A 66,870-nucleotide genomic window follows, 5' to 3' on the forward strand; every position below is an offset into this window, starting at 1 on the left:
ATTTATACTACTTACATGTAATTTTGAATACATATATTTTATAAATATAAGAATAAAATATATACATCATGAACAAAAAAGTATATATATATATATATTTTTTTAATTCTTATATTATCATATACATGAAATATACAAATGTACAATAAAATATATTATAAATGTTGATATATTGATTAATTATATGTATTACACCTATATATATATAATTATTATATTTCATGTTATTTTCTTCAATTGTTTATTAGAAATACAAGAATCATAACAATTATAATAACTACAAAGGATACAAAAAAATACATAAAAAATTAACAAAACTACAATAGAAAAAATAACTGAAATACATAAAAACCTAAGAGCGAATTAACAAAATAAATAAATAAAATTCACATAAATATTTTTATTAATATAACAATAATTTTCTTGTTCCCCTTTTAATTTTTTTCTTGTTATTTTATTTTTTCTCAATATTTTTTTATATACATATATATATTTTTTTATTTATTACTTCATATATTACCTGATATATTATCTCATAATTAATATATTATATATCACAAACATGAAATCGTTCAATATTAATAAAAACATATTGTATTATATATATATATTTATTTAAAAATATATATTATTTTTTTTATAATAGATTTCTATAGGGAAAAAAAAAAGCATAAAAAACATAAAAAACATAAGATAAAAAAAATAAGCAAGAACAAAAAAAATAAAATAATATAAATAAATAATAATAATAATACTTTTTTCTTATTTCTTATTAAATTATCTACAACATGTACTACATATATTTTTTTTTTAATTTATTTTATTTAATTATTTTTTTTTTTTTTTTGTTATGGATAGATATGTCTCCAATACATATTTATATTTTTAAATAATTATATATTATCTAAATGATGTTTATTCTTATAACAAATGAATTATATATATATATATATATTACATATGTATTGTCATATTTATATTTGATATATCAATTATTCTTGATGGATATTTATTTTATTTATTATATTTTTTTTAAATACCATAAAAAAGAAAAAATTTAAATCTTAATAGTAGTATTATAAATACTAACAACAAAACTAATAGTGACGCTATTATAAATTCTAATAAATTTATTATAGAAGTAAATGTTTTTAATCTAAATAATATTAACTATTATTGTCATTAAAAATAATATATATTTTTTTTTTCTAGATTATCGAAAGATATATATAAAACCCTATATACAATATATCAACCAAACAAAAAATAAATAAAAATACAAATGATCAAATAAATTAGAAACAATTAATATTATATATATCAAAATGGCAAAACCGAACGAAACATATCATTATACCACAGGAATGTACAAAAAAAACAAATATCTAATATATTTCAAATGTTGCAGGTAGAGAAACAGATAGTTGGAAAGATCATATATTTATAAATTATAAAAATTATTTTTAGCTTATTGAAGTTGCTTCACAAATAATATATATGTATATATATAATGGTAATTGAACAAATATATAAAAAATATATTCATGCCACATGTAAGGAAAATGGAGGGAACTCGTGGTGGTTCGTCACAAAAAAAAACTGTATATAAAATTGCAGAACAGTTGCAAAAATTAGCACACCAAGAAGCAGAAAATAGATTGGGTACTGGTGGTCTTGATAAATTGAAAGGTAACGCAAAAAAAGGTAATTATACCCAAGGTGGTGTTGGAAATAATCTGTCTAACGATTTTTGTAACATTAACAAAAGTTATTCAAATGATAAACGTATTAATTCAAGCGGACCATGTGAAGGTAAAGGTGATCGGTTTAAAATAGGAACAGACTGGATAACTGGGAATGAAGTAAATGAAAACAAACCTGAATTATTTTTGCCTCCGAGAAGACAACATTTTTGTACATCAAATTTAGAAAATTTAGATGTTGATAGTAAGGGAGGTCCACTTCTAGGTGATAATGTTAGTAATTCATTATTAGGTGATGTTTTGCTTGCAGCAAACCACGAAGCAAAAAGGATAATAGAACTGTATCAACGGTATCAATCTAGAAGTGACGATCCAGATAAATGTCGTGCTGTACGTAACAGTTTTGCCGATTTAGGAGATATAATTAAAGGGACAGATTTATGGGTTGATAACACTGGTGAAAAGGAAACACAGAAAAAGATGGTAACAATATTTGGTAAAATTAAAGATAACCTTCCTAGTGGAAGCAACAATTATAACGACAATACTAATTATTTAGATTTACGTAAAGATTGGTGGGCAGCAAATCGATCACAAGTCTGGGATGCAATGAAATGTCACTTAGGAAATTTATTTGCATTATCTGATATAAAAAGAGAAAATGGTGGTGTCATTAATGCAACAGCATCAGCATATTGTGGATACAATAATGAAACACCCCTTGATGACTACATCCCCCAAAGGTTACGATGGTTAACGGAATGGAGCGAATGGTTTTGCAAGAAACAAAAAATGGATTATGAATCTCTGAGTGATAGGTGTGGAAAATGTAAGAGTAATGATCCCTCTAATGGAGAATGTATGAAAGACAGTGGTGATTGTAGGAAATGCACAAAAATGTGCAACGAATATAAAGATTTTGTTAAAGATTGGAAAAAACAGTGGGAGGAACAATCAAAAAAATACTCAGAATATATGACTAAAGTAAAAAATGGTGTTAATAGTAGTAGTGGTAATGGAAGTGAGAAACAACTTGAAAAGTTTTTCGAAAAACTTAAAAGTGAAGGAAAAGATAAATATAGTACTGCTGCAGGGTATATAACTGATATAGGTAATTTTGATTGCAAGGAACAAAAAGATTTTAGTGATAGTATGGCGGGTGGTAACACGTATGCGTTTCGTCTTCAACCACACGAGTATGATCAAGCATGTAAGTGTAAAGACAGATCTCCAGGAAATACACCGAATCCAGTACTTGAAGGGGAATTATCAACAAATCTAAACGAATGCTCGTTGAGTACAGATAAATCTGCGATTAATGAAAATAGTAGTAATGTTCAAAGTAGAACTGATCATCAAAGCACAAACACACCATGTGGTACTCATTATGTAAGTGGAGCAGGAGGAAGAATATCGAAAAGTGGAAAAGAAAAAATTGGAAATGGAAAATGGGAATGTAATAATCGTGACCCAAATAAAAGCCCCTGTGTTCCTCCACGCGTTCAAGAAATATGTTTAGGATATTTAGATAACGATCAACTTGGTGACAAAATTACAAACACCAGTAGAACTGATGACAAGGAAAAATTTAGTGAAGTTAATAATAAATTTTTAAAAGAAGTTTTAATAACAGCAAGGTTCGAAGGACAAGAACTATGGGATACCTTTGTCACAAGATATAGAGGCAAAAATATGCAAGAAAATAAAGAAAAAGCTTGCGATGCAATCAGACGAAGTTTTCATGATTTAGGAGATTTAATTAAAGGAACAAATATATGGACTGATGGAAATGCAAACACTGCTGAAAAGCAACTTTCCAATATTTTTGGAAAACTAAAAACATTATATGATGAAGCATATATAAATCCACCTAATAATAAAGAAAAGCACCTAAACTATAGTGATGATGGTGAATTTAGAAAAGGTTGGTGGGCAACGCACAAAAACAAAATATGGGAAGCATTCAATTGTAGCAGTAGGAACAACTGTGGTGCTGTACCAACTGATGATATTCCACAATTGTTACGATGGTTAGAAGAATGGTCGCAGGAGTTCTGTAAAGAAAGGAAAAAACAATTGGAAGATATGAAAATCAATTGTGAAGAATGCAAAAGTAAAATGGCTAATCAAAGCGATGGAACTATATGCAAAGAAAATAAATGCTCAGAATGTATAAATAAATGTACCAAGTATAAGGAGTGGAAAAATACATGGGGAGAACATTGGAAAAAATTAGAACTATATTTTAAGGAACAAAAGAAGGAAGATGATAGTGAACTTAATAAATATTTGAAAGATCAAGATGCAAATGACAAAGATATGAAGGATCTTGTTAAAAATGGTTTTGACAGTAATAATTGCACATATGACAAAACATTGAAAAGTGGTATGGCTGTTATGGACACACCACATGAATACTCTAATGAATGCGATTGCGAAGAAAAATTAAGATTACGAAAAATTGCGGATCAAAATAATTCTGCAGGTACCACATCAGAAAAATCAAAGATATGTGATGAAGGTAATGGTGGAACATGGGACGAGTGGGATTGTACAACACAAAGTAATATGTGCGTAAAAACAAATGACAAAACTACCATAGATGAGATTATTGATACTGTTATTGCAAATAATAACAATTTATATGATGGTATGAATAAAGAAGATATTTTGTTTTATTATTGGTTTGAAAAATGGTTAGAGGATATGGAACGATATATAGATAAATATATGAATTATTTAAAATTATCATGTGGCAATGATAAATTAAGAAACACAAATAAAGTTAATTTTTTGGCATGTTCGAACTGTAAAACTGAATGTGACTGTTATGACAAATTATATAATAGTTTAAAATCTGAATGGGAAAAACAAAAAAAAAATTTCCAAAATTATAAGAACGCATCAAACGATGCAGGAATAAGGGAACTTCCTCTTAATTATTATTTGTATGCACGATGTGAAAATAAATTAGAAGAAAACAAAAAATGTGGAGAAATGGAAAATTCCAAAAATATTATCGATACAATGATAGATGATAAAAATAAGGAGAAAGATAAATTATGCGATAAATGTAGAAATAAAAAAGGAGATTTATCAAAAAGAGATAAAATTGCAGATGTTTATTGTGATACTATTGGAAAGTTTAATGGAAGTTGTCCTAGAAAAAGAAAACGAGGAGATAAGAATTCCGAATGGAGTTGTAAAATTCCTGGTAGATTTGACATATGTGTTCCTGATAGAAGAAATCAATTATGTATAACAAATCTACTAAATGTAACTGGAAAATACGATGATAATAATGATTCATTAAAATCTAATATTTTGGATTCTGCAAAAATTGAAGCACAAAGATTATGGGATAAACATATAAATGAACAAGGAGTATTAGATGAGGATGCGTTCAAAAAAGATTTAAAACGAAGTTATAACGATTATAGAAATCTTGTATTGGGGAATGATACGGATGATGCTGGTAATTCACGTAAGGTACAAAGTAAATTAAATGATTATTTTACAAAGGGGGCTACAAAAGGTGAAAATAATAAAGATGTTCGTAAAGAATGGTGGGAAAATCATAAATATCATGTATGGGAAGCAATGAAATGTGGAATTGAAAACAAGGATAAAAAAAAGAAAGATGAGTTCTTCTTAGAAGTTGATGACGATCATCAGATTGAACGATGGATCAAAGAATGGGGAGATGATTTCTATGAAGAACGCAAAAAACAAATAATAAATTTTGGAACACAATGTAAGAATATTAGTAAGAATAATTGTACATCGCATGGATCGCCACGAACTGATGTACCATGTAAAGACAAATGCGATAAATACAAAAAATGGTTAGATGAAAAAAAAGAACAATGGAAGATTTTGTCTGAAAAATGGAAAAAAGTAAATAACAAAGAAGATTCAAATAATACTGAAAATTCTAATAGTAATATGTATGACGAACCTAACGATTATTTATTGTACGATTGTGCCAATAAAGGTTGTAATTTTTCAGATTTTTCTGAATTATTAAATATCAAAGGAACTAACAATAACAGAAATACAGATAGTCTTGAGAATAAAGAGTATGGACAATTTCAAAATTATTGTACATGTATCTATGGAATAGATATAACACCTAGTAGTGGTAGTAGTGGAGGTGGTGCAGGTAGTACGTCTACTACCACAACTATTGAACCGTGTGACACTAATATTTCCACATCGCATTGTAACCAAAAAACATTTAAGGATCATGATTGGACTGATATGTACATGGACGCATACGGCAGAACACAATATTTGAATGGTGTGCAAATCCCTCCTAGACGTAAACAATTATGTTTAGCTACACTTATGGCAAAACCAAGGAATCAAGATGATTTAATAATAAATTTATATCGATTAGCAAAACGTGAAGCCCAGTTGTTGCGCGAAAAATATAACAATAATGGAGTTCCTAACAGTGGTAATGATAGTAAAACGTGTCGTGCAATAAAACGAAGTTATGGAGATATACGTGATATTATTCTTAAAAACGATTATGTTGATGGATTTAGTAAATATTATGTCGACAAAAACATAACTGAAACCCTTAAAGACGAAAATGATGGGGTAGGGAACAGTGGTGGTACTGCACATAGTGAGGATGAAATAAAAAAGGAACGTAAAACCTTTTGGGAAATTAACAAAGAAAACATATGGAAATCCATGACACAATGTGATAACAACAATAATATATGTGGTACCTTCACACCTGAGGATAATGATGAATTTTTACGTTGGTTAGAAGAATGGTACGAAAGTTTTTGTGAAGAAAAAAAGGAACAATTAAAAAAATTGTATGATGCATGTAATCATAAGGACTGTAATACACATTGTGGTGGAAACACATGCGACAAATGTTTGAAACAATGCCCTAAATATGAAGAATGGTTATACAAAAAAAAAGATCAGTGGAAAGGATTATCAAAAAAATATAAAGAGCTAACAAAGCAAAACAGTAATAATGGTAATAATACATTATTTCAAACTGCTACAAAGGACAAAAGTAGTGCACAAGTATATTTAAATATTTTATGCAATAAGGAATGTTCGTGCGGACATAAGGACCAAAATGCTCCTTCAAATAATGCCTTAAAAATAGAAGATGTCATTAACAGAAACGATGAAGAATATAAAAATAATTATCGAACAAAATGTTTAGGATGTGAATTAAAAACAATTAGTAATATACTTACAAAAGCTAAAAACAAAATGATTAAACCTAATAATCCACAAGATAACCAAGGTGAAAAAGGCCAAAAATTAAAGCCAGCACCTAGTTCAGGTACGGAAGATATATGCGACAAGGTGAAGGAATGTATTGAGAATAATGAAACAAAAAAAAAAGGAGAAAGAAATTGCAATCCAAAATATCATCCAAACGAAAAATCTTATCCTGGATGGACATGTAATAGAACTAAATTTCAAGACCAACATGAAGGACCCTGTATGCCCCCAAGAAGACAAAAACTATGCATACATTATTTACAACATGAGATTAAGGGAAACACTGCAAACGAAGATAAATTAAAAGACCCATTTATAAAGTGTGCAGCACTGGAAACACATTTATCATGGGAAAAATACAAAACTGATAACAAAGATTCAGAGAAACAATTACAAAGTGGCACTATCCCTGAAGAATTTAAAAGAATCATGATCTATATTTTTGGAGATTATAGAGATTTGTGTCTAGGAAAAGATATAGGTAAACGTGAGGGTGGTGTGAAGGATGTAAAAGACAATATAGATGATGTTTTCAAAAATAGCCAACATGGTGGCACCCAAACTGATGCGCAAAAACGTGAAGAATGGTGGGATCAAAATGGTCCAAATATATGGGAAGGGATGTTATGTGCGTTATCTCAAGCAGGGGGCAACCAAAGTATAAAAACCAAACCCGAGTACCAATACGACAACGTGAAATTCAGTGACAATACCACTACTAATTTGTGCGACTTTTCCACTATTCCGCAATTTTTGCGGTGGATGGTCGAGTGGGGGGAGGACTTTTGTAGACATTATACCAAGGAGTATGGGGATTTGCAAACGAAGTGTAAGGACTGTGTAGGTAATGGAGAATGTGACAAATGTACTCAGTGCAAACAACACTGTCCAAAATATGAAAGATTTATTAATGAATGGAAAAAACATTATGAAAGCCAAAACAAGAAATTTAAGGAAGAAAAAGATAAAGCGAATTTATATGACAAGGATCCAGAAGCGAAAGGATCATCTGATGCTAGAGATTATTTGAAAAAAAAATTAAATAAAATGGGTCCAAAGAGTAGAAAATGTGACTATAACTGTATGGATAAACACTCGTCCACACAAAATTCATCTAGTGGTGACCCGTTACCTTCGACGATGGAGTATCCGCCAACAAATTATGAGAATAAATGTAATTGTGTGACACCACAAGTGAAACCGGGGACAAAAGTGGGACCAGCAACACGTGGTGGTCAAACACCGGGACAGGGATCACCAGGCGGTCAAAAAAACCCTCCTGGTGTACAGCCGCAAGCGCCACCACAACGATCGGGACGGGGGAAAAAACAAACAGAACCTGATTGTATTAACGGACTTGATAATAAGGATAAGGGCCTTTGTCGTGGAGCAGGAATTAATACTTATAATCCAGGACACGGAACAGCAATAACTACAATTTCTACAACCACTGTTAACACTGATACAGACGCTGTTCCTTCACCCCCACAAGGAGGAGGTACTGTTAGTACTGGTCCAGATAATAGTGGAGATCCTAATACTCCTAGTAATGGAGGTAATACTGCAGGTAGTTCTCCAAAAGGTAAAAGTGGAACCGACCCAAATTGGTGGGATAGTATAACTAACAATGTTGCTTCGTATTCACTTTTTGGAGGAATTTTAGGTACAAGCTTTAGTTTAGAACTCGGGAAAACAGTTAACGAAAAATTAATGCCTCATATTATAGATAAAAGTAAAGAATTCACACAAAAAATTGGAGAAACAATAAAAGCGATTGATATAAGTTCTGTTGTGAAAACCTCTATTGAAATTGTACAGAATATTAAAAAAACAGTAAAAGATCAAATAATACAACCAATATTTTTACCTCAATCCCCACCTAAAAGTATAGATACTACTCATGTTAATACAGCTGGTAAATCACAAGGCCAACCTCAACCTCCAGCACCTGCAGGACCAAAACCTCAAACCCCAGCAATACCCCCAGAAGAACTATTTAATATTGACATATTATCATCTTCTATCCCCGTTGGAATAAGTTTTGCATTAGGTTCAATCGCTCTATTATTTTACATGAAGGTAACAAATACATATATATGTAATTTGGGTGTGTTTGTATGTTCGTATATGTTTTATATATGTATATATATGTGTTACTTTTGGATATGTTATATATATATATATTACGTTTGAATATGTTTTATATATATTTAATATATTTATTTATATTGAAAAAAAAGAAAATAGGAATAAGGAATCATATTTCCTAAAAAAAAAAAAAAAAAAAAGAGAAAGATTTTTCACAAATTTAAAAATAAAAAGAAAAATTTTTTTAAATACAAAAAAAAATTAAAAAAAAAAAAATTCACATAAAAAAATGAGAAATTTTATTAAAAAAAAAAATTAAATAAAAATTTTATTAAATAAAGAATTAAAAAAAAAATTTTTATACAATGAGAACTAAATTTAAATAATAAAAAAAAAATTTATATACATATATGTTGCACCTACATATACGCACACCTATACATTCATATTCACATTTTTTAGAAAAAACCTATACTTCCACCTACCGATATATTTCATGTGCTTGATATACCCCAAAACGATTATGGAATACCTGATGAAACATCCACCAATAGATATGTACCATATGGTAAATATAAAGGCAAAACATATATATATGTCGAAGGAGATGAATCGGACCATTATAGTTATCTTCGTGATATATCATCTTCTGACCTAACTTCATCAGAAAGTGAATATGACGAACTGGATATAAATGATATATATACATATAAATCTCCAAAATATAAAACATTGATCGAAGTGGTACTAAAACCAAGCAAAAAAACATATGATGTACAGGATGATACCTCTAGGTATCAAAAGGATGATAGTTATAAACTTACAGATAATGAATGGAACCAAAAAAAACAGGATTTTATTGCACAATATTTACAACATATAGGACCTGAGGTACCATTAAATGATGATTTACCAAATGATAATATACCTAAGGATATTCATCCTAATATTTTAGACGTTAATATTGAAGAAAAGCCTTTTATTACTCAAATCCAAGATAGAGTTTTACATGATGATCACGAGGTTACTTATAATATTAATTGGAATATACCAAAGCAAAAGGAAGTAACTAGTAATTTTACGGATAATCCAAAATATGTTTCAAATAATATATATACTGGAATTGATTTAATTAATGATTCGTTAAATCGTAATCATAATGTTGATATTTATGATGAATTGCTCAAAAGAAAAGAAAATGAATTATACAAAACAAATAATGTAAAAAGTACAAGTACGTTATATGATTTTGGAAATATGAGTAATAACTATGCACATTAAATCAATTGAATTTACTTCACAAATGGCTATAAAGATATAGATATATATTAGAAAATTTTAGTAATAAAAACGAATTGTTAAATAAATTAAATTCAGAATTCAAAAACGATAACAATATTATTATTAATATCCTCAACATGACCATCAATATTTCCATATACATTATTATGGATTAACCAAGTGCTCCAATTGATGACACTCCATTTATTAATATATATACTCAAATAGTAATATATTAGATGAAAATGAAAATAATATATATTTTAATTTTTCAGATGATCCTACAAAAAAACCAAATAATATTATAGGCCTCTCAATTAAACCTAATTTAAGAGATACATATATTTCGGTGTGAAATATTTGGAATATATAACACATTATTTAGGATTTATTTTATAATTTTTTTTTTTTTTTTCTTGTAATCTTCATTACTTTATATATTACATCTTTTCAATAACATTTTATAAGGATATACCTACAATAATATGGTTTTAATTATAAAAATATATGAATTATAATTTATTGTACCCATTCCTTTTGGTTTTATAGGATACTCGAAATATCATGATATATATTATTTTTCTTTTTGTATTTGTTTAATAATATATATATATAATTATTTTAATAAATCATTCACATTTAAAACTTTTAACATTTTACTTTTAGTGTTTTTTTTTTGCATTAAATTAATATGTGTATAATATATACATATAACTTACAAATATTATATATATATTTTTTTTAACATATAATTAATATCACAAAAAAATTGTTACATATAAATATATATATATATATATATATATATATATATTTACATTTATAGATCATGAAATTACGAATTATAGTTTAAAATTGTTGCAATTGGTTTGATTAACAATAAATCTAATGATGCTTTTAATAAATAATTAAATATATTATATTTATTTATATTTTTTTCATCTTTATCTGAATTTTCAACATTAACCATAAGACTTTCAATTAATTTCTTTTGTGGAATGTCATCCAAATCTTCATATTTTTCTTCTGAATGGTTTACTCCTAAAATTGTGGTACAAAAAAATAAAAAATAAAATATATTCATATTAAATATATATATATATATATGTATATATAATATATAGCAACTATATTTTTTCATTTAGTACCGTTGAAACATTTTTCTTCAAGGTGTTTTCTCCCTTTTATTTTAATGATGTTGAAAAATGAAAAAATTACAAAAAAAAGAAATAGGATTTTCATATTTCACAAAAAAAAAAAAAAAAAAAAAGAAGCAAAAATAAAATTATTAATGTAATAACAACATTATTATAAATATATATATACATATATATTATATTTCATCCATTATTTATAAATGCACATATTTTATTTTTGCTCATAAAAATGTTAAAGTTTATTTCACATATCTTCTACTAAATTATTTTAAATACAATATATAAACATAATAATATATATATATCATTAATATAAAACATAGTCTTATGTTTTTTTTAAAAGAAAAATTGTTCAATTCGACAACTGTATAAAATAAAAATATGTAATTGGTTCTATATGGTTGCAACAAAAAAGGAATAACAAAAAATATAAAAAATAAAAAAATTTCTCCTCTTAAAATAGGATTATTTCATGTAATTATAGATTTTTTTTTTTTTTTTATTATTTTGACATGATAAATATATTAATTCTATAATAAAATATAGGTATATATGTTTTTTGTTTTTTATAATATATCTATATATATAGAATAATATAATAATTTATATATATATATATATATATATATATATATATATATATATTTTTATATATACAAAAAATTTTTAAGAACTATATTTTATTTAAAGGGCATGCAACAAAAAGAACAAGATAAATAAAACTAATATAACCATATTATTTATATACCCAATTGTAATATTATATATAGATATATAATTATTTAAAGAATAATTTTTATTTTTTTATTATAAGGCATAAAAAATATATTTTTTTTTTTGTATAATATAAAGAACTTTATTTAATATATATTTATATTTATATATATTATAATATTTTTTCATTGGTTTTAAAACAATAATATTATTTTATTTATATTTTATTATATATATTGAGATTACTTAATTTAAAATATGTTATACTTTAAAAAATAATGAAATAATATATTTTTAATTTTTTATGTTTTATATTATATATTATACATTAAACAAAATTTTTATATAAAAACTTTTTATTTGTTTTTTGCAACCCTTTCAAATTTTTTTATGTTGTTATTTATATATATAATAATATAATATATAAAATTATATTTATATAAATTATACTACCTCTAAAAAGCTGTACAAAATTATATAATAATTTAATTTTATACTATTTATATATTTTATAAGTATTTTTTTCTTTTTTTTTGGTTTTCTTCTTTTATTGATATGACTAAAAATATATCTTTTTTCAAATTTGTTATAGTTTAATATTATATTTCCCTTTAAAAATAATAATATAATATATATGTTGTATTTATTATATATAATGATTAAAATATTAACATAATAATATATAAAATACCTCACAAAACACATATAAATAAAAATTAAAAAATTTGAATATTTCTTATTTTATATAAAAATTAGGTAAAAATATTATATTGTATTTTATCATTATATATAAAAAAATATATTTTTTAAAAAGGTGAAAAAATTATATATTTTTTTTATTCATAATATATTTAATATATAATATTATTCTTATAATACATAATTAAACATATTTATAACATTACATAATATTATATATATTCAATTTTTATGAATATAAATTAAAAAATTATGTATGTAATTTTTTTATTATTATTAATTTAATACTAATATATATTTTTTATTATTTTTAAAAAGGCTTAAAAAAAAAATAATTTTTTTTTTTTTTTTTTTAAGTACACTATCAAAGTATTTTATATATATATATATATACATATTTTTATGTATATTATATTTTAAAAGGAAAAATAATAATTATTATATAAAATATATCTTATATATATATATATATATATTTAATATATAATTTTTTTTTTTTTCTTTTTCAAAAAATTAGAATATAAGCTTTTCTTACTTCCTTAATTCTTAAGGTTCCGTAGCTCAGTTGGTTAGAGCGTGCGGCTGTTAACCGCAAGGTCGTTGGTTCGATCCCAGCCGGTACCGATCTTTTTTTTCTTACTAATTTTTTTTTTTATACCACAAAAAAAAAAAATAAAAAAATAGAAATATATATAATATATATATAATAAATATATATATATATTTTTTTTTTAAATAAAAAATGTCAATTTTTATAAATAATTTAAAATTGTAGTCATTTTAAAGTTTTATATAATAAAATAAAATAAAATAATATTAATATATTCATTTATATATGTAATATAAAATATACATATATTTATTTATTTTTATACTTAAATAGTATCATCAACTTTATTATCATTTAAATTTATTATTTTATTTTTTATATTTATGTGTGTATAGTAAAAAAAAAAAAAAAAAAAAAAAAATTTTTTAAATTAAATATTTTATGGCCTGTTCATGCATATGAAATTATAATTACCGAATTGTTATATTTTGCATTAATATATTTTATATCAAAATGATTTTTTTTTTTTTTTGAGTCAGCCAAAATATTGACTGGTATATTTATGATTCCTTTATTTTTATATGGAGAAATTTGATTATTATCATTATATCCCCATCCATATACTTGATTATTTAAATTTAATAAACAGTGTGTATCACCACATGTAAAATCATTTATTTTATTATTTGGTAATTTAACAGTTGATAATGTTTGTTGATGTTTTCCTAAATGTCGACCACATTGGAAATATATATTATCACCAAAACAAAATAATTGTTTTCCAAATTTATCATTTGAAAAGATCATAGAGAAATTTGAACCAGCATTAATTTTATATATATCATTTATTATTTCGTTATCATTAATTTTCTTCATAATTTTTTGTGGACTACTTTGTATATGTCTATCATAAAAAGAATAATTTGTTGCATTTTTTGTTGCAGATGTATATCCAAGTTTTATTTGATCTTTCCATTTTGTTCCAGCTAATGAATTTTTATTTGTTCGACTCTCTCCTAACCCTAATTGGATCTTACTATCATCTCCAAAACTATATACATTATTTTTATCATCTAAACATAAAGTATGATTTAAACCACAAGATATATCAACAATTCGTGTTTTCTCCTTAAATTCTACTTTGTTCATATCAACATGGTTGTTTATAATATCATTGGGTGAATAAACAAAATGATCATAGGAATCTAGAGAATTATTTAAATAATTTATATTTACTTTATTTTGTGTGTGTGTGTGTGGGTGTGGGTGTGGGTGTGTGTCTGTGTCTGTATGTACCTTTCCATTTTTCTTTACATCCATATTAATATTATCATTATGAGAAGAAAACTCATCAAAAGTATTATCTATATCGTCATCATTATTATTTAATGATATATTATTTTTTATTCTTTTCACCTTTTCATTTTTATTAATTCCATATACACTTATGGAATATTCATTTTTGTTTTCTTCTTTTTCATTTTCTATCAATCTATTAAATTCATGATCTCTTATCATTGGTAAATAATCAGGAGAATAATAATCCCCATCATGTATATAACCTTTATCTTGATTATTTACTGAATTAAATGTACCATAGGTATTTATATTATTTGCGAATTCAAAATTATAATTTAAATTTAAATTATTTTTTAAAGAAGGTTCTTTTCCACATTGACCATAAAAATTATTACCTGAACAATAGACATTTCCTTTATTTGTAATAAATGCTAAATGATATTTATTTACACTCATTTTTATTATCTTTTCATTTTTAAAAAAGAAAAAGTTATATGTACCTTTATAAAAATTTTCAATTATAAATTCTTTATCTTTTAAACATTTCTTATAATTTCTTATAATTTTTAATTCTCCTTTTTTAGTCATAAGATATATATCCTTATTTGAAAATTGTATATCAATAATACATTCAGTGATATTTAGTTTAAATGGATCAATATAAATTAATTCTTTATTTTCTTCATCCATTCTTTTTTCATACGAACCCCAAATATAAATTTCATCATTTTCTGTTATACAGCTAGCTATACAATTACCAAAAGATATTTTTTTTACTTTAATTTTATTTCTTTCAAAAAAAGGACATTCTCCATCTTCATTTGTCTCTTTGATTAAACAACGCTTATCACCAAACAAGTATACCTTTTCATTCTTATTTTCACAAAAATGTATATTATTAAAATAATTCAAATAAGATATTTTTTTACTAGTACTATAATCATTCTTTTTTTTTTTAATACTCTTCTTATTGTTATTATTCTTAATAAAATAATAGCTTCCTAAAAATCCTAAAAAAATCTTGGACACACTGGAATATCTTATTTTGTTGTACATCATATTGTTATATGATTTGTATTTTGGGGCACTTTAAATTTTTACATAAAAATATTTACAAAATATTAATGTAAATAAATAAATATATATATATATATATATATAATAAATTAAAAAATTATAAAAATATATATATATATATATATATCAATTTGTATATATATATATATTGAATATATTTTTTTTTTTATATGTAGTATTATACCTATTATGTCAATACATATAAATATATACTTATATAATATATATAATATTTTATAGTGTATATTTATTAATACCTTTATACGCATACATATGCCTACATATATATATATATATATTTTTATATATGTAAAATACCTCATTTATTTTATTATACCATATATATAATAATAATATATTTATTATATTGTTGCTTTTCACGAGGGCTATAAATAATAAAATTTTATTATTATTCTCTTATTATATATAATATACAAAAAAAAAAAAAAAAATTATATTTTTCATAAATCTCTTTTTATAAATATATTCCCATTTTTTACTTATTATGACAAATAATTTTTAAATGAATAAAAAAAAAAAAAAAATTATGAATAATTATAATAGTAAAGTCATATATTTTTTTAATCATATGTTTCAATTATAAATATATATATATATAATATATATGTTATTTTAAATTTGTTCTTTTTATAAACATCATAAGAACAAATATGATATATTATATATATATATATATAAATATATAATTTATTAATATGATGAAATCGTAATATACATATATTCAATATTTGTTTATGATAAATATAAATATATATTTTATATTTGTATTTATAATATTGAGATCATTAAATATAACAAAATAGAAAATCTTCTCAATATTGCTTTACCATCATTTCCTCTTTTTTTTCTTTTTGAAATTATAATAATAAAAGTGCGTTGTAATATATAAAAAAATATATATATGTGTTTATTTATTTATATATAGTTAAAATTAATGTGATGTAATATACAACATAGATGTAAAAATGAGACAGTTCACTTGTGTTCATAATACAGTATAATATTATAAGATAAAATAATTGTAAAAAAAAAAATATATCAATTTTTTTTTTTTTTTTTTTTGGCTAGCTATATAATATAAATATAAATATAATATATATATGTATAACATTTTACGGTTCCGTTAAAAATGGAAAATATTTATAATGATATGGAAGAGTATGGCAAAATATGCCAACTATATCAAGAGAAAAAACAAAAGAAAGAAAAGAAAAAAAATAAAGACGATGATAATGAAGAAAATATTTTAGATGAAGACATCCTTTGGATGTATGAAACAAAAGAAGAAAAAGAAATAAAGGAACAAGAAGAATATTTACTTGGAAAAAAAATTGATATGCAAAAACTAATGCAAGATGATGAAGAAGAAAAAGATCAAGGAGGAATATTAAATAAAAACAACAACAATAATAATAATAATAAAAACAATATTGATAATTTAAATAAAATTCGAGAAGATCCATTAACATTAATTAAAAAAATTGAATTAAAAAAAAAAAAAATGATGGATGAACAAAAAAGATTATTAGAATTACAAGAATCAAGAGAAAATCAACAAACAAAATATGATATAAATAAAACAAACTCAAGACCAATAAAAAAAGTGAAAGATTGTGAAGAGGAATTAAGGAGGAAAATAAATAAACTTAAAGAAATGAATAGAGAAAGAGAAAGGAAGAAAAAAAAAAAATATAAAGACAGAAAGAAAAAAGAAAGAAGTGAAAAGAATTATTCAAATAGCGAAATGGATGATACTAGTAATGAGTCGTATACAAATAGTGATACATATGATAATACAGTAACTAGCACGAATATGGAAAGGGAAATAAAAAGAAGACGGAAGGATGAAAGGGAAAGAGATAGGGAAAGAGATAGGGAAAGAGATAGGGAAAGGGAAAGGGAAAGGGAAAGAGAAAGGGAAATGGAAAGGGAAAGACGGAGGTATGTGGAGAGGGAAAAAAGGAGAATTATGGAAAGAGAAAGAAGAAGAGCTATGGAAAGGCAAGAAGAAATGGAAAGAGATAGAGAGAGAGAGAGAGAGCGAGAACGAGAACGAGAAAGAGAAAGAAAAAGAAGAAAGGAACTAGAAAGAGAGAGAAGAAAAGAAAAAGAAAGGAGAAAATATCTTGATAAAGAAAGAACAAAAAGATATATAAGAAGTAGTAGTTCTAGTATATATAATGACCGAGAAAGAAAAAAATATGAAGATAGAAAAAGAAAAACAAAAAATCATATAAGAAGTATAAGTCAAAGTACATATAGTTATGATAAAAGAGAAAGAAAAAAATATACAGATAGAGATAAAAATAGAGATAAAGATAGAGATAAAAGAAGATATACAAAAAGTTCAAGTATCAGTTATGTTGAAAAAGAAAGAAAGAAAAAAAATGATAAAAAAAAAGAAAGCAAAAAAAGTTTATCCAATGACAGTTCACAAAGTTATAATAAAACTGTAAAGGATAAAAAGGAAAAGAAAAAAAAAGAAAGGGAACAATTTAAACAAAAGGAAAATTATGATAATTTAAATACTGCAAGTAATGAACATGTATCATATGAAAGTGATACATATGAAAATAATAAAAATGATAAAGAAGTAAACAGCCAAAGTGATAAAGAAGAAAACAGCCAAAGTGATAAAGAAATAAACAGCCAAAGTGAAAAAGAAGAAAACAGCCAAAGTGACAAAGAAGAAAACAGCCAAAGTGATAAAGAAGAAAACAGCCAAAGTGATAAAGAAGTAAACAGCCAAAGTGACAAAGAAGCAAACAGCCAAAGTGATAAAGAAGTAAACAGCCAAAGTGACAAAGAAGCAAACAGCCAAAGTGACAAAGAAATAAACAGCCAAAGTGATAATGATTAACAAAGTGATAATATTACCACATAAGGGGTTTAAAATATACTTATTAAATGAAAAAATAATAAAATGAAAGTTTATAATTAAATGGAAAACATAAAATATATTTTCCATATACCCAATTAAACAAAAAATAAAATATATATATATATAATAGTACAAAAAAAAAAAAAAAAAAAAAATTATTATTATTGTTTTTAATTTGATATATATGTTAGGATATCCTATTTTATTAAATCTTCATAATAAAAAAATAAAATAAATATTAAATGATTTAATCAGAAAGACTGTTAGAGTCTATAACAAAATAATCCCCTTCTTTTTTCAAATTTTTTGTTTGGAACTGTACAACAAAAAAAAAAAAAAAAAAAAAAAAAAAAAAAAAAAATTTACATAAATATATATAATATATATATAAAATATATATAATATATATATGATATTTTTTTCATTTGTAATTAAAAAAAACATATATTTATAGCTAATTATTATTTTTTATTTTTTTAATTTGCTTTAAAATGTTTTAAAATTCATATATGAATAAATTTACTTTTTCTTGTATTTTTTCATGCTCCACTAGTGGCAATGATTTTATATTTTCTTTATTTTCACTTATTTTTTTTTCATCTAAATCCTTTAAAAAAAAAAAATAATAAATAAATAAAAAGAAAAATAGAGATATATTTATATATTAACATATGTGTATGTATAATTATTTCAATGTATGCATTATTAATGTATATGTGTGTCTTTTAATTTGAATACATATATATATATAATATGTATGTGTTGTTTTTATTTTTATTTTTTTTCTCGTTTTACTATATTAATATTTCTTAATTTTAAATTATTGAAAAATTCATATAAATTGTTTTCTATATTTTGTAGCTGAAAAAAAAAGAAAATCATACATAATTAAAAAGAAAAATACAATAAAATGAAAATATTGTAATATTTTAATATTTTAATAAGACTAAATATTAATGTCTTTAAATATTTCAATATTTTCATTTTATTTTATTTTTTTGGGGTACCTGTTCTTCATTTAAGTCTAAACATAATTTTTTGGAATGAGTTATAATTTCTTTCCTCAATTCATTTTTATCTATATTATCAGGTGGTAACACATAAATATAAATATAAATATATCTATATATATATATATATATATATATATATATTGTATTTATGTATTTATTTTTTTTTATATATGGCTACCTTTAAAGTTTATTATATCATTTATTTTAACATTTAAGCGATTTTTATTTTTATGCCTCAAGTATATGATATATGGAGAAAGGTTATTGTTGTTTTTTAAAATGAAAGTTTTAATAGGACATATGAAAAATATAAGAAGAAAAAATCCTATATATTTTTTTAATTCCATAATTCATAATAAATATATATTTATTTCATCATTTTACTATACAACACGGTCTTATTAAATAAAATATGTGTTTTCTTTTTAAATAAATATATATTTTTTTTATACATTATTAATATATTATATATTAAATAATACTGGTGTATAAAAAAAAATATATCATATAAATATATTTACAACATTATTTTAAAAAATTTATAATATATTTAAAATAATCAATGTAATAAATTATATTTATAAAATTATAAAACTCTAGCTCCTTTGGATTATTATATTATATATATATGTAAATATTATTATATTCATTCATATTTACATAATAAATTTTTTTTTTTTAAAATAATAATATATTATAAATATATCAAATTATAATTAATTAAAATAACCTACTTGAAAAAATAAAAATAATTAAATAGAAAATTATATATAAATATAAAATATATACATATATAATATTATATATATATATAACATATTATATTTTTTATATTATTGCTTACTATCAAAATATAATATTTTATATATATATTTATAATTCAAAAAAAAAAAAAAAAATTTCTTACATTTTTTGTATCATTTCTTTCTCATATATATAATTCATTTTATTCTTATATTATATATTATTTGATCGTTTTTCATTTTATAATTAATACTTTTTTATTTTTTTATATTTTTATTTGTTTAGTTTTAAAATTATATTATTTCCAATTTATATCTGAACATATATATATTTATATATATTTCCTCATATGGTTATTTTAAAATTTATTTATTTTTTATTTTTTAATTATGTTTTATTATACAAGTGAATAATTTTATTATATTCTTTTCTTATACATGATATAATATATATATTATATATATTATATATATATTTAATATATTATGTAATGCTACATATTTTTTATAATTTAATATTTATAATAAAAAAAAAATCCTATTTGTCAAACTTTCAACATTTCTTGTTTTTTTGTAATTAAAAATATAAAAACATTATGAACATTAAATATTCATCTATTTGATAACTTAATGTTTCAATGTTATAATTAAAAAATGTATGTATTTATGAATTCATTTATATATATATATGATATTTTTGTGATTAGTTTTTAATTGATTATATGCAAAAAATAAATCTATATGTAAAAAACCAAATTAACCAGCTAACCCATATATATATATATATATATATATATATATATATATATATATATATTTATTTATTTATATATATTTATTCATTTATTTATAATTTCAAATATTACATAAATATATATTTTATTATCATGATTGAATTTTTTTTTTTTTATTATTTCATTTGATAAATATGAAAATGTTTTAATATGGATATGATACTACTGAAATACATTTTTGATTCACTGTGTATAACGTTCAGCAAGAAAGATGTAAAAGAAGACAGAAAATTAGAAAATACAGAATATGTTCTTTATCATATAACATTAGAAGAATTATATGAATGTCTTCATAAGAATAAACATATGCATATGGATATATATATGAAAAAAATAATATTAGAAAATATATTTTTTTGTAAAGACATACGTATATTTAAAAAAGAATATTATAATAATAATTCTTTATCATTTGATGAATATAATAATGATAGCAATGTAAGAATATATGATGATAATGATAAAAATGATATTATTAATAATAGTTGTGATTATTATGTATGTATAAATAATATATATATTTATAATAAACATAATCTTTTTTATTATCAAAGAATAAAAGAATCCAAAGAAAAAATCTTTCTTTTATTATATATTATATCTGGAAAGTATAATGGTTTAATTCAAAGTTCTTTGTCAAAATATGTAAATTTAGATCCACGAATTATATATTATCACTTACAAGAATTATTTCAATATTTATTGGTTAAAAAAATAAGTATTAATATAAATAATGTGGATTACCATATGGGTGACAACAATGTAGGTGGTGTAATGAACGAACATGAAAAGAAGGATTATAAATATGATAATATGGCAAGTAATAATAATAATACAAGTAATAATAATAATACAAGTAATAATTTCACAAGTAATAATATTAAAAGTAATAATAATATCACAAATGATATCCATTTATATAATAATAATAATAATAATAGTTTGTATCTTCAAAATGATCATCATAATATGAATCGAACAAATAATAATTCTATAAAGTTAAACCCGTCTTATATTTTATATTATAACATTTTTTTTATTTACAATTTATTACCTATATTTATAAAAAATTTGTTGTACTCACAAAATGTGATGTCTATTAATAAAATTATATTATTTCTTTTAAACAGATTTATTATCATTCCTCAAAAAATATTATCTTTAATATTTTTTAAATTACTTATTGTATATAATCCTTATTATTTTATACAAGTTAGAAAAGCATTACGTATTTTTAATTGTATATTGAATTCATTAATTAATAATAAAAAAGTAATTATGTGTAAAATTAAAATACACTCTACGTATGAAAATTGTTATTTAAGTTATGAGAATAAAAATAAAATAAATTATGATAACATAATAAATTTTTTGCTTATGTTTTATCATAATTATGATTATATTATACAGTTTATAAATAAATCTTGTTTTTTAATGTGTGAAGATTATTCCACAGGTTTTCTATTTAGAAGTGGAAATATGAATACTTCGAAATTAATCAATAAATTGGATACATTAAATAGATATAATACAAATGAAATAATTGAAAGTGTAAGTAAAAAGAAAAAAAGTATTACTGTTACTTCTGATTTTGAAGATGTTCCAGATGATATTTTAAAAGGAAATTATGATGAGGATGAAAAAAATAGCAAAAATTATGATATACATATAAATGATAATATACATATAAATGATAATATACATATAAATGATAATATACATATAAATGATAATATACATATAAATGATAATATACATATAAATGATAATATACATATAAATGATAATATACATATAAATGATAATAACAACCAAAAAAAATATTACAATAATAATTGTGGTGATGGTGAGAACATATTGTTGAACAAACAAAATTGTAATGTAAAAATTAAAGAATTTAAAAACTTTATGGATATAAATATAAACCAAAATAATAGCAATTCAGATTATTATTCTAGTTCATTAAATGAAAATGAAGATTATATCGAATCAGATGTTTCTTTTATTGATGTGGATAATAATGTGAATGCATATGTGGCTTCACCACTTCATAAGGGTAAAGAAAAAAATAATAATAAAACAGATACGTTGTGTTGTTCGTCATCGTCATTGGATTATATCAATGAGGAAAAATATAATGATAATAATAATAATAATAATAAAATTAAAAATAATGATGGTCATGATGATGATGATGATGATTATTACAACCATTCTTCTCATTTTTACACTAATAAATACATTTCTTTAAATAATATTTGCATGTTTGATAAAATGAAATATTTAATCATCAGCAAAGGAATCAACGGAATAACTACCAAAGAAGTTGCAGATTCCTTATTCCTTACTGTGAAAAAAACAAACATTTGTCTTAACAGATTAGTAAAAAATAAAGTTATAATTAAAGTACCAGAAAGAAAAAATAAAAATTTCATGTACAGATTTTTTGATATTAAAATATATGAATATATACAAAAAACAAAACAACTCCTTCCCTTAACCCGTGAAAATAATGGGAACCCTCCTGATAATAAAAAAAAAGAAAACAAAAGTAAAATTAATATAATACATAGTGATACAATAATTAATAATATAAAAAATAATAAATATAACAATGATGATTATTTTTTTGTAAATGAAAATGAAAAAATAATACAGTCAAAAGATTATACACATATTAATATGCCAAATAATAATAAAGAATATATATTATTAAATCGTTCAAGTAATATATCAAATAATGACAATTTATATAAAAATGAATTATGTGATATACAAAATAATGAAGATAATAAAAATAATTTTAATACTATACATTTTAAAAAATTAAATGAATCTCTTAATGTTTTAAGTTTTATTCATACTGTAAATAAAATTGACATGGATATATTAAATTATGTGATACCTAAAGAAAAACATTTTAGTGATTCGTATGATAATTATTATGATTTCTTTCAATCATATGTAGATCATTTTAAAAATTTCGAAGATAAATATGATTTATATACATGTAGTTTTCATCTCTTTTATTATTTAAAGTTTTTATTAAAAAGAAATACAAAAGAAAAAATTATAAAGAACAAAAAAAAAAATAATATGAACAATTTTAATAATAATAATAATAATAATACATATTATATACAACATGTTGAACATTGTGATGAAAATATCAACTTTATAAAATATTTAATGGAAGATACCAAAAAATTAAAAAGTAATTTATTTATTAAACGATTGTTTTTGTTTTGTCATTTCTTAATTTGTTCAAAAATTGTAACATTTAGATTTATTCAAGATTTATTTCTTAAGATTGAAAATAATGGAAGAATGATTGATCGTAAATCTGTTCAAAGACTTTATGATTATTCTTTAAAAATAAATGAATCTTTTAAAAAATATAAAATACCTTCAACCAAAGTTGTAAAATATATTTTTTACGATTCATATGTATTAAATGAACAGGAAGCAAATAAATTTTATATGAAATATCATCAAGAGTATATTCAATTTATATATAAATATTATACAAACAATAAAAATAATAAGGACCATATGGAATATTATGATATATCATCTATACAAAATGAAAATATTAAAAAGGAAGACACAAATATGCAAATGTCAAACAAAAATGTAATAAATGATAATAATCTTGAAACACAAATTGTTAAGAATCAAAATATTACCTTTACAAATAATATATATGATCATAATAAATATAAAGAATATAAAACAATAGATAATTCATCACATAATAATAATAATATAATGAATGAGAATAACATGAACAATACAGGTAATATGGATATCCCTAATAATAAGAGAAAAAATATGGATATAATGAATGAACCGTTAAATTATAAAAGGAATAAAGTATTACAAATGGGTGATGATAAAAAAGAAAATGAAATAATATCATCAGGACATATAAATAATAATATTATCAATAATAATAATAATAATAATACTTATAGTTTTAATCAGAGTGGCTGTGGTTTGTCTAATAATTCAGAACACTGCAATGTGTTATATATCGATATTCTAAACGAATCAGCATTTAATGTTAAAGAAAAGAATATAAATAATAATAAATATACAAAAGATAATAAAAATATTTTTCAAAATTTTAAAACAACACAAGAATTATCATATAGTATTAATTATTTTAACGGATTTATGTTTTCAAAAATGGCAAGATATAAATATTTCCATAAATGTTTAATAAGATTATTAAAAGAAAAAATGAAAAAAGAAAAAAAAAAAAATCAAACATGTAAAAAGAAGAATAATAATAATATACAGATTAACAAAATATATAATAAATATATGAATTATATATCTTATAATGCTCTCTCAATTAAATATATTGTAAAAAATCTTTATCTTGATGATTATCTAAAAATTATAAGTATAGGTTGTAAATTGAATTATATTGAAAATTATCTATTGAATAATAATAATAATAATAAAAAAAAAAAAAAAAAAAAACTCAAGCAGTTACCTAAACCCCTTTTTGAATTTTTAACTTCTTATTCTTTATTTAGTTGTGATAAAAAGGATATGATTAATAATTTTTTATCAACAAGAAAAAATAATTATCATAATATAAATGAATTAAATGTAAATAAATTAAATGTAAATACATTAAATATACATGATAATGTCTTATCTAATCATAATAATGAAAAGAAAAAAAAAAATGAATTATCTGAATATGATATGAATGTTATAAAAAATAATGAACAAATATGTATTTTTGTTTTTATTTATAGTAAACTTAAATTTTTACATAATATGAATTTAATAAATATCAAACATAAAAAGAAAAATATATCTTATCATTCGAATAGTGATATTGCATTTAATACAAAAAATGATGATTTAAATATTTCATTTATAGATTTGAAGAAAAATAATTTAAATATTTATATCAAAAAAAATGTAACCATTAATATTTTTTCACCTATAAAAATTAAATATGCATATTACAACATGATGACATATAACAACTTTGAGCAATACTACTACGATTTATATGTAAGAAAAAAAAAATAAAAATAAAAATAAAAATAAATAAATATATATATATGATACATTTGTGTGGGTTTATATTTATACATACATATATACATATATACATATATATATATATCAAATTAATATTCATTTTCATTTTCATTTTTATTTCCATTTTCATTTATTTTTATATTTTATGTGAATAATTTTGTAGCTGTGCGTTGAAAAGTTTAAAAAGTTTCTTAACGATGTGTGCATGAAATACTCAACAGGAGGAAAACCCAAAATACAAGATATCATTAATATTTGTAAATTTAAAAATAAAAGTTTTAAATTTCTTATTTTACATAATACATACACAAAACAATTATATTTAACTCGAAAGTTTAGACAACTATTTATTAATTTAGTAAGAAAGAAAAAATTGAAAAAAGAAATATCTAAAGTAAAACTTATCAAAATTATAAAATCATGTAAAGAATATAATACATTTAAAGATTCTTATAATTTATCAAAAATTAATTTAAGAAAATATGTATCCATATTTCATAATCTTTATAATAATACAGATCAAGAAACACAACAAAAAGAAAAATATTATCAAGAAGAATGTGATAAAGAAAAATATTATAATGATAAAAAATTTGAATATAATACATTCATATCATCCACTTTAATAAATAGAGATATATCTTTCTTATGCCCTTTTTGTAATGATATCTTTTTTTTAAAAAATGATTTATTAAGTCATATTACAAATATTCATAATATAAATAAAAATTTTTCAGATATCATAAATTTTTTTTCAAAGTCAAATCAATTAATACATAAAAAATTAAGTCATTTTCTAAAATATAAAAATAGGCTTAATAATTATTCAAATAATCTTTTACACTATTATAATATAAATGAAGAATATAAAAAAAAAAAAATTCATATATATGACAATCAAATAAAAGATAATGAAACAAATATAGTAATCCCATTAACACATCAACATTCTAATAATGACAATCATATGTTTGAAAATAAACATAATTTATCAAAAAATGAAATCATTCATAAATACTCAAATGTAGATATTTATAATAATGACAATGAAATAAATAAGATGAAGAAAAAAAAAACAAAAAAAAAAACAAAAAAAAATAAACATTTATATATGTATAATCTAATAAAAGATGATCAAAAGAAAAAATGTACTCAAAATATTAACAACTTTAATAAACCTATTTTGAATAAACATTTAAATTATTTTTTAGAAAGAATTAAAATTAAATATACATTAAGGATAGTATATATATATTTTGTAACAATCATGGTTCAATTAATCATGTCACAAAAAAAATTAAAAAGAAAGAAAAAAATAAATAAAAAGAAAAAGGTAAAACACGTAAGACACGTAAAACACGTAAAACACGTAAAACACGTAAGACACATTAAAAATATAAAACATTATCACAATTTGAATAATCCATGTAACGTTTCAAAAAAAAATCAAATTATTAAAAATAATAATAAAATAAAGTTCAAGGTGAAAAAAAAAAGATATTGTGAAAATCATGAAAAAAAAATAATATCACATAATACACTTCAACCTTATAATAAGATGAATAATTGTGTATCATTAAAAAGATGTGTCAAAAATAATAAAAACACTTTTATAGAATACAAATTAAAAAACTTTCAATTAATGCATTTTTTAAAAAACAAAACGAATTCTATACCATATAAAAAAAGTATATGGAATGTAGTAAATCAAATGTTGGTTGGAAAATTTAAATATAATATATGTATGTTTATTCAAAAAAATTTATTTCATTATTTTAAAACAAATTTGGTTCCCTATTTTTTTTTATTATCAAATGAACATTTATCAAGATGTATAATAAATTACTTCTGCACAAATATTTATAATTGTAGTTATAGTAATATAAATTATTATTATTCTAAATATATAAAGAATATATTTCATTTTAAATTTATAACACTTGTAAATGTAATAAAATTGTTAATAATTAATTATGGAGAAGTATTTATATTATATAAAGAAATAATAAAGTCCTTATTTTATTACAAAATTAAAGATATCTTAAATGTTATAAAATATATACAGAAGAGAAATTATATAGTTGATACATCTTATGTTTTGTCTAATTATATAACTACACAACTTATTTATGATAATATTTTTTCAAACTTTTTATATAAATCATTATTTTATAAAAAAAAATTATCTCTCTTTATTAAAAAAAGTTATTTTGACAATATAATTGATATTATGTATTTGTATGGTGTATCACAGGCACATGATTTGTTCAAAACAAATCACCATCATAATGAAAATAATAATATTTATAATAATGAAAATAATAATATTTATAATAATGTTTATAATAGTTGTGATAACCATTATGATGATGATGATGAAAAAAAAAAAGGAAAAAGGAAAAATATTTGTTATCATATAAACGATATGATAAAATGTATAAATAATTCATACATTGAAGAAGAACTAAAGGAAGAAAACAATAAGGATATATACCACACTAGTATGAATAATTATGATAATTATAACAATTATGATAATAATTTATTAGATGAACATGTAAATAACTTAGATGAAGATTATTATACACATTCGAATATGATATGTGAAAAACATTATTTTTATAAAAAATTAAATATATTTCATGTAAATTATTATATTAAAAATTTTTTGAATGGAAATATTATTTTATACGCATGTAATAATTATATTATTTCGGATGATGAAAAAAAAGAAAATATTCAAAATGATGATATAAGTATTTATCAACATGAACAAATAAATAATAATCAAAGGATGTATTCTCATTCTATTAATGATGAAGAACTTTTTAATAATAGTAATGATAAATCTTCAAGTTATAATTCTTCAAGTATTCAAGATTCTGATATTTTTGATCAACTCTCAGATGATTATGAAATTATTAAATTATTAGAACATGACAATAATGAAAAAAATAAAAAATTACAAGGAGGTATAAGTCAACATATTAATTATTTAACAAAACATGTAAGTGAATATTTTCCAAATTATTATATTGTAAATCATTTCAAAAAAAGCCAACTAGCCAAAAAACTTTCTCACATTTTTTCATCAAATAATAATATATTAAATCAGAACAACCAATATCATATATCACATAATAATAATAATATGTTTAATTTTGATTATTACTATGATGGTAAATATTTAAATAATCCTTTATTCAGATATTTTAAAAAGTATTGTTTATATATCTATCAAAATAGCAATTGTGATAATACAGATATATATAAATCCAGTGACACATCCAAACGGTTCAATAATTCACACATATTATCACTTCAAATTAATAATAATAATAATAATAATATATATAATATATATAATAAGAAAAAAAATAATAATTCTGTTAATTTTACAAAAATTTTTAAAAAATATTTAGATTCTATTAATATAAAAGATATAAATAATATATACAATAAAAATGATATATTATTATATAATATAAGCAAAAAAACATTTATTGATTTTGATATCTATCCACAAAATTTACACTTATATAATATTGCTTATATATCCAATATACATAAAAACCTGACACATTTATTGAATATACAAATTGGTAATATGAAAAATAATGTCTTTTGGCTAGAAAAAAAAAAAAATATAATAAATAATAAAAAAAAAAATAAAAATAATAATAATAAAATAAATAATAAAAGAACAAATAATAAAAGAACAAATAAATATACCAGAACAACAAATATTCATTTTTCTATTGTTCAACAAGATAATAATGTAATGAATGAAAATAATATATTACACCATCAACATGATAACATATTAAATAAAAATATTACCAATTCATGTGAATCATCAGAAGATAAAAAGAAAAAAAAGAATATTAAAAATATACAGGACAAAAACTTCATAATTGATAAAAAAAATTGTAATAATAAAAACAAATTTGTAAGAAAGGTTCATGTGAGGGAAAAAAAATATACAAATAATCATCATATATATAAAGATTCATATATTTTTGTTACTCACATTTTATATATGGTCTTTTATTTAAATAACATTCTGAATGATTATGATGAATATGGTAATTATAAAAATGTGTCAACAGAAGAAGGAACAGAAGGAATCATCCAAATAAAAAATAATAAAAGTGATAGAAATGATAAAACCTTATCACAGAGAATAAATGAAATGTATAATAATCAAAAAAATATAAATTCTATAAATAAATTTTATAAAGATGATGAAATAAGGCAAAATAATAATTCTTCTAATTATAATAACAATGAGAAATGGAGACATTCAAATGATAATTATAATATAGTATATAATATACAAAAAGATAATGATGATATATTATCACATGGACAAAAATGTGATCATAATATACTTTATATTAACAACAATTCAGTTGTATATAACCATATTGTAAATAAAATGATATTCATTTATTTATGTGTTAAGAAAAAAAAAAAAGAAGGAATGTTTATTGATAGTTTAAAAGAAATGTATTTAAAAAAATTTATGGTAATTATTAATAAATGTTATAATAAAAACAATTATGTATCTGTAAAAAGAGAATATGATTTTATACTTTTCTTATTAAGTAAATTAAATGTGATAAAAATAATGTCATTTATGAATACACACAAAATATTTCTAGCAAAATATCATAATTATAATTCATATAAAAGAAAAAATATTTTTTATCAACATAATTATAAGTATCCTTTTTTAAATATGATAAGTGTATATTTAAAAAATTACAAATTCAATTTTCAGGAATATACAGATAAAACAACAAATAAATTCAAAAGGTTTATAACGAAAAATAAAATGATAAATTATTTAAATATAATACCAAGAGATATTCATAATAATATACACAATAATATAGATGATAATAATAATAATAATAATAATAATAATTATAACAATTTGGAATCGTTAATTTTTCAGGACAAATCTAATAAAAAATATCTACAACAAAAAATTAAGTATCATACTAATGATATCAATTATGCAGATTATTTATTTATAAATTTTATAAATAATAATACGCTATATAAGCCAAAATTCATACCTAAATTAATTCATTTGTTTAATATACAATGTTATATTATAATACATGATTTTCTTTTCAGTTATTTTTTACAATGTGGTAATCATATATGTAAAAAAAGCAAAGAAAAAGAAAAAGAAATAGAAAAAGAAATAGAAAATGAAAAAGAAATAGAAAATGAAAAAGAAATAGAAAAAGAAATAGAAAAAGAAATACATACACATACATATACATATACACATACATATACATATACACATACATATACACATGCACAAAATTTGGATGATATATCAAGTTGCCAATACAACCTCTTTGAAAACCCAATAGCAAAAAAATTATTATATATGATACAATTTAAAACATACCCACAGGTTATTAAATATATCAAGAAGATTATTAATAGAGCTTGCAAACATCTAGAATATTCTATTTATTTATATTACAAAAATTATGAACAATCCATACATACAACAAAATATATAAACAAAGAAACAAAAAAAAAAACTATATATATATATTATTTTAAAGATAATTATATAAATGCGAATACATTTAATTATATAAATGGCAGTATAAATGTGAAATTTATTTTTTTTTATATTCTCAAAATATTTTTCTACTTAAAAAATAATCCCTACAGTACTATATTTGACGTAAGTATAAAATAAAAATATATATATATATATATGGTAAATATATTCATACATACATATATACATATATATATATATATATTTATTTATTTATTTTTCCATCATTGCAGATTTATAAAAGTGTTGAACTTATAAATTTTTGTGATCTGAACCTTCTATTAAAATCCATGTGTCAAGATAAATTTATCAAGTTCTCTTTAATGTATGTATCTAGAAACAGTCAAATGTACAAGTTGAAGAAAAATTATAAAATCATAAATATTTTTAACAACATTATATCAAATAAGAAAATAAAAGAAAGAGAGAAAAAAGAAGAGTCTTACAACTTTTTTGATACTACAAGTTTTGAAGATGAAACAGACAATTATTCAACAGATCATTGTATACAAAATGATACTTATTTGATCAATATTAATAATAATGATAAAAATGATGATAAAAGTAATGATAAAAGTAATGATAAAAGTAATGATAAAAGTAATGAGGATGGTCTTATATTAAATAATAAATGTACATATAACAAAAAGGAGAAAACAAATTATAAATATAAAAAGTTTATAAAAAAAATGTTGTATAAAAAAATAAAATTATATTATGTTCAAGATGAAAATGTTATTTTTAATAAATTTGAAGGAACCTTCTGGAATTAACACATAAAAGATTATATATATATATATATATATATATATATGTATATTTTAAAAATGTCCACTTTTTATTTTATATGTTTTATTTGTGCATTACTTGTCCTTTGATTTGTTTATTCATCATATTTTTAATTTATATCAATACATATATATATTACATATATATATATGTTTTCATTTATATTTAAAGTTTATTTGTTTCATCGTTATATATCATGGTTCAAATTAAATATATATATTTTTTAATTTTTTTATTTCCATTTGTTTTTCATAATAATCCTATAACTTAATAAAAAAACATCATAAAAAGCAAACAATCAAGGGGAAAAATATATATATATATATATATATATATATATATATATATATATATATTTATATATATAATATATATATATTTTTATTTCTGTAAAATTTTGTACATATCAAAAAAAATAGGTTTAAAATTACAATTCTCAAAAATCATATACAATACATATATATATTTAAAAAAAAAAAAAAAAAATATTATAAGAAAAAATTCAAAACAACATTTTTTAAGGTCCAAAAAAAAATTTTTTTTTTTTTTGTTTTATATTTTGTACTTTAATAATCACAATAAAAAAATTATATATACATAAATATTTATAATATATATATAATATATATATATATGCATATATATATATTTTTTTTTTTTTTTTTTTTTTTTTTTCATTATTCCTTCATTTTGATTAACAAAATAAAAAAAAAAAAAAAAAAAAAAAAAAGATACGTTTTGAAATATATTATATTTATGTGCTTTATTTTTATATTAATTATGTAAATTTTTTGTAAAATGCAAAAATATAAATAGATATATAAATATATATAGAAATAGAAAAAAAAAAAATAAAAATATTGAAAGAAAAAATGAGATAAAAATGAATATAACCGAAAATAACCTTCTCGAGCTATTATCATTAAAAAATTATGATTATTATTTAAAATATTATAACTATGAAAATGTTGAAAGAAAACACATGTCATTTAATAACAACGGTAATATATGTTATTGTAACGCTTCTTTACAATTAATATTATCTATTAAACCTTTGTGTATTTATTTATTGAAGAAATGGAACAAAAAATCTTTTAATACAAAATCTAAATATCAAGGTGATATATTAAAATCTGTATGTGATTTAATAGAAGAAGTATATGGTCAAAATAACTCACAAAATAATAACAATAATAACAATAATAATAATAATAACAATAATAATAATAATAATAATAATAATAATAATAATAATAAAAATAATAATAAAAATAAAAATAAGGGTTATATAATATGTACAAATAAACATATAAATTTATTAAAAAAAATAAAAAAATATAATGATAATATTATAATTAATGCTCAAAATGATGCACATGAATTTTTATTGATGTTATTAAATTTTATCAATGTAGAATGTAATAGATATTTAAATATACCAGATAATTTCGATATAAAATTAAATGATAAAGATAATAAACAAAATGCTGGAGATAAGTATTGGATTAAATATTTATTTAAAGATAATAGTATTATAACAGATTTATTAGGATTTCAAAATATTTCAAGTATTACATGTATTAATTGTGGACATACTAGATATAGTTTTGAATTTTGTATTGACCTAGGATTAGAGTTTCAAGAAGAAAATATGAAAAGTACAAATCTTATTGATCTATTAAAAAATAATATAATACAAGAAGAACATCTTTGTTATTTAGATTGTGAAAATTGTAAATTAAAAAAAACAAGTCGAGTGAAAAAAGGAATATATAGATTGCCAAATCTATATATGATTATATATATCAAAAGATTTAAATGGATATATGATCAACGTACTAATTATTATAATAATAAAATGAAAAAAATTGATACTACTCTTTTATTACCATTAGATGGAATTATTGATTTTACATCATTCTCATATATGTCAACTCATAAAACTTTAAATAATTCTAAATATATTATAGAAAGTATTATATGCCATACAGGGAATTGTTATAATGGTCATTATACTTGTATTGTCAAATATAGCGATGGATTCTATAAATGTAATGATGAAAAAATCAGAAAAATAAATAATCCATACAGCCCAGAAAATGTTAATGACATATATTTGTTGTTACTTAGGAGATTACCCTAAAAATAAAAATGAAATATATCAAAATGGTAATATATATATGTAAATAGTAATATATATATGTAAATATTAATATATATATGTAAATGTTAATATATATTTTTATATACCGCTTATTTTTAATATTCAGCTAGCCAATATATCCAATCTGTTAATGTTACAATACCATAAAAAATACATACATATATATATAAACATATATATATAAACATATATATGTATGTATTATTTTTGTACTAATTAAGTTTTATTTGAACCCCAATTTGTAAATAAATTAATAAATATATATATATATATATATATATTATTTTTATTTTATTTTATTTTTTATTTTTTTTTTTTTTGTCTACGTCCTATTTGTATGTATGTGTATATTTCCCCTTTTTAATTATACTTTATTTTAAGAAAAAATAAAGAAGATCACATATATTATTTATTATTATAAAAACCGTTGTAAACAAAACATTACGTTATTATATCACAAAAATAATATTGTACTATTATTTATTTCGATGTCTAAATAAAGTTATTAAAAAAATTAAATAAATGAATGAATAAATAAATGAATAAATAAATAAATATTAACGTAGTATAATATATATATATATTACACTGTGTTATTTAAAATATCTTCTTTTATCCTCTTATGTATTAACATATAATAAAAAATTGAAATATATGAAAAAAATTAAAAACATATAAAAAAAAATAAATACATAAATAACATAAAAATGAATAAATTCTTCAATATATATATATATATATATATATATATATATATGTGTAAGAATAGGTATGTACAAGATATAAATATAAAATGGTTTTTCAAAAAATAATATAACATATAAAATGCACATTTCGATGTGTATTTAAAAAAAATTACCAAAAAAGGAAAAGAAAAAAATAATTAAAAATTAAAATTAAAATATTAAATAATAATATACACTACAAATATTTATATAAATATATTCAATATGACTATACATTTGTGCCTAATATTCCTTCATTCATTTCTACAACATAAACGAAAAATATATTTATATATTTATATATATATATATATATATATATATATATATATATATATTTTCCTTTTGAATGATTATTTTGCCTTCTTTTTTGATATATCATTTTTTTTTAAATTTCTTTTACTACGTTTAAGACCTTCATTTTTTGTTAATGAATTATTTCTTAGAGTTCTTTTACTACTTTCAGATGTACCCATTTTAAATATATAATCATTATTATTAAAAATTTTTTTCTTCTTCTTTTTTTGTATATACTCATGCATATTATTCATATCTGATTCATTTGAACTATATGGTTTTATATTACTTTTAAAGTCGTTTATAATACTATACATACGATCAAATTTTTCAATTAATTTAAAATATGCGTCCTTATCATTTTTTTTAATTTTATTTAAAAATACATCATTTCCATTTTCAAAGAAATCGGTATAAATATTATCGTTTGGAATAAAATTATTATTTTTTAAAAATGTATACATATTTTCTATTATATTATTATTATTGTCATTGTCATTGTTAATATTATAATAATTAAAAGTATTATCATCATTATATATATTATCCATATTATCCATATTTTCAATATTTTCAATATTTTCAATATTATATATATTATTATTCATATGAATATTTTGATTATATATTTCTTTTTCCTTTTCTTTTTCTTCATCTTCATTATTATGAATATTCATATAATCATAATCTTCAATAACCTGATAATTATATATAGTGTCATACATATTTATTTCTTCGTTCAATTTTTCTTTTATATCATCTAATATAGAAACTTCACTACTTTTCATATTATTACAAGAATTGTTCAACTCGCTATTAGAACAACCCATAGTATTAGGAGTCATCGTTGTAGCTACAGTTGCTGTAGTTATTGTAGTAACAGTCGTAGCACTTGTTGTAGTCATCTCATTGTTGTCAGTATTATTACTTTCCATATTATGGAAATTACTATTATTTATATTATTATCATTTATATTACATAAATTATATATACCATCACTATCTTTTTCTTTATCTACTTCCACTATTTCATTATTATCATTCATATTATATGTATCTTTTAAACTATCTGAACTGAATTTTTGATCATTTAAATTATCCACATCACAACCAACATTATTATCATCATCAATATTATTATTTACATTGCTTTGTATTTGTTCATTACTATTATCATCCAACTTTTTTTCATCATTTACATCTTTACTATCAATATGATCTTTATCTAATGTATTGGTACTTGACGTTTTTATAACTTCCTTATGATTCAATAAATCCAATATTCGTTCTTCATTCTTTTCTTTTATATGCTCACCGTTTTGTATATCATTTATAACTTCACTATATTTTACTTCATAAGATTTACTTAATTTCAATAATAAATTAAATACATTTTCTTTTAATAACTTTTTTTTATACAAAAAATTATTTATCATACCCTCAACATTGGAATTATCCATATTCATCTCTCCATTATTCAACTTACTAAATATATGGTTAAAAAAATTTATTGTCAAATTGTCATATGCACTTAAAAAACTTAAAATATTCTTTTCAAAATTAGTACTACTCCTTAAATGTTCTTGCTTACTATTTATATCAGTCAACTTTCCATATAATGAACTATTACTTTCACTCAAAAATAAGGGAACCTTATTCAAATTTACATAACCATTATAATAATCCTGAGCAGTCAAGTTCTTTTCATTATATTCTCCAAATTTTTGTAAAATACACTCATATTTAAACAAAATATTTATGTTATTACTATAAATTATATTAAAATAGTGATTCACAAACTTTATATAAGAACTCTTACTGCAACACACTCGCATGAAAAAATTTAAATAATTTATCAATTTGCTTTTCTTAATGTTCAAGTAATCACTCTGACTCATACCTTTCTTATCTAAGGGGGAAAAAAGGGAAATAATAAAATAATGAATTGAACTAAGGATAAAGGACACACATATATATGTATATGTATATGCATTGGTTCATGTAATTAGGCATATGTTCATAAAATTATAAATCACTATTCATAATATTATGCACATGTTCATAAAATTATAAATCGCTGTTCATAATATTATGAACATCTTCATGTAATTATAAATCGCTGTTCATAATATTATGAACATCTTCATGTAATTATGTACACGTTCATATAATTATAATAATTGTTCATAATATTATGTACACGTTCATATAATTATAATAATTGTTCATAATATTATGTACACGTTCATATAATTATAATAATTGTTCATAATATTATGTACACGTTCATATAATTATATTCACTGTTCATAATATTATGCACATGTTCATAAAATTATAATCACTGTTCATAATATTATGTACATGTTCATAAAATTATAATCACTGTTCATAATATTATGAACATCTTCATATAATTATGTACAAGCTCATAAAATTATATTCACTGTTCATAATATTATGTACATGTTCATAAAATTATAATCACTGTTCATAATATTATGAACATCTTCATATAATTATAATCACTGTTCATAATATTATGAACATCTTCATGTAATTATGTACACGTTCATAATATTATGAACATCTTCATGTAATTATGTACACATTCATAATATTATGAACATTTTCATATAATTATGTACAAGCTCATAAAATTATATTCACTGTTCATAATATTATGCACTTGTTCATAAAATTATAAATCGCTGTTCATAATATTATGAACATCTTCATATAATTATGTACACGCTCATAAAATTATAATCACTGTTCATAATATTATGCCCACGTTAATGTAATTGTGTATGCGTTCATAAAATTATAATCACTGTTCATAATATTATGCACACGTTAATGTAATTGTGTATGCGTTCATAAAATTATAATGAATGTTCATAATATTATGTACATGCTCATGTAATTATGTAAATTCTCATAATATTATGTACATTCTCGTGTAATCATCTACATGTTCATATAATTATAATAATGATGGAATAACATTATTAATCACTTCTCATAATATTATAAGAATCCGTGTTATAATTACACAAATTTCACAACAGATACAAGTCATATGCAGAGACCCATAACACTTTATTTTTTATAACAACAGAATGTAAAATATTTTATATACATACCTCCTGATAAGAAATTTTTGTTTTTTTTGAGAATATTTTCCTTAGAAAAGGAGCTTCCATACCAATAGTTTAAGCTATCGAGCATTTGCAAGGTATCTAAATTACTATCACCATTAGTACTATTATTATTACTACTGACAACATTATTGCAGTTGATATTACTACTAGTGCTGCTATTAATATCTCCTTCATAGCAGTTGTCTAACTTAAAAGAGCCTTTATCGTTTGCATTTTTTTCTTTATCAGAGTTGTATACTTTATTATCTGTTATATTCATACGATCATCATTTGGTGTATTGCTAAGACTAAAATCTGAGCATACCTTTCCTTTTAAATTGAGATTATTTAAATAATTATTATTGTTCTCTTCTGTTTTATACATTTTGAGACTCGAAAAAAAATATAAAAAAAAAAGAAAATTAACCCATGTACTTATGTAGATAGCAAGAATAAAAATAATTCACATATATATATATATATATATATATATATTATATGTGAATATTTCCCGCTAAAAAAAAAATTAATTTTTTATAAATTAAAGAAACAACAAAATATACAAATAGATACATGAAAAAAGAGAAAAAAAAAAAAAAAAAAAAAAAAAAAATTAATAACAATATATATATATATATATATATATATATATATATATATATTGAGAAGACAATGAGAAAGTGTGTTAAAATACAAAATTTTATATTTTTGTTATATTATATATATAACATATATTCCATTCAAAAAATATATATATATATATATATATATGTTACAATATAACAAAAAAAAAATATATATATTGCATATATAAATTTATTTGTTTGTTTATTTTATAAAACAAAAATATAAAATTATGTAAAAAAACATCAAAACTACATTATATTGTAACAAAAAAAAAAAAAAAAAAATAAAATAAAATAAAATGTTATAATCTCTTAAGAGAAATATAAATTTCTATTATGTAAAATATTAATTGTCCACGTTAAAAATAAAGAAATATATATATATATATATATATATATAATATAATATATTTGTTTATTTATAGATATACACAGTAGGGATATATAAATAAATACATAACAAAAAAAAAAAAAAATAAAATAAAATAAAATAATATAATAATTAAATATTCATTTTTACAATGACACAGAAAATAATTTTTATTATTAAGTATCATATATCTACATTTTTATGTCAAGTTCAAAATGACAAAAAAAAAATAAAATAAAAAAAATATACATATATATATTCATATTAACATGAAAGGAAAGATATTACAACTTCACATATAATGTAAAGATAAAAATAATATAAACACATACATATGTATTTTTTTTTTTATGATAATTGAAAATTTAGCATTTCTATTTCTCTCATAAAGCATCCTATTACTTATAGTACTATTTTATATTGTATATATAAATTTACGGCACATTATATATACATATATATATATATATATATATATATATATTTCAAAATACAGGACAAAAATAATAAAGAAAAAGAAATTATATATATATATTTATTTATATATATTACATTTTTATACTAAAAAATTAATAACACATTTATGTAGTTTCATTGTCAAAGATTTATGTAACATTATCTATGTATATTTTAAAATAAAAAAAAAAAAAAACTACTATTTTTTAAAATAAGCAAAATGTTAACTTTATATATTCGTATAAACAATAAAAATAAAAATATATATAAGTCTTAATGTGATATATATATAATATATATATACATATATAAATATATGACTAAAAGAATTCAATGTGTAAACATTATAAAAATATGTCTTTTTACTATCTTTTAAAAATATATGTTTATAAAAAGAAATATTTATATGAAATATGTAAAAGTCTATAGAAACATTGTAAATATATATATATATTGCATGTATAGCATACAACTTATGTTCCTATGACCATAAATATTTTTAAGAATATATATAATAAATAAATAAATAAATAATATATATGTATACATATATAAACATAAAATTTATATATTGAAAATTTATATAAAATGATTATATACACTACATTATGAATATAAAAAATATAAATATGTATATATATATATATATATATATATATATATATATATATATATGTATGTATGTATGGAGGTAAAAATGTTTTATATTTATTCTTTTATTTTTATTTTCTATTACGGAAAATATATATATATATATAACTTGTTTTCATAATAATATTATTGAAATAAACAAAAATATAGATATTAAAATGAAAATTTATATATCACTTTATACATTTATAATATATATATATATAATGTGTAAATGTCATGAAACACATTATATATATATATATATTTTAATATGTTAAACATTTCTTTATTTCTATTCATAAAAAGATGTAAAGTTTTATATATTTTTTTCTTTTTTCTTTATTCTATTTTCTCTTTTTTTTTTAAATCTTCACAGGCATATATATATATACATATATATATATATATATTTGTTTTAATAAAACTTAAGGATGTATTATAAATGTTATATATTTATAATATAATATATAAAACAAAAATATTAAATATAAAAATAATAATTTATATATAATTAAATATAACATATAAAATATAAAACGCATCTAGCTTTATCTTTTATTTTGTATATATATATATACATTTCTTATTATAAGATTATATGATCATATAATAGAATATACATATATATATATATATTAACACATTAAGAAAAAAACACAATAAATATATAAACATATAAACGTATTATATATATAATATATATATATATTAAGCAATAGTGTATATATAATATAACACATAAAATATTTATATATATATATATTATTATATTAGATAATAAATTTTACATTCTTTCTATTATAAACCAGAATATTTTCAAAAAAAAAAAAAAAAAAAAAACATTTATATATTATAAAATGATAAATATTTATAAATAAAAAGATTTTTCTTTATTGTGTGTTATCAAATTTAAATTTTATATCTTGTCCTTTATTCTTGACTATTTTTACTCTTTGTAAAAAATATATATTCAGTTATTTAAAGAAAATTAAATTAAAAAAAAATAAAATAATAAAAATAAAAGCAACCTTCAAAATTTTTTTATACATATATATGAAAATATATATTGTGTATATAATATATATCTTTTTTTTTTTTTTTTTTTTTTTTTTCTTGGATGAATAATATAATTTCTACAGCATATATATATATACATATACATATATATAAATATTATATATATATATATATATATATAATATAGTTCAATTTATATATGAACATAAATAAAATAATCGACAATTATATAAATTTATATACATATTGAATATATATATATATATATTATATATATATATGTATATAATATAAGTCATATTATATTCTTTTCTTAGGTGTAAAGAAAAAGTTTTATATATTTTTAGAATGAAGAAGATACACAGTTTTATAAAAACAATAAAATTAACACATTTGTAATATATATATATATAATATATACTATATAAGTTTTTAAATTAAAAAATATATAAATTGATTCTTTTCTATCATTTATTTTTTTTTATTTCTAAAAAAAATCAATTCATCATAACATCCTTCATCATAAATATATATATATATATATATATATATATATATAATATATGTGCATTATGAATATTTATATAATATATAGTCTTACATAATATATATATATAAACGTTAAAATTAAATAATAATAATAAATTACATATTATATATAATATATATATATATTTTATTTTTTTCGGTCGAATTATATATATATTTACTATAAATGAAAAAAAAAAAAAATAAAATAAACACATATTTATAAGAATAATATGTAAACATATATAATAATATATATATTTTTATATTTTTGTGATCTTTAAAAATTTATTATCAAGAACAGAGCTTTTTCTACGATATATTTTTTTATTTATATAAAAAATAAAATAAATATATAAAAAATAATATATTATATATGTATATATATTTATAATAAATATACTTTTTTTTTTTATATATTCACATTTATTATTATATAATTCTCATAAGACAATAATTTTATTTTACAAATATAAAATATAAGTTATCAAAGTACAAAAAAAGTTATTCGTAATCTTAAATAACAAGCTCACAACATTGCTACTGTCAAAAAATATATTTTTTTTTGGTGTATATATATATATATATATATATATTTATTTATTTATATTTGTTTACTTGCTTTATTTTGTATAACATATATATAATTATAATCTTATTATGACTTTCTAAAAATAAAGGAAAAAAGGAATATTTTTATTTTATAAACTGTAATATATATATGAAATTATTTAATTTATAACAAATAAGGTTATATATATATATATATATATATATATATATACATATATTTTTTTTTTTTTTTTCATTCCCCTTATGTCATTGAATAAGGAAAAAAAAGAATAATGTAGTAAAATACATGGTAGATAAATATATACCTTTATAAAACAAAAAATAAAATAAAAAAAATATATTATATATATATAATATATACACAAAAGTTTTTATTTTAATTACGTTTTTAAAAATGTTGAAATAAAAATTATAAGATATTATAAAATCAACATATAAATAAAACTGTACATATATATATATATAATATATATATAATATAACATTTATAAAATAATTAGGGAAAGAAAAAAAAAAAATACACATTATTACAAAAAAAAATTCGTTGTATAATTTAAAAGTTATAAAAATGTAATATAACATTATATAAGATCTATAAAATTTCATCTTAAAAAAAAAAAAAATGAATTGTTATTAATTTATTAAATTTGATATATATATATATATATGTGTTTTATTTTTTTTATTTTCCTTCCTCATTATCACTGCCATCATTATCACTACCATTATCACTACCATCATCACTACCATCATCACTACCATTACCACTACCATCATTATCACTACCATCATCATCACTACCATCATCATCACTACCATCATCATCACTACCATCATCATCACTACCATCATTATCACTACCATTATTACTACCATTATCACTACCATCATCACTACCATCATCACTACCATTATCACTACCATTATTATCACTACCATTATAACTACCATCATTATCACTACCATTATCACTACCATTATCACTACCATTATCACTACCATTATCACTACCATCATTATCATCATTAACTTCCTTTTTATCGTCTTGTATTTTTTTTTTCATATCTTCCATTTTTTTCTTCCACTCCAGAGCCTTTTCTAATATCTTCATATTCTAAAAAATTAAAAATTAAAAATTAAAAATTAAAAATACATATATATATTTATATGTTTACATGTTTTACTTTTTGTTTATTTTTATAATATATATATATATATATATATGTATGTATGTATGTATGTATATATTTTACCTGTGATTGATTTCCGTCATCTGGAAAAACATATGTTATATACTCTTCAATTATTTCATCATCATTATCATTATTTTTAATAATTTTTCTTTTTTTGACTTTTTTTGGTAATCGTTTTAAAGTCTTGTCTATAATTTCTTTGTCTCCATAATCCTTTTCTATATCACACAAAAAATTTAACAAGATGCATCTCTCATTGATTAATTCATTTTTTTTACAAAATTCAATTCCGTCTTCCAAAATTTTCCTGCACATTTCTATGTCGTCCATGTAAATGTATGTGAATTCCGCATAGCTCTTATAAACCTACGTTCAAAAAAATAAAACATAATAAAATAAACATACACATATAAACATATATATATATATATATATATATATTGATCTATATTTACCTTATAATGTTGTGTTATGTTTAAAAGTCTGTCATACAACTTTCTTGCATTGTCATATTCCTGCAAATTAATTTCCATATCAATATAATTCTTCCATACCTTTAAAAAAAAAAAAAAAAAAAAAAAAAAAAAAAAAAAAAAAAAAAAACATATATATATATATATATAATATATATATAATATATATATTTATTTATTTTTAGGTATAAAACCTTTCTATATAATATGTAAGATGATAAATATTTAAAAACAAATTGTCTTATCCATCTTTCATTTTACCAGTTCGGGCAATTTCATATCATCAAGGTTTATAGCTATTTCTGCAATTTGTCGTGCCCTTTCAACCTCATCAAGGGAGAGCTCAAAATTAATCATAGAAATCCACGCCTAAAAAATTAAAATAAAATAAGAACATGTGAACAGACATATATATATATATATATACATATATATATATACACACACACATATACATATATATATATATATGTATATACACACACATATACATATATATGTATCACCTTCGAGTTGAAGGGGAAGGACTCCACATACTTCGCATAAACATTTCGACACTCACGAATATTTCCAAGTTTTAATTCGAACTCACAAAATTTTTCAAAAATTTTTTCGTTGGGCATTTTTTGTAAGGCACTACTATATATGGACCTTGCGTTATCCACATTTAATTGACGTAATTCAAAAGTTGCATATAGAATAAATATTTTTTTAAAAGTAAATTGATGAGTTGATAATATTTTAATAATATTTTTATAAACATCACGTGCTCTTTGAATATTTTCAGCATATAATTCTTCAAAAATAGAATAATTAATCCATAAATATATATATCGTTTCCAGAATTTTTTGGAACTTATCATAGGTATAATACTTATAGCACGTTCATAAAGATCTCTAATTCTTATTATAGATTTATCTTTATTTATATTATTTATATTATTTATATTAGATTCTTCTAATTTTATATAATTAAACCAAATATCATAATCATTTACATTTTTTTTTAATTCATCTTCATAAAAAATACGTTCCTTAATTAATAACGTTTCATCTAATTCATCCTTATTTGCATACTTCTTTTGGAATTGCAAAAAATTCTTATATAATAATTCACTTTTATTTTTTGGTAATATTTTTAAAGCTTCAATATAAATTTTTTTACATCGTTCATATTCATTTTGCTCTTGTTCAAAATTACAAAAATGTAAATAAAAATTCTCATCTAAAAAAGATGAAGGTAATAATTCTATACATTTCTCATATGCTGCTCTAGCTCTTGTTATATTTTTATATTTCTTTTCAAACTTAATAAATTTATAAAAGCATTCTAATTTAGGAATACTCACAATTAATCTTTCAAAAATCTCTCTGCATTTATTTATCTCATTACATCGTTCTTCAAAATATATATAACATAAAAAAGAACTTTCATCTATTTTACATGTAATCCATCTCTCATATATATTTCTAGCATTTACATAATTATTTAATATCTCTTCAAGATGAGCATATTTCTTCCAAAAGATATTTTCTAAAGGTAATAATAAAACAACCCTTTCTAATAAATTTCGAGCGCTATTTATATTCTTATTAACTAATTCAACTTCTATATATTTTAACCATAAATTTTTATTAGTATAATCAATATTTAAAGCCCTTTCAAAAATTGAACGACATCTTTCAATATCTTTCTGTTTTAATTCCCATAAAGCATATTTTATGTACGTACTTATCATATATCTTCTTTTACGTATCTTATCTTCATATTCTTTTCTCTTATTTATTTTATATTCATTCAATTCTTCTTCATCTATAAAATTATAATTTACTTTATGTTCGATTTCTTCAAGTTCTAACGCTTCATTGATAAGTTGCTCTGCCGTAATCTGCACCTCTGCAGCGTTCTTATTCTTAACCTAAAAAAAATAAAAAATAAAAATAAAAATATATACATATATAAAAATATACATATATAAAAATATACATATATAAAAATATACATATATATATTATCTTTTTATTTTTAGTTGGTTATTTTACCTGTAACTTTTTACTATTAAAATTCATCTTATCCTTTTCTTATTTTTAATTTTTTTTATATTTTTTTTTTTTTTTTTTATTATTTTCCCCTCTCTATAGCTATTTACATATTTGATATATCTCATAAAAGAACAAAAAAAAAAAAAAAAATAAATAAATAAATATATATATATATATATATATATATATATATATTTAAAGAAAGCAAATAATTTATTTTTTACTTTTTAGTAATATAAAAAATAAAATACTCTTAAAATTAAAATATTATATATATATAATATTATATAGAACAATCCATAAAATTTTTTGAAAAAAAATGAGCAAATTATTTATTTATTAATATATATATATATATATTTTTTTTTTTTTTTTTTTTTTCTTTTGGGTATATATCTTCAGAAAAAAATATAAGAACACCTATATAAATATATATAACATAGGACATATATTTTTACATATATATATTAAAATTTTTACATCCATTTAAATATATTTATTATATTCAATATTTTATTTTATTATTTTCGTAATAATAATATAATTATATTCTCCATAAAATATTTTTTATATATGTTTCACATAATAAAAAAATATAAATATCATATTATATATATATAAATATATATATATTATATTATTTATATTTCATCCTTCTAATAATTTATAATTATTTACATTCTCCATTTACATTTATTTTGTTAAAGGATAAAGAAAAATTTTATTTTAATTTCAAGTTTATTTTTTTCTATTTTTAAATATATTTTTGTATTTTTACAAAAATTAAAAAATAAACAATAAAACAATAAAACAATAAAATAATAAAACAATAAAATAATAAAACAATAAAACAATAAAATAATAAAACAATAAAATAATAAAATAATAAAACAATAGAAACAAATAGGGTTAAAATATAAAAATGATTTAAAAAAAAAAAGATATATATATATAATATATAAACAAAACAATAAATAAACAAAAAATTAAATAACATATAAAAAAATAGTATTATTATATATATATATATATATAATAATACACATTTGGATATATCCAATCTCTTATAATATAAATAGGGAACAACAAAATAATATACATTATATGTATATATAAATGAACAATATAGATGTATAAATTAAAAAAATTAACAAAAAAAAAAAAAAAAAAAAGAGATGACAAATGGATTTTAAAAAAGAAATATATATACATATATATGTGTATATATGTCATTTTTTTGGGTGGGGATTTATAAATTCTCCTACTTGTTTAAAAATATATAAACATAAAAAAAAAAAAAAAAAAAATACATACATATATATATATATATATATATATATATTTTATATGTGTGTGCCCTCTGAATTTTCAAAAAAAAATTATATCAATTGGATGACACTGTTTTCTTTTTAGCAAACTTAACGATAATATATATTATTTATTTATTTATTTATTTTATTTTATTTTATTTTATTTTTTTTTTGGAGGGAGCAAAGCGGATTGAACTTTTATTTATTATAATCATATAATATTAATAAAAATTTTAATATAAATATTATTTATAATTAATATATTATATATATATATATAATGTGTGTGTATCCTTTCTAATGTATCCCACTACCATATTCATGCCCCCTTCTATATCTACATAAGATATAAAAAAATAAAAATATATATATATAAATATATTTCCTACATATTCTTTTAAATTATATTTTAATATATATATAATATATATTTATGAGCACCAAGTTTATATATTCACCTTTAATTCTTAAAAATTCTAAACATTTAAAAATACTTCTTCATGCTCCTCTCCCCTCTACTACTCAATCCTGCAATGAGAAATGCATACACGCACACATATATATATATATATATATATATATATTAATATATATGTTTATATATTTATTTATATATTTATTTATATATGTCCCTATTAAACATTTTTTTTTAAAAACAATTTTATTTTTGTCATACCATAAATTCTTTTTTTGTAATTTCCTCATGTTCATACACTTCCCTTGATGAAGAAGATGCACTATCAAACGATTCAACTTTTATTAAGCCCCCCTGCATATTACTTTTTGTTTCTTTTTGTTTTTCTGATTTTATTGGTGACATTATAATATTATCATTATTTATGGATATCTTATCTTTGCATTCTGTATAAAGAAAATCATTGAAATTATAAAATGTTAAATTATTATGAAGAATATTATATAATTTATTATTCATTTCTTTACGTACATGTTTTTTATTAATAAAAACAGGAGATGGTTCTTTTGAAAATAATTTTGCTTTTTCATAAGATACATAACGGGTGTTATTAATTCCTTGATTTATTTGTGTACTAGATAAATTATTATATATTAAAGAAGAATTGTCTTGTGATATATTATTATTATTATTAATATTATTAATTTTTTTTTTGACATAAAGTCCTTCTTTTATTAATTCATAACTATTATTATATACAATATTTGAATCCTTTTGTTCTGTTATTATATTTTTTTTCATATTATCAAAATTAATTCTAGGTACTTTATCAACTTTATAACTATTTCTTTTTGTTTGAACAATTCGAATATTAGGTTTAATATTAGAAGTGCCAATATTTGTATTGACATGTCCATTCCCCTTATTATTATTACATGTTATATTATTTAAACTACCACAACTACTATTACTATTACTATTAATTTTATTGTTACTATTAATTTTATTGTTACTATTAGTTTTATTATTTTTGTTTGTAATACCTTGTGTATCTTTATTTTTTAAAGTATAACTTGATACACTTTTCATATTTACAGATATACTATCATTACTACTAGTACTACTATTTGTGTCTTTATTTTTTTTTCCCATTTTGATAGTATTACTACCTGTGACTTTATTTGAAGAATATAAATTGTCATATTTATTATTTGCATAATAATTATACCCTGTGTTACAATCGACATAAATATCACTACCAGAATTATTTTTATTATTATTTTTATTATTGCTATTTTTTGGAACAGAATCTTTTTCACATAATGTATTACTATCTGGGATACCTTTCATTATAGATTCTATAGAAGCCAATATGGTGCTTACACTTGTTGAAGAATTATAAGAAGATTCAGTGCAACTCTGTACTTTACATATATTTTCAGTTGATTGACTTATTCCTTCCATGCTACTATAATAATAAGAATTAACATCTTTTTTAATTTTTGATACATTATTATTAAAATTAACTTTATCAGTTTTCTTTATCTTTGACATTATATCTTTCTTTTCATCTTTATCTCCAATTTTTTCTTTTAATTTATCTTTTAATTTTTCGGTATTATTTAAAATAAACATATTTCTTAATTTTTGGGTATTAATATTAGAAATGTCATAAACACTATTTACATTTTCACGTATATTATTTTTTAAAACAAAAAGAAAAGTTATTAAAGCCGCATTCATTTTATTTCCAAAACAACTATCCAAATTATTATGACCACCCTCATCAATAAACATAAAATATGTATTAACCTTCGTTTTAGTTATCATTTCTTCTGTACCATGATATGATAATAATTTATCTTTCTTTCCATGAATAAAAAGTATAGGACATTTTATTAAATGAACTTTATCGATATTACAGAATAAATCATAGGGCAATGTAAATTTTAATCTTAATTTCACACGATGTATAGATGATAAAGGACATTGTAATACTAAACCTAATAAATCTTTTTTTGTAGCTATATGTACAGATGCAGCAGAACCCAAACTTCTACCATAAGCTATTACACATTCTTTAGATACATTCAATTCATTTATTAAATAATTATATGCTGCTTCTACGTCGTTATATAAATGGGTTTCTGTTGGATACCCTGTACTCTGACCATAACCACTATAATCATAAGCAAACATATTCAATCCTAATCTTTTTAATTTACTTTCAAACTGTGGTACTATATCACCTATATCTTCCGCATTTCCATGACTAAATAATATTGTTAATTGAGCATTGTTATTTATAAATATACCACATATAGTACTACCATGTTTGGTTTTTATAAAATGTAAATTCTTCCTATTCTTTGAATAACTGGGTGCATGCGGTCTGAAGATTAGTTGGTTCAAAGCATTCCCCATGATATATGCATAATAAATTAATAAATATATAAATAAATAAATAAATAAATAAATATATATATATATTTTAACCTTTATTATTTATTTGTTATAAAAAGGTTATAAATTTATAGATATATGGCCATATAAACAAATCAAAACTAATCTTATATATATAAACCTTAGGTCTATTAATTTAAAAAAATATTCTTATAAATAAAATATAAAAATATACATATATATATATATATATATATATATTTATATTGTCTAGATATTATTTTTATAACAATGTGTTAACATGTATTTGTATTTCTTTAAAAGATTTATCTATTTTTATAGATATATACACACAAAAAAAATAATAATAATATAATAAAATGATAAATAATAAAAAAAAAAATATATATATATATACATATAAACAAGTTTGTTTATATTCATATACTTTTATATGTTTAAAAATTATTCAAAGGGGTTACACAAAAAAATATACTATTCACACATAAACAAATATATATATTATTTTATTTTACTTTTTTAGGAATAAATATTTACAAATACATATTCATATGTGTTTATATATAAATAAATAAATAAATATATATATATATATATATATAAAGATAAAGAAGAAAAATTATTCACAATTATTCATATATATATATTAATATATACTAACGGAACATACAAAACAAATTATTTTTTTATATATCGTTATGAGAATATAAACATATTAGCTTAAATTAAAAAATGAAATACAAAACAAAAAAAAAAATATATAAATTAAAAAAAATATAAACATAAATAAATAAATAAATAAATATATATATATATGTAATATATACCTATATTTTTTATTTTATTTTTATATTATCTTGACAATGCCACCTTTTTAAATATATCTTTGTATATTCATATTTTTTTAAATACATACATATAAATATATAATATATATATATATAATATATAATTATATATGTTTTATTTACTAAATAAACATCATTTGGATGTATTATTTAGATCATATTTTTATGTGTGCACTTTTTTTTTTTTTTTTTATAAATTATTCTTTCATATATATATATATATATATATATATATATATATATATATATATTTATATATATGTGAAATAAAATAAATAATATAATATATATATCATATATATATTTTTAAACATATAACATTGGACATATAAACAAGAAAAAATAATCTTTTGCAATTTATAAAATAATTTTAAAAAGATTTACATAAGAAAGGTTTTTTGCCTATTCAAGATTTATTATACACACATCTTAATATATATATATATAAATATATATATGTAAACACTTTATTTTTTATTTTCTTATAACTCCATATGTATATTATAAAACATATTCATATTCATATATATATATATATATGTGTATACAACTCTACTAAAACCTAAGGCTATATCTTTTAATTATATATATATATATATATATTTATTTATATCTTATAAAAGAAAAAATTCGATAAAATACTGTATGTATGTTTTATAATTATCTATAAAAAGGTACAAGAATACTGAGAGACGAATAAATAAAAAAATGTATACATGTATCATATATAATTAAATGTAGAAGTAAAAACTTGTGAAAAAAAAAAAATAAAAATATTTAAATAATATATAAATATATATATATATTATATACTTCTTTGTAATATTTACAAATATGTATTATATAATAATACGTTTATTTATTTATCTATTTATTTATTTATTTCATTTTTCTCATTCTTTATAAAAAAAATAAACAGTAACACCACCGAACATATATATATATTAAAAATTAAGTATAAAATATTATTACATTATATAAAAAATATATATTTGTATGTAAAGTTTTTATCTATAAAAGTTGCATTGTTCTTTGAACATATCGACCCAAGAAAAAAACAAAAAATAAAATATAAAAATATAAAAATAAAAATAAGAACAAGGAGGAAAAATAATAAAAAAATTAAATAAATAAATATAACAAATAATTATTTCTTCAAACTTTTAGATTGTTTTATAATGAAATGGGTTCATATAAAACTCAACCATATATTATAAAAATGTATAATTAAAAGAAAACTGTATAAATTTTTTTACAATAGATTATGATGACATTTTTTTTTTTTTTTTTTTTTTTTATAAATACTCAATACACTATATATATAGATTAATAATAATATATTATATATAAATATATTATATATATATATATATATATACCCAAAGAAGTATTTATTATAAAAATATTATATATATATAATTTTTTACCTTAATATTTATAAAAATTTGTTCTTGAAACAATAATTATATATACATAATATTATATATATAATAAAGAAACCTAACAGCCATTTTTTATGTATAATATATATATTATATAAGCCCAAATATCTTTTTTTTTTTTTTTTTTTTTTTTTAATATATATATATATATATATAAATCTATATATAAGTTTAATATTAATATAAAATTTAAAAAAAAAGAAATATTAAATTATTAAAGTTCAATGAATTTTTTAAGGGCTAGAAAAAATAAAACCACTTTTTTTTTTTTTTTAATCACCACATTTTTTTTTTGCATGTTTTTTAAAAAAAGGGCATAATTCTAAAAAGAAAGAAAAAAAAAAAAGGTTATTCTCTCATATAATATTATATATATATATATGAACCTCGAAATTTTTTAAAAATATTTATAAATAAAAACAATTATATATATATTATATATTATAATAGAAAAAAAGGAGTCTTTTTTAAAATATTTTTTTTTTGGTTTTTTTTTTTTTTTTTTATCTTTTAAAATTATTTTTATATATAATAGTATATATATATATATTATGTTAAAAGGTCACATATTCATATGTAAATTATATACCTAAGGTTAAATCTGAAATGGTCGATGTGAAAAAAAAAAAAAAAAAGAAATTAAACCTACCAATTATTTTATTAATATAATGTATATAAAATTGTAACTATATATTATATATTTATTTATTTATTATACGTAAAATCATGTTCAAATGTTAAAAAAAAAAAAAAAATTTATTACATACATATAAAAATTAAGAGTGTGAAAATTTAATATATATATATATTTTATTTAGTATGTAAAAAGATTATGTTAAATATATATACCTATATAATATAATTATATATATGTATATATATTTATAATATATAATTCATTTAGATATATTTTCAAATGTCAATATAAAAATAATATCATGCTTATGATCTTTAAATAATTTACTCCTTTTCCATTTTTGAAATATTATTAAAGAAAAAATTATAATTATTTAAAAAAGAGTACATTTTTTTTTTTTTTTTTTTCTCTTTAAATATGGTTTATAATTATAAAATGTGTTTTATTTGTGTTAATAATAAAAAATTAAAAAAATATTCTTCATATTTTTACTACTTTATCTTCCTTTTTGTTCTATAAAAATAGCATTATAATATAACATAAAAAGGTTCAAAATATTTTTTATATAATAATAAATATATACAATTTTCTTGTTTCTTTAATCTTAATATGTGTTCGTCTAATAATTGTATAGTTGAAATACTTTAATAATTACACTTTAATAATTTTTTAGCAACATATAATTAAAAGTTTTTAATATAATTTACATTCATTATTGTGATTATATATATGTTGGTTTTTTTTTTTTTTTTTTTTTTTTTTTTTTTTCACCTGAACAGGAAAAATTTTACATGTCTGTTCATATAAATAGCCAAAAAAATATAAAAAAAAAAAAAAAAAAAAAAAAATATATATATTTATATATATATATATATATATATATATATATATATATATAATAAATAGCTAATTATAATTAAATATAATTTTAAAATAGTGAAAAATTATAAAATCATTTATTTCATAGAAAATATAATTAATAAATATGTTTGTGCGTTTTTTCATAAAACAAATATGCAAAAAGTGTACATAATAATTTATACAAAGAATATATAATAAAAATAAAAGTTGTTATAATATTTTTTTACTTCTTCATTTGATTAGAATACATAAATATATATGTGTAATATTATGTTTTACATATTTGTTTTAAAAATTAAAAAATACCCTAAACTTTTATTATCCTAATAAAATGAATGGACAAAAGAAAGAAATAAAAATATATAATATAATATATATATGTGATTATTCTAATTTTAGCATATGCATTTTTTAAAAATAAAAAAGAATAAGTATATTCCAAATATTTTGTTATTTCATGGTACGGTAAAAAAATGCAATATATATAACATATAAAATATGAGTTCTTTTATAATTTATTATCAAAATACAATGAACAATATGTAAATATAAACCATTAATAATATAAATAAATATATATATATATATATATATAGTTATATTTATTAATTTATTTATACATTTTCACTGTATACTTATAAAATTTATTATTTTGAAATATTTTCGTGGATTTATTTTTTTTTTTGTTCATTTGTGTAATTTCTTTTACATTTTGATTTCCTTTTTTTTTTATTATTTTTTTATGTAACTGCATATTTTATATTTAATGTGTAGTGAATTTATTTATTTTTCTTCCTCACTTATTCATGATTATTTATTTTATATTATTTGTTTGTCATATTCATATTCATCTTCATTTTTTTTTTTAAATGTGTCAATTCATAAATTTTTTCTTAAACATTAGCTATTTCTATATTTCCCCCCTGTCCTCAAAAAAAAAAGAAAATAGTATATAATATATTGTATATATTATAAATAATAATAAAAAAAAAACAAAAAAATAAAAAATTAATTCGTTATAATATATATTACACATATGTGACATATATATATGTGTACGTGTATTAACAAAATTAAATATTATTTTCATATATAACACACTAAAGGAAAAATATATATATAAATACATTTATATGTATAAAAAAAGATGAATAGTATGACATTATATCATGAAAATTTTAAGAACATTAATTCATTTTTAAATTCTGCTTCAGTCATATGGATTGAAAAAGAAAAACTTGATTCAAATATTTATATCCCTCTATATACGGATATATTTCAATATATAGAAAATTTCATAGAACAGCCAGAGAAAAAAGAAAACAAAAATGTGCTCACTAAAATTTATTTGCTTTTTGATGATGATACCTATAATATAGCAGTGGACATATCGGTATAACAAATATATATTATATATATATATATGTGTATGTGTAATTTATTTTGTATGATCAAATTATATGTCCTATATTATTTCTTATATTTTATTTATTTTTTTTTTTTCAGCCCCTGTATAATGAGCAGATTAATAAAATACCACTTTTAATTTATAAGTCGTATTATTTTTGGCACTTACAATTTCTTTTTGAAAAATTCAAGATAAAAAGACAAAAGTTAATTTTGAATCCTCTAGAGAATTTAAAAGATATCATAAATAAAAATCGAACATATGATTATGTATATATGTATACATCTATTTATAATTGTGCAAATAATAATTTCGAAAGACACAGTAAAAATGAAAGAATCTTAAAAAATCATAATAAAGAAATAAAACAAGAGATAAATCAAAATGTCACTAAAAAATATTCCCCCAATAAGGATAATTCTTCTATACATTTATCTTTACAAAATGATAATATTAAGAAGAATAATAAATTATATAATGATAGTAATATGAAAAATAAGGAACCCAATTGGTGTCCATTAACAGTTAACATTGAAAATATGCAAAAACAGTTTAAAAAAACAAATGAAAATAATAAACATAAAAATAGTAATATATTAAATAATGCCAATATGATGACTCACTTATTAAATTCATATGGTATGCCACCTAATCATTTTGAAAAGGAAAATACTAAAAATAACAATTTAAATAATATATCACAAAATGAAGAAAATATTCATTATGAATCATATAACAAAGAATTAGCAAAAATAAAACCTTCATTGTGTGATGAATATGAAATACTTAGTACTGATAATGATTCTACTTCAATTAAAATTGATAAAAAACATCAACATTATAATATGCCTCATGGTACTCATATGTGTTATACTACTAACAGGTGTGGTAAATCTTCCAAATATGAGAGTTCTAAAAAAAGTTATCCTCAGAATAATTCCAGGGTGTATAATAGACCTCATTTAAAAAAAAGAAGAGAAAAAAAAAAAAAGTGGTATTATTATGACGATAGTAGTAGTAACGATAACAACAATAATAATAATATAAATGATAATAATGATTGTGATAATAATGATTATGATAATAATGATTATGATGAGGAGGAGAGTAGTGAAGAAGAGGAGGACAATAATGATGATGAAGATGAAGATGATAATAATAATAATAATAATAATAATAATAATAACAATAATAATAATAATAATATTTATAAATATGATAGTCTTTCTACTCTCGATGAATCATATAAGAATAAAAAAAGAAAAACAAATACGCATAATACGTATAATACGTATAATACTTATAGTTATAATAATATGAAGAAACACAAAGTGGAAGATCCTATTAACGTGTGCTATAATATTTCAAATGATAATCAAAATATTATTGAAAAAAAAAAAGAGGAAAATTTAGAATATGATAATATATCTTATAATAATCCAGGATGTATACAAAATATTAATAATCATCAATTAAAAAATGAGTGTGAAAAAAAAATGGAAATATTAGAAAAGGATGAATGTAATTATAATGACAATTATATTGATAATAACAATAATAATAGTAATAGTAATATTAATGAAATGTACAGCTATAGCTGCTCTGAACAAATGTGTAATAAATTGAAAAAAGAACCTATTCATACTTATGACACATTCAAAAATAAAAAAGAAAAAAAAAATAGTTTTAAGAATCACAAGATTTTACGTTCTTCAATTATTTCATCAGATAGTAAGCAAATGAATCCATTTGATCCTATTCATATATTTAAAAATATGTTTTGCAAAAGTAAAAAACAAAATCCACAATTCAATCATAGTGATATGTTTTATACTTATCAACATAATGATAGCATGGATAAATATGTAAATAAAATTCTAAAGAATATTATGAACAAGGAAAAATCTCCTTTAAATAGTTTATCTAAAAATTATCAAAGAATAGAAGCATTATATAATAAAAAATATAAAATATTCATAAGTGATAGTAAACAAATTATAAATGGTAGAACATATTTTAAAAATAATAAAAATGAATATATCTTAAGTAATTATGAAAACGAAATAGGACTCTATGAATTCTTTGAAAAATATGTGAAAAGAGATGTAGAAAAAGTTGATAATGAAAAGGGACAGTCTGATAAACCTTCAGATCAAAACATAGAAGGAATTTATAATTCTACACAGAAACAGTTTCTAGAAATTCAAAAAAGACAAGAGCATGATTCTGTAAATGAATTGGTAGGCATAATCAATGTAGAAGAACAAGATATAAAAAATGATAAGCGTTACAATCAGGATGATATTATATGTTTATCGGATGACCAAAATTGTGTTCAAGAAGAAAATGATGTAATATGTATTGATAATAATAATAATAATAATAATAATAACAGCAACAATATTTATAATAATAACAATATTTATAATAATAACAATATTTATAATAATAACAATATTTATAATAATAACAATATTTATAATAATGAAGGTGTATTATTTTATGCTTATAACAAAGGAAATAAAAACCTAATAAAACTCAAGGAAGGTGACAGCTTATATATAAAATTTTGCAATAGTTCTAATGATTATGATAAAATAAAAATCATAAAACAAGAAACTATTTTGTTTATTTTGATATATATAATGCAAAATAAAGAAAAGCCAACTTTATCAGATATATGTATTTTTTCACCTGACCTTTTTTGGAACATGTGCTTATATTTTAAAGATAATATTATGAACATTGATCCTTCTTTAGTAAAGATGCATAAATTTTTGTCAACAGATAAAGGTGAAGAAAATGGTTATCATAGGTATTCATCTAAACGAATAAATTACTGCGAAAAAAGAAAAAGAAGGAAAAATAAAGAACCAATGGAAATTATGAAATTAAAGGATAATGTAGCATTTCTAGATAAATTTCTTCAAAGCATAAATGAAAAAAAATTGAATAAATTAAAAGAAATTCAATCCCAGAACTTTGAAAATTATGAATTACATAGAAATATTAATAGCTTAAACAAACAACAACTAATTAACTTATTTATAGATAAAGAATATGAAATTAATCTTATTCCATTAACACTTTTAAAAGAGAAATGTAGAAATATTATATATGAAGAAAATTTAAAAATGAATATGTGTGCATGTATAAGAGTGATTTTTGATAATATAAAAGGAAGATGTATATATGCCGCAAGTAATATGTATAAACTCGATTTTATTTGCGAATATGTTGGAGATGTATTGACATATAATGAAGCTATGAAAAGAGAAGAAAAATATAAAAGAAATACAAAAAAAGGATGTTTTATGTTTTATTTTAAATATGATAATAAAATATACTGTGTTGATAGTACCAAAGAAAGTGTTATAGATACAGAAATAAATAATAATAAGAAGAAAAAAAAAAAACTTCTTAAATCATTTGCTAGGTTAGTAAATCATTCAAAAAAAAAATCTAATTTAATTCCAAAAGTTTTGAAAGTTGATAATAATCCTAGGCTCTTCTTTGTTGCTTCGCGTGATATAAAAGAAGGAGAAGAATTGCTTATTGATTATGGAGAAAGGGACAAGGAAATCATAAAAGACAACGAATGGTTAAAATTTTAAGTCTTTATAAATACTGGTTAATTTGGATATATATCTATATATATATATATATATATATATATTTCCATATGATCAATCTTTCACAAATGTTGAAATTTTTTTTTATGAACAGTTCATATAAATTTTAAAGATAGCTAGCCATTTGGTATAATAATTACTATTACTATTATTTTTTTTTTTTTTTTTTTTTTTTTTTTTTTTTTTTTTTTATGACTATTCATATGATATTGATGTATATAGCTAACTACATGTAGTATATTGATAAATATATATAATATTATTAACTAAAAAAAATATTATATATATAAAATATGTATTATATATATATATATATATATATATATATATATATATATATTTTGAAATAATTAATGAGTTAGCAAATTATATATATTTAAAATGAATTAAGAATATTACTTTTTTTTTTTGTTTTTAAAAAAGGAAATATAAAAATGAAAAAATCAAAATAAAATATGAAAAAATATGCATACATATATATATATATATATATATATATATATTTATTTATTTATTAAATGATGAATTAGTTTCTTGAATTATCCGATTTGATAGTAAAAAAAGTAACATTTCCATTTACTCGAATATTATTTTGTTGTGTACATTCACAAAAATAAGTATCGTAAGCATTTAAAAGAGATTCTTTGATTGGATAATAATTATTTTGTAATACTTCACCTGCATTTACTACTGAATCTCGTATTAACGTAGCACAAAACTGAATGAGCAAATAAAATGATATAACAATAATATTATGAAATATATAATTATATATATATATATATGTGTGTATACATTTTATATATCATTATGTTAATTTTTTTTTTTTTTTTTTTTTTTTACTGTTATGGTATCCGATATATAACTTGCTTCCTTTTCTTTTTCTTTATCTTTTTCTTTCTCACTTTTTTTCCTTTTTTTCTTCTTTTTCTCGTATTGCTTATTATCCATTTTAATTAAATTTTCTTCTTCTTTTTTATTTTTTTTTTTTTTTATTCCCAAAATATGTGTGCGAAATTAAAAAGCAAAAAAAAAAAAAAAAAAAAAAAAATTTTTTATAATTAAATTATTCCATTTATTTTATATACAAAAAGAAATTATATTATATCATAGAGTACAAATGTTGTTGTTCTTATAAATACATTTTTAAATTATGTATTATATTTTAAAAAAAGTCAGCTTAATTTTTTTTTCTTTTTTTAATATATACATGTAGAAAAATTTATATACTGTTTAAAAAACAAAAAAAAAAAAAAAAAGGAAACTTAAATAAAATAAAATAAAATAAACATAACAAAATGAAGAAAATGAACAAACACCAAAAATAAAATAAAATAAAATAAAAACAAAACAAAGGAAAACATATATATATATAAATAACGTAATTTATTCTTTTTTTTTATCTTTTTTTTTCTTTTTTTTTTTTTATTATAGTATTATATAACGAATGCAAATTTTATGACACACTTCTCTGCACACATAAAAATATATATATATATATATATATATATATATATATATAACATCATTCAAAAAAAAAAAGAAATAATAAATACAAATTTATAAAAATATAAAAAAATTATAATAAAAATAAAATAAAATACACATATATATATGTTAACATTTAATATTCATATAAAATCTTTTTTAAAATAAAAAAAGAGTAGAGATCTTAATAACATTTCTTGGTCTTTAAATGATAAGTTGCTTGATGTTTTGTTTTGTACTAAACATGTTATAAGAATGTTTGTATATAATTGTATAGATTTTAAATTATATATATTATCAATCATATTTAAATGATATATCTGTACTTTTTTCATTAATTTTATATATTTTCTTGATTTCTTTTGGATTATTTCTTTTTCCATATCTTTGTTTATATGTGAAATTAAAAAAGTTGTTCCCTTTTCAATGCATGTAAGAAAATTACAGCTATAAGCATTTGTAAATAATTCTAAAATCAAATATTTATAAATTATTTTTCTAAAGTTCAAACATGGTGGCATGTCATGTACCATATTTACGTTGAAATCCTATCAAAAATATAAAAAAATAAAATAAATAAATAAATAAATATATATATATATATATATATATATATATATATATATATATTTTTTAAATACTTACATGTAGTGTTAATATACTATATTCCCAATAATTTTTCATTAGAAGAATACGCTTCTCATTATCCTTAAAAAAATTACTAATGTTAATCTTTTTAAAAATACTCAAACAATATTTATGAATAATTTCTTCATACCTAAAATTGTAATGTTTATTCTTTTTTATGATATCATCATGTATATTTATATGTTCCATTCCAGGAGATAAAAATTTATGATCAAATTCTTTTAATATATTTATTTTTCTTAGTACTAAATTCTTTGTATCATGAGTTGTATATAAATTATCCTTTTTCAATTCATTTATATTATATAAATGAATAATACTATCCTTTATATTTTTATATGAATTATTTATAATATGATTATCTTTATTTTTTTTATTTGTGTTATAATTATTTATGGTGAAATGTGTTTCTTTTTTTTCTTTATTATTAATCATATCTTCTGTATATTTTTCTACAGAGTAATTTTCATTTTTTAAAAAAAATAACTCATCCTTTAAATCTTCATTTATTAGTTTATCCTGAAAATATTCATCTTTTTTTTTTAATTGTTTCGATACATATAACTTACAATAATTATCATCATTTAGATCATTTGTATTATGCAAATTATAAGTAGTATTATATTTTTCTTTATTTTTATGATTCAAAAATAAAAACTCCTCAGTTTTATTATCACATTGTATGATATTATTATTCATATTATCCATATATTCAAAACTGGTATTTCCATTTTGTAATCCATTTTTTATTTTATATTCATTTATATATTTTTCATTTGTATATTTTTCATTTATATCATCTTTTTCTTTATAACTATCTATAACATACTTATTGTCATCATTATTTATGTTATTTAAAAATAAAAGCGTGTCATTTTTATTATTTATATCTTGTATTCGATGAATATTTTGATTAGTCTCCTTTATATGAAACAAATTTTTACAAGTATAAAAATTTTGTAAGTGATTATTAAATTGGTTATTTATATTTATGTAAATATTGTCTTCTTCTGTATTATTTTTTATATTATAATATATATCATGATTAGAAAATTTTTGTTTATTTAAATTTTTGTAATATATAAATTTATTTTGTTCTTCACTTAAATTCATATTATATGACTGATCAATTTGTTGAATATTATAGTTTTTATAATATTGATTGTTATTACAATATTGTTCATTTTTATTATTTACATTATATATATTATTTATATTATATATATTATTTATATTATTATTGCATTTATAATAATTTCTCTGTTCATCATCCTTATAATGAACATGATGTTGTATATTCATTGGGATATGAGTTGTATGATTGATATTGATCTTATCTGTTATATTTTGAATGATCTTCATATTATTATAATTATCTTCATAACTGTTATAAATATTATTATTATAAATATTACCATTATTATAAATATTACTATTATTATAAATATTACCATTATTATAAATATCTTTGTAATTATTTTTTATGTAATTAAAATTTTCATCATGAATATTATTAAGATAGATCTTATCGTTGATCAATTTATTGTCATAAGAATATATATTTATATCAGGTCTATAATAATTTCCAATATTATTTATATTATTATTATTATTATTATAATTTTCGTGACATATTTTATTACAATAATTATTTTTTATTTGTGAAATATTTTTAAAATGTAAATTTTTTTGCTTTTCTGTTTTTTTTTCATTTTGTGGAATATTAATTTTTTTTAATTTTAAATTATTTTTTTTCTTTTGTACTTTTAATCTACTTCTTATAGCTAATTCACGTGCTACTAAAAAACCATAACGATAAACAGAAAAACATTCTTTTTTTTTATAACCATAAGCACACCATCTTTTTTGTCTAGTATCAAAATGAACACCTTTCATTTTTGGCATTCTCATCATCTCATTATAGAAATTTGTTATATTTTCTTGATCTTTATCATTTTCTTTTACATCATCAAGATTATAAGAAATATTTTTCATTTTTATACATTTGATACATTTTTTCTTTATATATTTTTTATTATCCATATAATTATTTTTATTATTATTATTATTTTTTTTATTTTTGTATTTTTCACTTTTCTTTATATTTTTATAAGAAATAGAATTATTATAAAGATTATCCATATCACATATATTATGAATATGATTAATATCATTATTATAAGAATCGTCATTTTTATTTATTAATGTAATGTCACCATCTATATTTGAAACATTTTCTTTGGATAATTTATTTTGATCAGACATATTATTCATCCTTCCATTCACCTTATCATAATTATTATAAATATTTCTATTATTATAAATATTTTCATTATTATAAATATGTTGTTTATTTTTTCCTCCTTCCATTATATCACTTACATTTTTTTTTTCCTCTTCATTATATTGCATTTTTTCTTTATTATCAAAATTAGTTTTATATAACTCATTTTGCATACATTTTTGATATGAATATATATTGTTTATACTATCCACTTTTATTATATCATTCTCATTTTTTTTTTCATAATTTATATGAGTTAGTTTCTCACTCTTTAATTTATTATATTTTATATTTTCACATTTCATAATCGAACCATTTGACATTTCATCATTTTGTATATTCATTTTATTTATTTCATGATGAGATAATTTATTTTTATTTTTATTTTTATTTTTTTTATTACTTTTTTCATCATTATGAATACATAATTTTTTTAATATATGAGAATTATCGTTTGATACTAAAAGGAATTTCTCATCGTTCATATATATATTACTTTTTGTAGTATCATTTTCAAAAGACATATTTTTATTATTTTTTATAAATATATTTAAATTCTCTGACAAATGTGAAGAAGTTGATGTTCTTGTTAACATATAAGATAATGAGTCTTTTTCATTTTTGTTGTTGCTATACAAATTGTTTTTTATATTTTCATTATCGTTATTTCTATTCATAATATTATTGGCTTTAATATTTTTTAATAAATGTTCTTGTGTCATATATGTGCAGGACATATCATCAGAGGGATGATAATAATTATAAATATTATTATTATTATGATAATAATTATTATTATTTTTATAATTATTTGTAATCATTTCACAATTTATTGGTATTTCACCTTTTTCATATGATGGTATATATGCATGCATCATTGAATCATCTACATTTTCAAGGGGAGCATAATTTTGCATAGTATTATAAGAGAAAGGTAAATTATAATTATTTATATTCTTCTCATTAGGGTTTAAAGTATAAGGAATAACATAATTATAATAATAATAATTATCATTATTATTATTATTATTATCATCATAATTATTATATCCAATATGTGTATTGTCATATATACCCTTTTCATACATATATTTTATATTATCAAATGATTTATTGATATTATTTTTGTCATTGCCACAATTTTGTAAATAAATATTTTCCATATTTTTTCTATCATATTTTATATAATCCTTATCACACCCTTCAAAATTATATATGATATTATTTGATTTTTTTTTCTCTTCAAAGTGGTTATATATATTGTTATGTAAATTATATGAATATACATAATAGTTATTATTATAATAACAAGTATTATTATTATTATTATTATTATTATGGTCAGATATATATATATTATTTTCTTCATTCTGTATTATATTTCTTGATAATATATTTGTTGAGGATATCTCTTTTTCTTTTTCCTCATTATAATATATATCTTCTTTGTTCTTACATAAAATTACTTGAGATAAAGAATTATTATGTAGACCATTAAATATATTATTATCAATATTAAAGTTCATATGATTTATATTTATGTCTTGAGGGTAATTATTAATGTGTTGAATTCCATTTTGATTATATTGATTTTTTATGTTTATAACACATTTTTTATTTTTATCTTTTTTTTTAATATAACAATTATCAATCTTGTTATATATATAATTGTTAATATGGTTGTTTGTATTATTGTTTGTATTATTATTTGTATTATTGTTAATATTATTTTCCATATTATTCTTCATATTATTTTCCATATTATTCTTCATATTATTGTTTGTATTTTTATTTTTGTCCTTAATTTTTAAATCACGAAATTCTAGAGCTAGCTGTCTAGCTTTATAAAATCCAAATTTACATACAGGGAAATGTTTTTGTATTTGTTTATTATTTTCATTCTTCCAATATGCTATCCATCTTATTTGATTATGATCAAATGTTAATCCTTGAATTTTTATCATTTGTTTTGCAAGGATACGATAATATTTTCTTTCATTTAAAGGGATACCAGTTCTTTTATTACCTTTCTTTTTATTATTCATATAATTCTTTTCATTTATTATATTATCATTACAAGCCTTCATATTATTATCATTATTGTTATTACTTTTTTTTATATCCATATTATTATTTTTTTTTTCATCAAATGTATATAATGGTATCATATCTTTTCTTTCTTTATTTATTATCCTTTCATTTATATCATCCACATTTTTTATTTTATCCTTTTTTAAACTCTCTACACATTTTTCTTTATTCATCTTGATATAAAAAAAATATATATATATAAACATAAATATATAAATATATATATATATATATATATATATATATATATATTTGAAGGAGAAAGATATATTTTTTCTCTTTTTTATATCATCAAAATATTATTCATTTATAAAACCATATAAAAAATAAACTATTTTATATCACATTTTTTAATATATTATAAGAATAGACACAACCAAATAACTTTCTACATCAGGTTATTAATA

The 66,870-nt window shown here is 19.2% G+C and overlaps 13 protein-coding genes and 1 non-coding gene across 14 annotated transcripts; 6 read left to right on the top strand and 8 right to left on the bottom strand.

Annotated features, from left to right (window-relative positions):
• Positions 1–1,562: 1,562 nt before the first annotated feature.
• PADL01_0402400 (erythrocyte membrane protein 1, PfEMP1, putative) lies at positions 1,563–10,334 on the top strand (the record flags this gene model as incomplete). Its single annotated transcript, XM_028685138.1, has 2 exons — positions 1,563–9,044; positions 9,516–10,334. 2 exons carry the CDS (start codon positions 1,563–1,565, stop codon positions 10,332–10,334), a joined length of 8,301 nt encoding a protein of 2,766 aa, XP_028536666.1.
• An 835-nt stretch (positions 10,335–11,169) lies between these two features.
• PADL01_0402500 (probable protein, unknown function) lies at positions 11,170–11,576 on the bottom strand (the record flags this gene model as incomplete). Its single annotated transcript, XM_028685139.1, has 2 exons — positions 11,170–11,375; positions 11,483–11,576. 2 exons carry the CDS (start codon positions 11,574–11,576, stop codon positions 11,170–11,172), a joined length of 300 nt encoding a protein of 99 aa, XP_028536667.1.
• A 1,878-nt stretch (positions 11,577–13,454) lies between these two features.
• Positions 13,455–13,528, top strand: PADL01_0402600. Its single transcript has one exon. It is a non-coding gene; the product is annotated as a tRNA-Asn (tRNA).
• A 376-nt stretch (positions 13,529–13,904) lies between these two features.
• Positions 13,905–15,812, bottom strand: PADL01_0402700 (regulator of chromosome condensation, putative; the record flags this gene model as incomplete). The annotated part of the gene is made up of 1 exon (XM_028685140.1): positions 13,905–15,812. One exon carries the CDS (start codon positions 15,810–15,812, stop codon positions 13,905–13,907), a length of 1,908 nt encoding a protein of 635 aa, XP_028536668.1.
• Positions 15,813–16,980: 1,168 nt separating this feature from the next.
• PADL01_0402800 (conserved Plasmodium protein, unknown function) lies at positions 16,981–18,711 on the top strand (the record flags this gene model as incomplete). The annotated part of the gene is made up of 1 exon (XM_028685141.1): positions 16,981–18,711. One exon carries the CDS (start codon positions 16,981–16,983, stop codon positions 18,709–18,711), a length of 1,731 nt encoding a protein of 576 aa, XP_028536669.1.
• Positions 18,712–18,979: 268 nt separating this feature from the next.
• PADL01_0402900 (conserved Plasmodium protein, unknown function) lies at positions 18,980–20,092 on the bottom strand (the record flags this gene model as incomplete). Its single annotated transcript, XM_028685142.1, has 5 exons — positions 18,980–19,048; positions 19,256–19,339; positions 19,528–19,593; positions 19,740–19,810; positions 19,924–20,092. 5 exons carry the CDS (start codon positions 20,090–20,092, stop codon positions 18,980–18,982), a joined length of 459 nt encoding a protein of 152 aa, XP_028536670.1.
• Positions 20,093–21,432: 1,340 nt separating this feature from the next.
• PADL01_0403000 (conserved Plasmodium protein, unknown function) lies at positions 21,433–32,718 on the top strand (the record flags this gene model as incomplete). The annotated part of the gene is made up of 3 exons (XM_028685143.1): positions 21,433–26,319; positions 26,513–32,068; positions 32,179–32,718. The coding sequence occupies 3 exons, from the start codon at positions 21,433–21,435 to the stop codon at positions 32,716–32,718; spliced, it is 10,983 nt and encodes a 3,660-aa protein (XP_028536671.1).
• An 899-nt stretch (positions 32,719–33,617) lies between these two features.
• Positions 33,618–34,877, top strand: PADL01_0403100 (ubiquitin specific protease, putative; the record flags this gene model as incomplete). Its single annotated transcript, XM_028685144.1, has 1 exon — positions 33,618–34,877. One exon carries the CDS (start codon positions 33,618–33,620, stop codon positions 34,875–34,877), a length of 1,260 nt encoding a protein of 419 aa, XP_028536672.1.
• Positions 34,878–35,976: 1,099 nt separating this feature from the next.
• Positions 35,977–39,448, bottom strand: PADL01_0403200 (conserved Plasmodium protein, unknown function; the record flags this gene model as incomplete). Its single annotated transcript, XM_028685145.1, has 2 exons — positions 35,977–37,829; positions 39,067–39,448. 2 exons carry the CDS (start codon positions 39,446–39,448, stop codon positions 35,977–35,979), a joined length of 2,235 nt encoding a protein of 744 aa, XP_028536673.1.
• Positions 39,449–43,948: 4,500 nt separating this feature from the next.
• Positions 43,949–47,002, bottom strand: PADL01_0403300 (CGI-201 protein, short form; the record flags this gene model as incomplete). Its single annotated transcript, XM_028685146.1, has 6 exons — positions 43,949–44,380; positions 44,520–44,825; positions 44,915–45,013; positions 45,194–45,301; positions 45,439–46,851; positions 46,976–47,002. The coding sequence occupies 6 exons, from the start codon at positions 47,000–47,002 to the stop codon at positions 43,949–43,951; spliced, it is 2,385 nt and encodes a 794-aa protein (XP_028536674.1).
• A 1,805-nt stretch (positions 47,003–48,807) lies between these two features.
• Positions 48,808–51,124, bottom strand: PADL01_0403400 (alpha/beta hydrolase, putative; the record flags this gene model as incomplete). Its single annotated transcript, XM_028685148.1, has 2 exons — positions 48,808–48,813; positions 48,962–51,124. 2 exons carry the CDS (start codon positions 51,122–51,124, stop codon positions 48,808–48,810), a joined length of 2,169 nt encoding a protein of 722 aa, XP_028536675.1.
• A 4,935-nt stretch (positions 51,125–56,059) lies between these two features.
• Positions 56,060–59,934, top strand: PADL01_0403500 (SET domain protein, putative; the record flags this gene model as incomplete). Its single annotated transcript, XM_028685149.1, has 2 exons — positions 56,060–56,305; positions 56,419–59,934. 2 exons carry the CDS (start codon positions 56,060–56,062, stop codon positions 59,932–59,934), a joined length of 3,762 nt encoding a protein of 1,253 aa, XP_028536676.1.
• Positions 59,935–60,478: 544 nt separating this feature from the next.
• On the bottom strand, positions 60,479–60,903 carry PADL01_0403600 (conserved Plasmodium protein, unknown function; the record flags this gene model as incomplete). Its single annotated transcript, XM_028685150.1, has 2 exons — positions 60,479–60,670; positions 60,796–60,903. 2 exons carry the CDS (start codon positions 60,901–60,903, stop codon positions 60,479–60,481), a joined length of 300 nt encoding a protein of 99 aa, XP_028536677.1.
• Positions 60,904–61,583: 680 nt separating this feature from the next.
• On the bottom strand, positions 61,584–66,636 carry PADL01_0403700 (transcription factor with AP2 domain(s), putative; the record flags this gene model as incomplete). Its single annotated transcript, XM_028685151.1, has 2 exons — positions 61,584–61,988; positions 62,086–66,636. 2 exons carry the CDS (start codon positions 66,634–66,636, stop codon positions 61,584–61,586), a joined length of 4,956 nt encoding a protein of 1,651 aa, XP_028536678.1.
• Positions 66,637–66,870: the final 234 nt, after the last annotated feature.

Source organism: Plasmodium sp. gorilla clade G2 (assembly GCF_900097015.1).
Source record: "Plasmodium sp. gorilla clade G2 genome assembly, chromosome: 4".
NCBI lineage: Eukaryota > Apicomplexa > Aconoidasida > Haemosporida > Plasmodiidae > Plasmodium > Plasmodium adleri (nom. inval.).